The sequence below is a fragment of the Arachis ipaensis genome, chromosome B9 (genome assembly GCF_059453495.1).
Source record: "Arachis ipaensis isolate K30076 ecotype BB chromosome B9, ASM5945349v1, whole genome shotgun sequence".
NCBI lineage: Eukaryota > Viridiplantae > Streptophyta > Magnoliopsida > Fabales > Fabaceae > Arachis > Arachis ipaensis.
Window position 1 is genome coordinate 120,265,126 of NC_142444.1, and position 72,089 is coordinate 120,337,214.

At 36.8% G+C, this 72,089-nt stretch overlaps 1 protein-coding gene and 1 non-coding gene across 2 annotated transcripts; one reads left to right on the plus strand and one right to left on the minus strand.

The window, feature by feature from the left end:
• Positions 1-32,499: 32,499 nt before the first annotated feature.
• On the minus strand, positions 32,500-32,607 carry LOC148546121 (small nucleolar RNA R71). The gene has a single exon (XR_015901380.1). It is a non-coding gene; the product is annotated as a small nucleolar RNA R71 (small nucleolar RNA).
• Positions 32,608-59,636: 27,029 nt separating this feature from the next.
• Positions 59,637-62,771, plus strand: LOC107615784 (inositol oxygenase 4-like). The gene is made up of 11 exons (XM_088499732.1): positions 59,637-59,667; positions 59,773-59,887; positions 60,665-60,746; positions 60,852-61,056; positions 61,216-61,275; positions 61,639-61,691; positions 61,928-62,050; positions 62,145-62,214; positions 62,381-62,459; positions 62,555-62,636; positions 62,745-62,771. The coding sequence occupies exons 1-11, from the start codon at positions 59,637-59,639 to the stop codon at positions 62,769-62,771; spliced, it is 927 nt and encodes a 308-aa protein (XP_088355858.1).
• The last annotated feature ends 9,318 nt before the right edge of the window (positions 62,772-72,089 follow it).

Here is a 72,089-nt window from a genome sequence, read left to right on the forward strand (position 1 = left end):
CCCATTTCATGAATGTTGTAAATCTTGACTTGTTGATATTACATTGATGATTTCTATGTTTAGTCTAGTAGTTTGGATGATTGTATGTTGATAATTGTTAGTGGGTATTTGTAGAATTCAATTTAATTGCTATTTTGAACATGTCTTTTGTTAGTGCTTACCAAGTGTTTGATGAATTGTTTACTTTGATTATGGAGTAGTCTTTTTCACTCTTGGCCTAGGTCAAGGGAATTGGATAAACTTGAGTCATTGGGTCTAATGGATTTGATGGTTTGGGAGCCCTAGGTGGTCAATTTGATACTCATTGACGCCAACCCATTACTAATCTAATTAGTAGGTAGGTTGGGACTTATGGGTTGATGTGATCAGGGCCATTTGACATACTTCAAGTCTAGGGGTAGATATCACGTACTTAAGACTTTGAGAGTAGACTTAATGAGCTTGGTTCCTTATAATTGTCAAGGTATAGTTGTTAGACAAGGATGGTGATCCCAATTCCCGAGCCTAGCCAAGAGTTACCTTTATTATTCATACTTGAAATCAACTTTGTCAACCAATTGCTTTAGTTGTAGTTTCTTGTTTGGGTTACAATAGAATTAAGTGAAATGTTGTTTATTCATTGAAAGTGCTTATGTTTTGCTTAGTTGATTGAATTAATTGTTGCATTTTAAGATTACTTGTTTGTTAAGATTCCCATTTATTTTCATGCTTATAACTCACAACCCCGGATTTCTAACCAATGTCGAAGCACATGATTGCCCATTCCTTGTGAGACGACCCGAGGTTTGAATACTTTGGCTATTTCTATTGGGGTTGAACTTGTGACAACCAAATTCCTCTTCTAAATTTGACCCCCGAGGATTTTTGTTGGTAGAGCTATACTTACAACGCGGTTTTCTTGAAGAGAATCTTTACCAATACACCCTTGGCATTGGCTTGTCAAATTTTTGGCGCCGTTGCCGGGAAATGGTTACAACGTATGCCTTGATATTGGTTATGTGAATATGTGAATATTGTAGATAGTTTACTCTTTTACTTACTTAGCCATAGTTTAGATTTCCTTTAGATTTATGCTATGACTTTCAAGTTTGATGACTCGGTCTCAACCGAATTCTAGCTTGGCCAATTTTATCCCGAGATCGAAAGGACTTTATTACACACTCGGCAAGCTAGGCGACGGTTGGACTATACACCTAGTACTTCGGCCTCTCTTGAGGAAAACACCGAATCACTAGACGTTACTGAGAGTGACTTGGAGTCTGTTACTTCCTATTCTTCTATTGGCACTACTAATACATCTTTGCATCCTACAGGTGAGCCACACATGGCGGAGCCACGCCGGATCACTTTGCATGAGCAAGGAGCTCCGGATATCATACTTCAACCGTTGCAAGCAAGGTATCCTAACCTTGACCCGAACTTTGAGTTGAGGAGTAGCTTGATAAATCTACTTCCTATGTATCATGGGTTGCCGGGTCAAGACCCCATCCGACATTTGAAGGATTTTCAAGTTGCTTGTTCTACAGCTCGAAGGCATGGAACCGATGAGGTAGCTATCATGGTTTTTGCCTTCCCATTCTCTCTTGAAGCGCAAGCAAAAACATGGTTCTATTTGCTACCGGATGAGATTGTGACTAATTGGGATTTCTTGAGAAGAGAGTTTCTTGATAAATTCTTTCTATCGGAGAAGACCGACTACATCCGAAAAGAGAGTTCGGGCATAATGCAAATAGACCAAGAGAGTTTGTACGAGTATTGGTCTCGGTTCAAGAGGTTATTGGAGTCATGTCCACACCACGGGATGACCACTAACTTGCTCATTAGCTACTTTACCGGAGGTCTTTGTACGGAGGATAGAAGATTGCTCACCGCTTCTAGTGGTGGCTCCCTTTCGAAAAATAAGATGGAGGGAAAAGCTTGGGATTTGATAAAGAATGTTACCAAATCTACACAACACACAAGAGTGAGGAGTAATCCCCTAAAGGGTATGGTAGAACCATCCCCTTCCGAATCAAGCTTAACCAAGGCACTTGGGGATATGACCACCATCCTTACACAAATTCAAAGGGATCAAAAGGAATACTACTCCATCAAACCGTCCAAGCCCTACCTCCAGTTGCTCAACTTGAAGGCCCTCCTAGAATTTGTGGTTTGTGCTCTAACACCACATGTTACACCGACCAATGCCATCAAATTCAAGAGGAACATGCTCTTGTGGTAGCCAATATGAATTACAATAACCGTCCACCCTACCCTTCTCAAGGTCAAAACAATTACCATCAAGGTGGTAGTCAACATCAAGGGTGGAGAGATAATGCACAAGGAAGCAATCAAAACCAAAGATGGAACAACTCTCCTTCTCATCACAACAACAACCAATCTTCATCCCAATATCACCACAACAACACCAACTACCAAGCCAACCAAAGCCACTCCAACCAAAACCAAAACAACTACACCAAGTACCAAGCACCACACCATAGACAACAAAATCAAAACCCAACTCCTCCATCTTCCAACAATCAAGTTGAAGAGCTTAGAGCCACTATGAAAAAACGAGATGAGAGCAACAAGGCTCAATTTGATGCCTTGAGTACTCAATTGGCTAACGTCACCAACTTACTTTCAAAGATGAACATGTCGAACCAACCACCAAACCCCAATAACAACATCAACCAACCCTAAAGTTCTTCTAACCTTCCATCCCAACCCCAACCAAACCCAAAGGGCGGTCTCAACGCCATCACTTTAAGGTCGGGGACTACATTAGAGGAGATACCTCCAAGGGGCATGGAGGATGTTCATGAGAAAGAGGTAGTTGTCGAAGCTCCACATGAAGAAGAGGTGGTAGACAAAAGGCATGAGGAAGAAGGAGTAAACCTCAAAGAACCCAAGAGGAAAGCTATAATGGATGAGTCCGTTCCTATTCCATTCCCTTCCATGGTGAAGAAAGCAAAGAAGACACCGGAATTTGATTTGAACATGCTTCAAGTGTTCAAAAAGGTTGAGGTAGCTATACCGCTCCTTGATGCTATTCAACAAATTCCAAAGTATGCAAAATTTTTGAAGGACTTATGTACACACAAGGATAGGATAGGAGAATTGGATACATTATCCTTGGGTAGTTCAATCTCTTCCTTGATAGAACCTATTCCAAGAAAATGTGGTGACCCGGGACCATGCTTAGTGTCTTGTTGTATTGGTGGATACACTTTTCATGATTGTATGTGTGACTTGGGAGCTTGTGTTAGCATCATGCCGCTTTCTATCTATGTGCGGTTGAATTTAGCTCCATTGAAGAAGTCGGCGGCGAGGTTTTCCTTAGCCGATAAAAGTGTGATCACAGTGATGGGAATAGCAGAAGATGTACTTGTGGCAATTAAGGATTTGGTCTTTCCGGTCGACTTCTACATCCTTGAAATGCCTCCAATAGAAAATAGAAGCTCATCCTCTGTTCTACTTGGTAGACCCTTCCTTAAAACCTCCAAATTCAAGTTAGATGCCTTCACTGGTATATATTCCTTTGGGGTTGGAGATAAGACTATCAAGTTCAATTTAGAGGAAGGCATGAAACATCCCCCCGAAGAATATTCTATGCTCCGATGTGATGTAATTGATGAAGTGGTAGCGGAAGTGCAAGAGGAAAACCATGACAAGTCGTGCTACCCCACTGGTGAGGAGAAGGATGACCAAGAGGATGAACAAGAAGAAATTGTCAAGAATGAGTCCCATGAGCTTGATGAAAAGGAACCTCACCTTGAGGTAAAAAGTGAACTGAAGCCCCTTCCATCTCATTTGAAATATGCTTTCTTAGAGGACAACCAAGGATTTCCGGTCATTATTGCTAGTGAGCTCTCAAGTGAAGAAGAAAGAAAGCTCCTAGACGTTCTAAGAAAGTACAAGAAAGCAATAGGATGGAGCCTAGCGGATATTATGGGAATTGACCCCCGCAAGTGCATGTATAGGATATTTCTCCAAGATGGAGCCAAGCCGGTTAGGCAACCGCAAAAGAGGCTCAACCCAACCATCCTTGATGTAGTGAAGAAAGAGGTCACTCGATTACTGGATGCGGATATCATATACCCAATTTCCGATAGTGAGTGGGTGAGCCCGGTTCAGGTTGTTCCCAGGAAGTCAGGCATTACAACGGTCAAGAAGGACGACGGTGAAATGGTTACTAAAAGGGTACAAAATGCGTGGCGAGTATGTATTGACTACAGAAGATTGAACGTCGCCACACGAAAGGACCATTACCCCCTACCCTTCATTGATCAGATGCTAGACCGCTTGGCAGGTAAATCTCACTACTGTTTTCTTGATGAATTTACTGGCTATTTTCAGATACATATTGCTCCTGAAGATCAGGAGAAGACCACGTTTACCTGTCCGTTTGGCACCTTTGCCTATAAAAGGATGCCATTTGGACTATGTAACGCACCCGCTACCTTTCAGCGGTGCATGACGAGTGTCTTCTCCGATCTAATGGAGAATTGCCTGGAAGTTTTTATGGACGACTTCAGCGTTTATGGTATCTCATTCGATTGTTGTTTAGAGAGCTTGGCCAAGGTTCTAGCTAGATGTGTTGACACCAACCTTGTCTTAAATTTTGAAAAATGTCACTTTATGTTATGACAAAGCATAGTGTTAGGACATGTAGTCTCTAGTGAAGGCATTTCTGTGGACCCGGCCAAGGTTGATGTTATTACTACTTTGCCTCACCCCTCATCCGTGAGGGAGGTCCGCTCATTTTTGGGACATGCAGGATTTTACAGGAGCTTTATCAAGGACTTCAGCAAGATCGCTTTGCCATCGTCGCGCCTACTCTAAAAAGATGTGGATTTTGAGTTTGACAGTAAATGTGTAAAAGCTTTTGAAGAGCTAAGGAGAGTTTTCACCACGGAACCAATCGTGCGAGGCCCCAACTGGACGTTGCCATTTGAGATAATGTGCGATGCGTCAAACTATGCTGTGGGTGCCGCGCTTGCACAGCGCGATGGTAAACTCCCTTATGTCATTGCTTACTCTTCTAAGACACTAGATGCAGCACAATCCAACTATACCACAACTAAAAAAGAACTCTTAGCCATTGTTCATGCTTTAGATAAATTCAGATCTTATTTGCTAGGTTCAAAGATAGTGGTATACACGGATCATGCAGCTTTAAAGTACTTATTGACAAAGAATGAGTCAAAGCCTAGACTCATACGTTGGATCTTGCTTTTGCAAGAATTTGACATTGAGATTAAGGACCGGAGTGGATCTCAAAACCTGGTTGCAGATCATTTAAGCCGCATTGAGAATTTAAAAACTGATCCATTTCCGATCAATGACTCATTCCCATTGGATAGTTTGCATGCTGTGTCGGATAGCTTTCCTTGGTTTGCCCCGATGGCGAACTACTTGGTTGCAAGAATCTTCCCTCCCAACTTTTCAAAAAACCAAAGGGACAAGTTGAGGAGTGATTCCAAATACTATATTTGGGATGACCCTCACCTGTGGAAGAGAGGCGTGGACCAAGTAATTCGAAGATGTGTCCCGAAACCCGAATTCCAACCGATCCTTGAAGCTTGTCATTCGTCCGAATGTGGTGGCCACTTTGGCCCACAAAGGACCGCTAAAAAAGTGTTGGATTGTGGATTCTGGTGGCCAACCTTATTCAAGGATGCTAACCGGTTATGTGTGTCTTGCCATCAGTGTCAGAAGTCAGGAAACGCATCCCAAAGGGATGAAATGCCTCAGCAACCTATGTTGTTCTGTGAGATATTTGATGTATGGGACATTGACTTTATGGGACCGTTTCCCAACTCTAGTGGGTATCTGTATATTCTGTTAGCGGTTGACTACGTGTCAAAGTGGGTAGAGGCTGTGCCTACCCGCCTTGACGACGCCAATACCGTTGTTTCTTTCATAAGGAATCATATTGTATGCCGTTATGGGTCGCCACGAGCAATCGTGAGCAACCAAGGATCCCACTTTTGTAACAGGAAGGTAGAAGCATTGCTCAAGCGCTATGGAGTGACGCATAAGATTGCTACTACTCACCATCCGCAAACAAATGGGCAAGCGGAAGTGTCCAACCGGGAAATCAAGAGAATCTTGGAAAAAGTGGTTAACCCACAAAGAAAGGATTGGAGCCTCTGGTTAAGAGATACGTTATGGGCATATAGAACGGCCTACAAGACTCCGATAGGGATGAGCCCTTTCCAGATCGTCTATGGTAAGGCATGCCACCTTCCGGTGGAGATTGAGCATCGAGCCTATTGGGCGGTAAAGCAGTGCAACATGGATCTAGCCAAGGCGGGTGAAGCTAGGAAGCTACAATTAGAGGAGCTTGAATGCTTGAGTTATGAGTCATATAAGAATGCCCGAATCTACAAGGAAAAGACTAAAGCATTCCATGACCATCACATTCGAAAGAAGGACTTTCAAGAAGGAGATGAAGTCCTCCTTTACAACTCAAGGCTCCGATTTATGCCTGGCAAGCTCCGCTCTAGATGGGAAAGACCTTTCAAGGTGAGGGAGATGAAGCCCTACGGAGTGGTGGAATTGTTTGATCCCAAAAGTGAAGCGACTTTCAAGGTGAACGGACATAGAGTGAAGAAGTATCATGGTTGCAAGCCTCCAAGAGAGCTAGAAGTGTACATATTGGAGGATGCACCAAGAAGAGAGGAAGCTTAAAAAAAGGACCGTCCAACTTAAGGACGTTAAAGAAAAGTGCTTGGTGGGAGGCACCCCACCATGGTAAGATCTTCCTTGTTTATACCATCTTCTTAGTATTCTTAATTTCTTGTGAGTTTTGTGATCGTTTGATGACTGATTGAGTGCATAGGAATGTTAGTTTTGTTGATTTTATTAGGTAGGAAGAATGCTCTTGTAGATAGGGTGTGAAAAAGCAAAGAAAACAAAAATTTGTTCTTTGAAAAAGGGCACCGACGCGCCAGCGCACAGTGCACGCGCGCGCCGGTAGCAAATCCCCACTCTTGGGCCAAATACCCGAGAGTTATGCCCACTTCGTGCCCAACTCGCGCCAGGCACTCACGCGTCCGCGTACATGCCGCCTGCGCGCACTCTGGCAATTTAACCATCGACGCGCTAGCGCACGGTGCGCGCGCGTGCCAATGGTGAATATGACTTCTCTGGTACAAAAACCAGAGAGTTATGCCACAATTGGGCCAACCTTGTGCCAAAACCCACGCGTCCGCGCGTAGTGTGCGTCCGCGCCAGTGGCAAAACACCTCAAGCACGCGTCCGCGCAGGGTGCGCGCCCGCGCGCCTACTTGACTGACTCACGCTGGTACAAAAACCAGAGACTTGTGCTAACTTTGTGCCACTTTTGTGCCTGAGGCACAACCTCTCTTGCCCGCGCGCCACTGACGTACCCGCGCCATCTGCTAGCACTCTCACTGACGCGCCAGCGCACCTTGCGTGCGCGCGCTGGTTGCGCGAGTCAATTTAAGACCTTCGCGTCGTGCCCTGTTTTCCTTTCTCTCAACCCCTTCTCTTCTTTAGTTTCTTCCTCTTCTCAATCCATCATTTCCCTTCTCTTCTTTTTCTTTCACAATCCACCACTATTGTCTCCGGCCACTCACCGGTGACAACCACTCTTTCCGGTAGCACTACACTTCTCCTATTTTCCATCTCATCCTCACAAAAGAAGGTTCAACTTTGTTCCTTCATACTCATCAAGGTTTTGTTTCTTCTTTTCCTTTACTTCCATTTTTCCTTACATTATTTCTTCTAGTTAGTTGCTTCTTATTGCTTTACTTTAGTCTCTCTTTTACTTGCATGACGATGTTTCGTGATTTTTGTTTGCTTATTTTCCTTTTCTTTTCTTTATTTCTCCATGGATGTTGAATTTGAGCTTAGTTGCATTACTAGATCTTTTGTCACTCATTTACCATTATGTGATATCTATGTGATGATTGATATTCCATTTTGGGCTTTGAATTGGTTTAGTATCTCATAATTGCTCATTGCTTGATTATTGCACGCTAAGTGTTTGAGAAAATGCACATATACCATTTTGGCTCAAATTACCCATATATTTCTCCATTTGGTGCTCCTTCCTCATTCACTTTCTTTCCCTTAAATGCATTGAGTCTAACTTGTGTGCTTAGAGTTGATACTTGCCAATTAGATACCATTGAACATGACTTGCTTTTTATTATGGATGCTTGAGACTACTCTTCTCATGCCATTGTATGCACTACTCCCTCTTGCATCCCATGCCAAGTGTTATGACCCTTGTTTTTACATCTACCACGGGCATTACAATTCACTTGCATGTCTTTTGTCAAATCGATTCTTGGGTTTAATGTTTTCCTTCTTTCTCTCCCTTTTTAGAATGGCCACCAAGAAAGGCAAGGGGATAGCTCCAAGGAAACCGGCCGCAAAGAGGGCACCCCAAAAATCAAATTCTAAGGCGCATTCTTCAGTAGGAGCCAAACCCCCATCTAAGAAAGGAAAGATACCCGCTCCTATTGATGTGAATGACAAGGGCAAGCCGGCGAAAGATCCTTCAAGGTTCCCTAACCGCTTCTGTGAACTAATGTTCCCCTCCATAGCGGTAAGGAACTATCACCCCGAGCATATACTCACTACGCCGGACAAGGTTGCTCCTTATATTTTGCCCCGCATTGAACAGCGAGGATGGGAGTTTCTTTTGCGAAAACCAAGAGAAATCAACCTTTCTTGGGTGGAAGAACTTTATACCAACTACCATCTTCCCTCTCTTCAATCGGTGTACATGCGCCGGAAGCAAGTCTCACTTTCAGAAGAGGCTATTCAACAAGTGCTTAATGTCCTACCAGTGCCAAGTGACATGGATGGCTACCAAAAAGTCTTATGTCAGCGTGAGAAGTATAGATTCAACTGGGACTCGATTCTCCGAGTCATTGCTGAACCAGAAGGATTTTGGATCCATGGTCGACTCCGGATGAGGCCCAAGAGCATTGACACTCGCTTTCTCACTGTGGAAGCTAGAGCTTGGGCCCAAATCCTATCCCACTATGTGCTGCCTAGCACCCACAAGTCGTCCATCACGGCGGATCTTGCCTTGCTTGTTTGGTGTGTTCTCACGGAGAAGCCGGTGAACATTCCGCCTCTTGTCAAGCAAGCGATGAGTCAAGTTCACGACCGGGGTAATTTGCCATTTCCAGCATTGGTGTCTGACTTAGTTGCTGCTGCGGGTGTTTCTTGAGAAGCTGATAAACCTCTATTTCATGGTTTATCTTGTGCTCATTTGAGTGGTTTTTATCTACTCTTTACCCACTTATTCATACTATTTGCATGGTTTTACATTTGCCTTCCTAATTAAGTGCTTTGATTGAAAACATGCTTCTTTGATCTTATATTTGCTTATTATTAATCCCCTCTTATCACCATTAGATGCCTTGATATGTGTGTTAAGTGTTTTCAGAGATTATAGGGCAGGAATGGCTTAGAGGATGGAAAGGAAGCATGCAAAAGTGGAAGAAATACAGGAAGTTGGAGAAATTGCTAAGCTGTCCAGCCTGACCTCTTCGCACTCAAATGGCTATAACTTTAATACAGAGGTCCAAATGACGCGGTTCCAGTTGCGTTGGAAAGCTAACGTCTGGGGCTTCGATTTGATATATAATATGCTATAGTTCCCCTGACGCTAGGTGACGCGACCGCGTGATCCATGCGGCCGCGTCGCAGTGACAGAAATCAGCGTGTTTGAATTCTTCTCTAGCGATTTCTGGGCTGTTTTCGACCCAGTTTTCGGCCCAGAAAACACAGATTAGAGGCTATAAAGTGGGGGAATGCATCCATTCATCAGGAGGCTCTCATAATTCACTTTTCATGTTTTAGATGTAGTTTTAGAGAGAGAGGTTCTCTCCTCTCTCTCTCTTAGGATTAGGATTTAGGACTTCTCTTAGTTTTAAGAGTGACTCTCGATCCCAGGTTTAATGTTCCTTTCTTTTTAATTTCGTTTCTATTATTATTCACCTTAGTACTTTAATTGATATTTATCTTTTGAGTAATTGGCTTATGGCATTCATGTTATGATCTTCTTTGAGTTAATATTATTTGAAGTATTTCAGTTATTATTGCTTTCTTTTATTTACATGATTATTGCTTCCCATCTGAAGGCATTTTTATTCCAGTGGATTTACTTTTTCCCTTTTGGTTTTGGTTAAGAAATCAGTAACTCAGGAGTTATCCAACTCAACAGCATAATTGATAATTGTTATCTTACCAATTGAATTGAACTTCAATAATCCCAATATTTTCTTAGGAATTAACTAGGATTTGAAGATCAAACTAATTAGTCACTTGACCTTCCTCTGCTTTAAGTAAGGGTTAACTAAGTGAAATTAAGATTCAATTTTCATTATCATTGATAAGGATAACTTGGTCTGGACTTCCAATTTCTAATACCTTGCCAAGAGTTTATTTTACAGTTATTTATTTATTTTTATTGCTTGAAAATATACCTGTGCGCATTGCCCAAACTCCAGAACCCCAATTTATAAACTCATAACCAATAATAAGAACATACCTCCCTGCAATTCCTTGAGAAGACGACCCGAGATTTGAATACTCGGTTATCAATTTCAAAGGGGTTTGTTACTTGTGACAACCAAAACGTTTGTATGAAAGGACTTTTGAAGGTTTAGAAACTATACTTGCAACGAGGATTTATCCGCAAATTTCTAGACCACGCAAAAGTTCTCTCATCAAAATGGCGCCGTTGCCGGGGAATCGCAAACGTGTGCCTTATTATTGGTTATTGTAAATATTTTATTTTCGCTTGTTTATTTGTTTTTATTTTTGTTTTTATTTTTGCTTTTTCTTAAGTTAAGAGGTTATTGGTTTTTATTTTAAAATTTTTATTTTATCTTATCTTATTTCAAAAATCAAATTTCAAAATTCAATTTTAAAAATTTTCAAAATTCAAATTTCAAAATTTTCAAATTTCAAATTTCAAAAATTCAAAATTCAAAAATTTAAAATTCAAAATTTCAAAATTTAATTTTCAAATTCAAAATTTAAATAACCTTTTAATTTAAATTTATTTTTATTTTTGTTTTTAATTTTTATTTACTACTATGAACTCTCACCCCTTTGGCTATGGGTCTGGTTACAATTATATTGCAGGAAGAGGAAATTACAATGAGAACAGGCATCAAGGTTGGAAGAATCAAAGATGGGAGGAGCCACAAGGATTTGATCAACCCTCATGGCAACAACCACCTCCAATCGACTGTCAACAACCATTCTGTGATGCATATCAAGGCAATGGCTATGGTGAGAGCTCTTTTGATTATCAACAACCACCACCATATGCCTATGAACCCCCTCCTCAACATAACTTTGGACCACCAAACTCACAAGCCCCTTTTCCGCTATTCACCTCCATATGACCCTAACACTCAACCACCATACCAACCACCTTATGAGCCATATGAACCATATATAGAACCACCCCAATTCCAACCCGATTACTCACAAGAACCACCACTTCAATATTCACCATCTCCATATCCATCAATCCAAGAGCTCTATGATCCTATTTATGAAAGCCGAGTGCATCAAGAGACAAAGGATCGTCTCAAGGAAACAGTGGATCGATGTCAGGCAACCATTCATCAATTGGAGCAAGCAATAATGAGTCAATTAGCTTCCCGACGTTCGGACACTCAAGGAACCCCCATGGCTTCATGTGGACAATCTAATGAAGAATGTAGTATGAAGGAGATACTAGAAACTCCAGTGAACAGTACGGAGCATGACTTTGTACTGGAACAAGTAGAGGAAGCCGGAATTATTGAAGAAGAAGAAGTGGTTGAAGACTTAGGAGATGCAGAACCTCCATGGGAAAGTCCAGTCATAGAGCCTCCTTCCAAGACGGTTGCAATTGATGTTGAGGAGGGTGTACAACCTCCAAGGCATATCACAGTTGAAGACTTGGAAGAGGTTGATCAAGTGATGGAGATTCAAGAAGAAGAAGCACAACCTCCCATGCCCTTAGAAAGCAATGAAGAGGAGATTGAATTGGAAGAAAGCTACCAAGAGGAAGATGTTGAAATTGAAGAAGTTTGCAAAGAGGTGGTAATTATCAGAGAAGAGCACAAGGGAGTGGAGCTTGCAATTTCATTAAAAATACCTCCCCCTAAGTTGCCATCATCCTTCACAACATTCAAGTGGGTAAAATTCATATCCCTTAGCTTTCTAATTCCACTTGAATATGGGCTACTGGAGATGGATGGTCAACTTAGAGCTCTTTGTAACATTAAGAGTAAGAGGAAGATAGCCAGTGGTAAGAATTATCCTGCAAGGTTCATCATGGTTGGAAGCTTTAAGTTTAAACGCAAAGGTTGGTGTAAAGCTCAACTGAATGGGTCTAGGAAGCTGTTTGGTAGCTGCAGTGAGAATTCAAATTACCTATCACCCAGTTGGAAAAATACAAATCCCGACAAAGATGGGTGTAAAAGCAAGATTTGGGATCCTGGAATCTTTTCTGACATCTGACACCCCGGGAGCCTAAGAATCTGTTTGAAGCTGCTCAAAGGCTTTACGTGCCTAGTTTGGGACCCCGGAGGTTACTGGAATCACAAACATTGGTGGAGATTCCTGGATGAGTTCAAGCATAAGCCACCATAACAGGAAGCTCATTAAATGTCCAACTTATGGACTTTAACTAAAAGTGCTAGGTGGGAGACAACCCACCGTGGTATGATCGTTCCTTTTTCATTTTTATTTAGTTTTATTTGTTTTTGAGTTTTATTTTATTTTATTGAACCTAGAGTTTTGCATCACATTCATATTAACACTGCATTCTGCATTTTCTTTTCAGATTAAAAAAAAAAGCCACGCGACGCGACCGCATCAGCGACGCGTCCGCGTCGCAAGGAGAGGGGAGAAAATAAAAACGAACAGAGAGTCATGCTGGAGCGTGGCTGGAGGCGTCCCAGTGGCACAAATCGACCCACGCAACTGCGTCCCCGACGCGTCCGCGTCACATGGGAACTTTGGCCTCCCACGCGACCGCGTCACCCACGCGGCCGCGTGCCATGTAAATCGACGTCACAAGGGTGCATGGCCGAAGGTTAAGCTGGAATGGGGCTGGACTCGTGCTGGAAGCCCAAGCCCTCCCACGCGAACGCGTCACCCATGCGTCCGCGTCATATTGGAAATAAGGCCACTCACGCGATCGCGTCACCCACGCGACCGCGTCACCCTGGATTTTGGCAATACTGAGTTTTGAACAGAGAGTTGTGCGACCGCAAGGCTGCACTCGCGCCACTAGCATAAATCGAGTCACGGGATCGCGTGCCCCACGCGTCCGTGTAACCCAACTTTATCGCACACCACGCGACCGCGTCGCCAGCTTCGCACAACCTATCTAGATTAGTGCCAATTTTCTTATCTTTTCTTTTCTAATCTTAATTTCTTCCTTCTCTCTCCTTTCTCACTTTCTTTTTCTTCTTCTCATCCTTTTTCCCTCTCATTTTATTTTATTTTATTTATTTGCATACTTTCATTCATTGCATATTTTTATTTTTCTAAATTTATTATTTTACCATTGGTGTTCAAATATTCTTATTCAACTGTTATTTCTTTTCTGGTATTATCTTGGTGCTTATGACTTGTTTTATTCTGGTTAGGTAATATTATTTAAATCAATGCCAATCTTTTATACCTGTATTACTTTTGTATTGATTTTTAATTTATATTATCTTTCCTTCCCCACTCTCTTCCCCATTGTTGCATATTCTGCACCACTGGTATGCCATGGCTTCTATTATTTTCTCACTTACATGTTGTAGCTACCATGTAAATGAGACCCTTTTCATTTGGCATTAACCCAACCATACTTCATTTATTTTCTTATCTCTATTATTGGGTTACCTTTCTTCCCTTTTTCTTTCAGGATGGCCACCAGGAAGAGAACCAGAAGACGTTTACATGAGGAGACAGACAAGTCCATCTGCACAATCCTTAGAGAAAAGCAACAGTTGAAACAACCCGTCCACCTGCACATCTCAGCATGCACCGAGGACGGTGCAATCTTTAAGTGTGGGAAGGTCGATACCGATCTCCGTGGGTTAGTACATCCCTGTCTCAACACCAATGTTTTAATTTTCTTCGTTAAATTAGTTGTTACATTTTCATATTTATTTGATTTTATGCATTTAGTTACTGCTTGGTTAAAATAATAAGTTTCTTTTTAAGACCCTATTTTTGAAAATTTTCACTAATTTAAATCAATTATTAAAATTTTTTTGTGATAAAACTTGTTTGAAGTTGTATTTGGAACATGGTTTTTGAGCCAAGGAACACACAACCTGTGAGATTTTGAGCTTATTTACATGGTTACATTATTTAACCATAAATTTTTTTCCTGTGTGTTTTCTTCTCTATGATTGTAATCTATATTTTGTTCCAATCTATATGTCCATTATTTAGTGTATTTACATGCTTGCATATGATTGAGGCCATTGTTTGATTTTAGCTCACTTATCCCAAATAAGCCTACCCTTTAAATCACCCTTGTCAGCCACTTTGAGCCTTTTTAATCCCCATTTGTTCTGTATTTTACCACATCACTAGCCTTAAAGCAGAAAAATAATTAAATATCCCAATTGAATCTTTGGTTAGCTTAAGATAGGGATTGTGTAACAATTAAGTGTGGGGAAACTGTGGGAACATGGGTTAATAAGGGAATGTATCATGTTTCTAATTTATTTGAATATTGGGAATTTGGGAACCTACTCATGAAAAACCAAAATAGAAAAATAATAGAAAATCCATGTGCATTGATAAGTTATGTTTATTTCTCTACAAAAAAAAAGAAAAGAAAATAAGAAAAAGAAAAAAAAAAGAAAAAGAGAAAAAGAAAAAAAAATATATAAGATAAATAAATAAATAAAGGGGATAAAATTACCCCAATGCTAAGTTAATAAAAATATCAATGCACATGTGACAAAAGTAAAGAAATATCAAAAATTTGGTACATGAGTATGGAAATTATACAAAAGTGGGAATTATGGGTAGCTAGGCATGAATTTAAAAGTATATAGAGTATATGTATATTAGGTGAGAGCTTAGGTTAATTAAAGATTCATATTATAGCTCACTTGGCCATACATATATCCTTACCTTTACCTCAGCCCCATTACAACCTTGAAAAGACCTCATGATGTTTGCATTGGTATATTAAATATTTGTTGATTGATTAGATGAAGAACAAGGTTTAGAAAGCATGATTAGAGAAGAGTAGAGTGATTAACCCTATACACTTGAGAGATTAGAGTGATATACACTACCAGTAAGGGTTCAGTGCTTAATTCTATGTTTCCTGCTTTCATGAGCTATCTTCTTACAAGTTTACTTGTCTCTTATTGTATAATTTGAATTAGTGAAATCTGATTTATGTTTGTCTTGGAGAACTTATTTGCTTTTAACCAAGTAGGATAGAAATATTTTTGCATGTAGTTGCATTCATATAGGTAGGTTGCATTTCATACATTCTATCATTCCTCTTCACCTTTATAGTTTCTCTTGAGCTTAGCATGAGGACATGCTATTGTTTAAGTGTGGGGAGGTTGATAAATCTCTATTTCACGGTTTATCTTGTGCTCATTTGAGTGGTTTTTATCTACTCTTTACCCACTTATTCATACTATTTGCATGGTTTTACATTTGCCTTCCTAATTATGTGCTTTGATTGAAAACATGCTTCTTTGATCTTATATTTGCTTATTATTAATCCCCTCTTATCACCATTAGATGCCTTGATATGTGTGTTAAGTATTTTCAGAGATTATAGGGCAGGAATGACATAGAGGATGGAAAGGAAGCATGCAAAAGTGGAAGGAATACAAGAAGTTGGAGAAATTGCTAAGCTGTCCAGCCTGACCTCTTCGCACTCAAACAACTATAACTTTAGCTACAGAGATCCAAATGACGCGGTTCCAGTTGCGTTGGAAAGCTAACGACCGGGGCTTCGATTTGATATATAATATGCTATAGTTCCTCTGATGCTAGGCGACGCGACCGCGTGATCCATGCGGCCGCATCGCAGTGACAGAAATCAGCGTGTTTGAATTCTTCTCCAGTGATTTTTGGGCTGTTTTCGACCCAGTTCTCGGCCCAGAAAACATAGATTAGAGGCTATAAAAGTGGGAGAATGCATCCATTCATCAGGAGGCTCTCATAATTCACTTTTCATGTTTTAGATGTAGTTTTAGAGAGAGAGGTTCTCTCCTCTCTCTCTCTTAGGATTAGGATTTAGGACTTCTCTTAGTTTTAAGAGTGACTCTCGATCCCAGGTTTAATGTTCCTTTCTATTTAATTTCGTTTTTATTATTATTCACCTTAGTACTTTAATTGATATTTATCTTTTGAGTAATTGGCTTATGGCATTCATGTTATGATCTTCTTTGAGTTAATATTATTTGAAGTATTTCAGTTATTATTACTTTCTTTTATTTACATGATTATTGCTTCCCATCTGAAGGCATTTTTATTCCAGTGGATTTACTTTTTCCCTTTTGGTTTTGGTTAAGAAATCAGTAACTCAGGAGTTATCCAACTCAACAGCATAATTGATAATTGTTATCTTACCAATTGAAGTGAACTTCAATAATCCCAATCTTTTCTTAGGAATTAACTAGGATTTGAAGATCAAACTAATTAGTTACTTGACCATCCTCTGCTTTAAGTAAGGGTTAACTAAGTGAAATTAAGATTCAATTTTCATTATCATTGATAAGGATAACTTGGTCTGGACTTCCAATTTCTAATACCTTGCCAAGAGTTTATTTTACAGTTATTTATTTATTTTTATTGCTTGAAAATATACCTGTGTGCATTGCCCAAACTCCAGAACCCCAATTTACAAACTCATAACCAATAATAAGAATATACCTCTCTGCAATTCCTTGAGAAGACGACCCGAGGTTTGAATACTCGGTTATCAATTTCAAAGGGGTTTGTTACTTGTGACAACCAAAACGTTTGTATGAAAGGACTTTTGAAGGTTTAGAAACTATACTTGCAACGAGGATTTATCCGCAAATTTCTAGACCACGCAAAAGTTCTCTCATCAGAAGCCAAGGATAAGAAGATTATGGTTCCGGCTAAGGGCGATGTGGTCCCAAGCGGAAAATACCTACACCTTCCCGTGAACAAACCAAGCCTCGACATGGCCCCGCCACTTCTTTTTTCTTCTAGCTCATCATCACCACCACTGAGATCCACACATCAAAGGATAGAAGATCTTCACCGGAAGCTTGATAGATATGAGCGGCGCAACCACTGCCGATATACTTACATCAAAATGCTTCTGGGTTTTGTTACCCCTAGCATGGAGGAACCCGAAATATTCACATCCACCTCAAACCCGAGTGATGGGAGCTCTGATGAAGGCGATAGTGAAGGCTCCGGTCCCGACCGTCCCTTGCGTATTATTCGTAGCACGGAGGACTGTGCTAATTTCTAAAGTGTGGGGAGGTCGTCCGACCGATCTCCATGGGTAACGTTCTCTTCCCCTCAATACCCATGGATTTATTTTTCTTTTTATATATTGCATGTGTAGTTAGTTTTGCTTGTAAATACCCTTTGCATGATAGTTAGTTTCTATAGCGTTACTTGGTCAAAACAATAACTTTCTTTCCAAGAAATTGTGTTCTGGGTGACCTACCAAAAATTCTGAAAATTTTTACAGTAAACTTGCTTTAAGAATGTATTTTGGAACATAGTAATTGAGCTAAGGACACAAGCATGAAAGTTTTGAGCCTATTGCATGGTTACATCTTTTAACCATTATTTCCATTCTTGTGTGCATATCTCTCTCTCTATGAGTGTGATCCTTGCTTTGTCTGATTCTATATGTCCCTTGCTTTGTATATACATGATTGAGGCCATCAATTCAATAGTCACTTCTCCCAAATAGCCTTAACCCTTATATCTACCGTTGCTAACCAATTTTGAGCTTTTGATAAACCCTCTTGTTCTTAAATAGAGCACATCAACAACCCTAAGTGAAAAACCATGAATGTCCCTGAATTTGAATCCTTGATTGGCTTAGGCAAGTTAGGATGTGTATCATTCAATTAGGAGAGTATACTTGGGAAATTCGGGTAGATATGTAGGTATATAATTGTAGTGCAATTGAAAAATTCTAGGATTTTGGGAACATACTCATATATTGAATGATTACACCGTATGCATTGACACTTTGGTTCACAAAGAAACCCCAAGAAAAGGGGATGTAAAAAAAAAGAGAAAACAATGAAAGGGGACAAAGACGCCCCGAGATATAGTAATAAAAACAATGCATATGGGTGTGAATTGAAAAGAATGCATGAGTATGCAAAAAGGGTAAAATTCAAGGGTAGCTAGGAATATATTGTAGTTGTATAGGTTGTTCTATGTGTCTAGTGGATCCTAGTTTGATCAAGGACTCAAATTTTAAACCTACTTGACCATATACATCCTTACCTTCACCCTAGCCCCATTACAATCCATGAATAAGACCTCATGATACTTGTAAGCATGCATTAAGTAATTGTTGATTGTTAGATGAAAGACAAATCTTGGAAAGCATGATTAGGAGGAGATTGAGTGACGAACCCTAGACACTTGAGCGAATAGAGCGGATACACTTCCGGTGAGGGTTCGATGCTTAATGCTTGTTCTCGGCTTTCACAAGCGTTCGTTTAGCAAGTCATTTGCACTCTTTAGTGATATTTAATTTGGTAGGATTCATAAATTGCATACTATTTTCACCCTATATGCTCACATGTATTCTTGAAGGATAGATTTACTCTTGACCAAGTATTTAGATGATTTTACATTAGTTACATGCATCCACTTAGGTAGTTTGCATTTCATAAACCCTTTCTCACCATGATCTTTGGTCTTTTTATTTTAAGCATGAGGACATGCTTGGTTTAAGTGTGGGGAGATTTGATAAACCCCGATTTTATGGTTTATCTTGTGCTTATTTTGAGGGATTTTATCAATATTTCTCACACTTATTCGCAAGAAATGCATGGTTTTGTGTTCACTTCCCAATATTGCTCTATGATGTAAAACATGCTTATTTTACCTTAAAATTTCCATATTTTAATCCTCTTCTATTGCCATTCGGTACCGTGATGTATTTGTTGAGTAATTTCAGAAATTATAGGGTAGGAATGACTTAAAAGAGAGGGAGAAAGCGTGTACAAAAGGGAGGAACATGAAGAATTGAGATCTTGGAAAAGCAGCATCGGCGCGCTCGCGCACTCCACGCGCACGCGTGGATGGGATTGGCTGGAAGCGGCGCGCAAGGATGGATGCATCCGCGCGAATCAGGAGATTCTTATCGACGCGCACGCGCACTTGGCGCGCACACGTGTAAGGCTGCACGTGACCTCATTAAAGGAAATCGTGCCTGGCGATTTCTAAGGCTCATTAGGCCCAATTTCAAGCTGTTTCTACATGGAAAAAGACCCAAGGATGCAAGGGGAAAGAGAGAGATCACTCAGTTTACACTAGGACATAATTTTTAGCTAGTTTTTGGTTCTTTGGTTATTCTAGAGGGAGAAACCCTTATTCCTCTCTAGATCTAGTTTTAATTTGATCTTCCCTTGTTGATTTGTGACTTGGATCTTGTTAATACTAGTTTTAATTGTTCAATTTGAATTTCTTGTTACAATTTTGCTTATATCTTGTGATAGTTTATGAATTCTTGTCAATTATCATTTTATACGCATTTCATGAATGTTGTGAATCTTGACTTGTTGATGTTACATTGATGATTTCTATGTTTAGTCTAGTAGTTTGGATGATTGTATGTTGATAATTGTTAGTGGGTATTTGTAGAATTCAATTTAATTGCTATTTTGAACATGCCTTTTGTTAGTGCTTACCAAGTGTTTGATGAATTGTTTACTTTGATTATGGAGTAGTCTTTTTCACTCTTGGCCTAGGTCAAGGGAATTGGGTAAACTTGAGTCATTGGGTCTAATGGATTTGATGGTTTGGGAGCCCTAGGTGGCCAATTTGATACTCATTGACGCCAACCCACTACTAATCTAATTAGTAGGTAGGTTGGGACTTATGGGTTGATGTGATCAGGGCCATTTGACGTACTTCAAGTCTAGGGGTAGATATCACGTACTTAAGACTTTGAGAGTAGACTTAATGAGCTTGGTTCCTTATAATTGTCAAGGTATAGTTGTTAGACAAGGATGGTGATTCCAATTTCCGAGCCTAGCCAAGAGTTACCTTTATTATTCATACTTGAAATCAACTTTCTCAACCAATTGCTTTAGTTGTAGTTTCTTGTTTGGGTTACAATAGAATTAAGTGAAATGTTGTTTATTCATTGAAAGTGCTTATGTTTTGCTTAGTTGATTGAATTAATTGTTGCATTTTAAGATTACTTGTTTGTTAAGATTCCCATTTATTTTCATGCTTATAACTCACAACCCCGGATTTCTAACCAATGTCGAACACATGATTGCCCATTCCTTGTGAGACGACCCGAGGTTTGAATACTTCGGTTATTTCTATTGGGTTGAACTTGTGACAACCAAATCCCTCTTCGAAATTTGATCCCCGAGGATTGTTGTTGGTAGAGCTATACTTACAACGCGGTTTTCTTGAAGAGAATCTTTACCAATACACCCTTGGCGCTGGCTTGTCAGTACGCATGCATACGCCCACGTATGCGGGACGTCTGGGCAGAGCCCAGGGTCTGCGTCATGTGTGTGTTTGCATACGCATACCCAGCAAAAGTAGTAAAAAACTGTTAAGTTCTATAGAAATCCCTTTTTCATACCAAACTTCCCACATGCATAACTTTTACTTAAAAATCGTTTAGTCTGTGAAGAACAAAACTCTCGCACGATCTAGAATTTTTACAATAAATTCGCGTTGTAAGTATAGCTTCTAGACCGACAAGAATTCCTTTCTTAAAAAAGTTTTGGTTGTCATAAGTAACAAACCACTAAATAAATTGATAACCGAAGTATTTAAACCTCGGGTCGTCTTTTCAAAGAATTGCAGGGAGGTGTTCTTATTATTGGTTATGAGTCTTGTAAATTGGGGGTTTTTAAAATGAGGGACAGGTAATTTAAATAACAGAAAAAATAAATTAATAATAATAAAATCTCTTGGCCAGGTATAAGAATTTGAAGTCCTATCCTAGCTATCCTTATCAAGTGTGATGAGAATTGGATTCTACTCCCACTTAGTTAAGTTAAGTGGACTAATTAATTTAATCCTCAAGTCCTAGTCAACTCCTATGGAAACACTATAGTTATTGGAATACAAATTAATCAACAAAGAATTCCAATTTCAATCAACAGCTGAGTTTGATAACTCAAGTGTTATAAATTACTTAACCAAAGCTAGAAGGGGAAAATATCTTAAATTAAATTAAAAGCATTCATAAATAGAATAAAACGATCATAAACTGAAATACCTCAAATTGTATTAAATAGAAAATCAATATAAGCATAAAGAGTTCATAAACTAAATTGAGAAAATAAATAAAAGGAACATTGAACCTGAAAATTGAGAAGAAGAAGAACTCCTAAATCCTTTAAGAGGAATCCTAATCCTAATTCCTAAGAGAGAGGAGAGAACCTCTCTCTCTAAAAACTACATCTAAACCTAAAATTGTGAATTATGAGCCGTATGATGTGTTCTCCTTTGATTCCTCCATTCTCTGGCTTATATTCTGTGTTTCTGGATTCAGAATTGGGCCAAAAAAGGGTCCAAAAATCGCTGGGGGCGTTTTCTGCAGATTCCTGTACGTGGCGTTTGTCACGCGTTCGCGTCAGCTGAGAGTTTTTCTTGTCATGCGTGCGCGTCGGTCACGCGTACGCGTCATTTGTGTTCTGCTCAAGGTGCGCGTCTGCGTCAGTCACACGTGCGCGTCGATGCCTTTTCACGCTAGGCACGCGTTCGCGTCATCCATGCCTTCGTGTCACTGCCTTTTCTTCAAAACTCCATTTTTGTGCTTTCCTTCCATTTTTGTATGTTTCCTTTCTGTCCTCTAAGCCATTCCTGCCTTATGAGACCTGAAAATACTTGACACACAAATCACGGCATCGAATGGTAATAAAGGGTAATTAAAATGAATATTTTTAAAGCATAGGAAACATGTTTTTCACATATATCGCACAATAAGGAAGGAAAAGTAAAACCATGCAATTTACATGAATAAGTGGGTGAAGGATTGAATAAATCACTTAAATTGAGCACAAAATATATCATAAAATATGTGTTTATCAACCTCCCCACACTTAAACAATAGCATGTCCTCATGCTAAATCCAAGAGAAAGGGTAAAATTAGAATGGTGGAATCTCATGCAATGCAATCTATTCTAAATACAATCTACCTACATGAATCATGCAATTTTAATTATTATCCACCTACATATATAGAGCTTACATGTGGTTAATTTGATTCATATTTTTAAGGAATTATATATGCGTAGCCAAACCTAGATCATGTTAAAGCACTTTCACAATTGAGTTGGGTAGACATATTTCACAAACTTGCAAGACAATTTAAACAATTAAGCAGAGATATATGGTGATGAGCTATTGAACCCTCACTGAATTTTGTGTTTACTCTCTAGTTACTCAGTGTTTATTAGGTTAATCACTCTATTCTTTTCTATTCATGCTTTCTAAAACTTTGTTCTTCATCTAACCAATCAATAAATATTGAATATAGACATACAAAAATCATGAGGTCTTTCTTAAGGTTGTAATGGGGCTAAGGTAAGGGTAAGGGCATATATGAGGCTAAGTGAGCAAACAAAGTGAATCCTTGATTAGTCTAAGATCTCACCTAACATATACTTTATAATTTAAAATGCTTTACCTAGCTACCCAAATTCTTCCACTTTATTACATACTCATGTGCTAATTTTACTTTGAATTTCACCTTATGTGCATTGATTTCTTTACTAAACTTATTGTTGGGGTAATTTTGTCCCCTTATTTACTTATTTAACTAAAAGATTTTTTTTAAACATAAACAGAACATATATCAATGCACAAGGTAATTTAATTTTAAATTTGTTTCACATGAGCATGCTCCCAAAAATTCTTATTATTTTATTGAATTAATCCTTTCCTATCAACCCATGTTCTCATGTTTCTCCACACTTAGTGTGCATCACAATTTCTATCTTAAGATAACCAAGGATTCAACTTGAGATTTTTAATTTGTTTTTCTGCTTAAGGCTAGTAATGTGATTATAGAACAAGAGGGGATTAAAAAGGCTCAAGGGGGCTAACAAGGGTGATGTAAAAAGGTAAGCTTATTTGGGATAAGTGAGGAAAAATTCAAATGATGGCCTCAATCATCTCTTGGTATGTATCTATATTCTATATTGGATATATAGATTGAAACAAAGTAAAGATCACCAGAATAAAAAAGAAGGGCGAACACACAAGAATGAAGTAATTATGGTTAGACAATGTAACCATACAATTAAGCTCAAAAACTCACAGGTTGTGTGTTCTTTGGCTCAAAAACCATATATCAGTTATGTATGTCATGCAAGTAGAAATCAAGAGTTCCCATTATGCTCAATGTGAATCTTAGGGTGGTCCTTAAAATCTTAGTGTTTTTCCTTGAAAAATGTTGTTTAAATTAACCAACATTTATTGCTATATATATATATATATATATATATATATATATATATATATATATATATATACAGTGTGGATTGTTGTGATTCTGTTATACTAAAGTTTCTAGTTTACTCTTTTTATTTTCAATTAATTCTAAATTATCATATGCTAAAAGGGTAAACTAAACTAATTAATCTATATATTCTATATCACAACTTAATAACTAAAATTGCAACTAGACTAAACTAAATATCTAATATATAGACTAAAGTTCAAAATACAGAAATATAGTAAAAATACAGCAAAAGAAGAGTGTGCAAATACTGACAGATAAAAATAAAAATAAAAATACAAAAAAATAAACAAAATAGGATAAAAGAGTCTAAAAAGTGGTTCACCAAAATAAAGTACGCCAGAGATTGCGACCTCCCCACACTTAAATAATAGCATCGTCCTCGATGCTCACTCAAGCTGGGTGTGAGAAGTGTCATCTCCGGAAGGGTGTGCAGTAGATGTCTCTGTGGTAGGCTGAGGATCTGCAGTCTCGGTAAGTGTAGGAGGAGCTGCCTGTTGAAACGGAGGCTCTATCTGTAGAAAAATCTCTGGGTCTGCAGCCTGGATCTGGTGGGGCTCCTCATGGTGTGGTGCAGCTTGCTCAGGTCCTGTCTACTCAGCCTGGGCATGTGCCTCCTCCTCATGATCATCCGCCTCCTCCTCAGATGGCTCAGAAAGGGTGTCAGGCTCGGAGGGGATGTCGTGGTGGTCAGATCGAATCATCAACTTTAAGAGCTCATAGCGTCGCTTGTTGCAACGGTCAGATCTCTCATATCGCCGCTGGTTGCGGCGCTCTATCTAGTCTAGCTACTGAAATAGGCGGTGCACGAGGTGGTAAAGGGGCTCTGATGCAGGTGGAGGTGCAGTGGTGGTAGCTGATGTAGCAGTGGATGAAGAAAGGGCAGCAGAGGATGTGGCTGCCTGACCAGAAGCGGTGAAGAATTGGGGTATATAGCCTAAAGCCTGAAATTTCCTACTGTGAGGGATAATCTTCTTGTAGTCCGCAGCAGTTGGCTTCTCATCAGCAAGCTCCCAAGGCACGTCAGCTCGACGGCCTAGCTGAGTGATCAAGTAAGGAAAAAGAAGGGTGCCTCTGCTGTGGACTCTGGCCATATAATACCTGATGAAACGTGGAAGATATAGGTCCTTACCCTCCATCACACACCAGATGAGGGTGATCATAGCATCGGGCAGCTCTGTCTCATGAGTGCTCGGCATCACGTAGTTACTCAGAATCTGGTGCCAAAGCCGAGCCTCATCATTCAAATACATCAGCTTGATTCCCTTAGGCACCACTGTAGTCTTTCCCATGACCCATGGAACAGTAGGATCAAGGGTGATTCTCTGCTTGACTGCATCCCAGTCAAATCGCATAAATCTCATATCCTCTTCAGCCTTTTGGTACCCATCCGACTGATCTGATTTAGGCAAAAGGTGGAGGATTTCTTCAATGGCTTCCTCAGTAACTAGAATTTGCTTCCCTCTGAGTTGGAATGCATCCAAGGTCGTTTTAAAATAGTTACAGTAGAATTCTCGGATCCAGGATGAGTTAACTTCAGTCAAGTTCCTTTCCAAGAAGAACCAGCCTCTCTGTTTTATCTGATCTGAGGTGTATTGTTGTAGTTCTTCTGGAATTTTGAGTGTTCTTTCCAGGTACAGGTTCCTCGAAGTGGCAAAAACTGGATACTTTAGCTCACAGTATCTGTTTGCAAATTTGACTTGATCTGTGGCAGTGAGGAGCTGGTCGGCCATTCCTGCGGGGTAAAGTGCTTTTCCCGCCAGGAATCGTCGTGGAGGATATCTAAAATAGAGGTAGAAGATTCTCCTCTCTTCCATTTGCCAGTAGTTGCCTTACCTTTTCCCTTGCTTTTGGGGTCAGACATCCTGAAAAGCAGAAATAGCGGGATATAATGGAAGAGCTAAAGCAGGAAAACAAGTAGGCAAATAGAATCATGAAATGAGTTAAAGATATGTACATATTGGACTGCATTCAAGTTGAAAGTCAGAGAATGAAAATCACAATCCAAAATATATTATAAGTGGAATTCAAGTTAATTAGGAAAAACAGTAATCATGCCTAGAGTTAGAAAGTTAAAGTAGTTAGGTAAAAAAAACCAAAAAGAGAAGTTAGAAAGTTAAACTTGGTAGGAGTTAAAAAGGAAGTTAAAGTGAGTGGCATGAGAATAATTTTCCTAGTTACCAAGAAATTTATAAATTTGAAGAACAAACAACTCATGTTCAAGCAAGGAGTGCAGTTTATTGATGATAATTCTTATAGATAAAGTAAGTTTAAAATGAGAATGAAATCATCAATAAGCAATTTATTACTCAGGGAACCAAAAGGAATAAGACTGCTGGCCCGTGCATTCATGAATTGGTTGGGTTGTAGCCAAGTAATGCAAGATATTGAATTTCCATGCCAATACATGAATGGGGGTAGAGTAAACCATAAATTTGCAGAAAATTGGGCAGCATTCCGGCTAAAATTGGATGTTCCCGAGTAATAAACAACAAGAAAAATAGTTCATATGATAGGAATAGTGCTGAAAAGATTAACATGGTATAATAGCAGCATCAAACATGAAAGAACAGCATATGAACAGGACATCATCACAGCCAATTCAGAATTGCCAATCAGATAAAAACATGTAGCAAGAACGGTGCAATTATCAGACCTAAATCCACTAATCACATCCTAGCTACCTAACCACCTAAAATTCACTACAACATGCATCTCTAACTATCCTATTTCGAACAAAAACTGTAAAATATGCAACTAATTGACTAATTGGAAAATGAAATCGGTGTTCGGCGGAACCTGGTGTGTAGAAACAGAAAGTAGGATCAGAGAGATGGTGGTGGCATTGGTGATTACGCAGCGGCGATGGGTGGTGGCACGGTGGCGGTCTGAGGTGGCGGCAGAGGGCTGTGTGGTGGTTTTTGGGGGGATGAAGGTTGATGAGAAGAGGTGAGGAGGGGGGTTAAGGTCGTGGTGGTTGGAGGGGTGGCGCGGTGGTGGCGGCTCGGTGTTGGGGTAGTGATGACAAGTCATCTTAGCCTAGTTTCACTAGCCTTTTTCTATTGTTTTCAACTGAATTATGCACTTTCTTGAGCCATAAGCAAGCCAATTGGGTAGATTTTCATGTTTCCTTTGATTTAATCAACCATGTATGAATTCATGCAATTTCATGAGGTTTTATGCTATAATTGTCACATATTATGAAAGAATGAATATCTCATGATTTTGAGCATAGCTTTGATGTGTTTGGTTGATTAATGATAGGTGAAGAAAGCTTGGAGAAAGGTTGAAGCAAGAAGGAATGGCTAGGAGGAAGAGAGGACAAAAAGTTTGAGCAAAAGTTTGCCTCAAACTTTAGCTCAAACTTTTGGATTAATTGAAAATGAACCAGGGAGCAAAAAGCTGGACCAAAAGTTAGCCTCAAACTTTTTGGCTAACTTTTGGGCAAAAAGCTGGAGCAAAAGTTAGCCTCAAACTTTTTGGCTAACTTTTGGGCAGAAAGCTGGAGCAAAAGTTAGCCTCAAACTTTTTGGCTAACTTTTGGGCAAAAAGCTGGAGCAAAAGTTAGCCTCAAACTTTTTGGCTAACTTTTGGCATCACAAATCAACACCCTGGAGAGCAAAAGTTTGCGCCAACGTTAGCCCCTAACTTTTTGGCTAACGTTGGCGCATGAAAAACACACCCTGGAGAGCAAAAGTTTGCGCCAACGTTTGCGCCAAAAGTTTTCATGATTCCAACCCGGTTCAATTCGGTTCTTCTCCAAACTCCAAGAGCAATCAACCAAGGCCTCTATCAACCCAATTCCATCAAGAGCAAAGGCCCAATTGAAGGCTTGAAGACCATTTGAAGAAAGTGTATAAATAGCATAGGATTTAAGTTTTTAAGGAAGCTTTTCTTTTTAGTTTTCATAGAGAGTTTTCGGAGAGCTTTTGGGTGTTGAGTGAATTTTAATTTCTAAGTCTCGGGGAAGGAGAATTGAATTCCCTTCCTCTTAGTTTTCTTGCTTTCAATTTCAATTACACTCATCTTGGATCTTGGGTTGGAGAATTGAAGGAATTCTGTTTCAATCTCACCTTGGGATCTTGTTTAATTCTCTGCTTAATTGAATTTCAGTTTCGGTTAATTGCTTCTTCATCTACTTTCTTTGCAATTTACAATTTCTTTGCAATTGTTCTTGTGGGATCTAGGAAGGCATTGAGATCTAGACTTGGTTATCTAGTCTCTTGGGTCCTGAGATCTGAATTCCAATTTTACATCCTCTATTTAATGCTTTTTTTCAATCTCATTTACGTTTCTGTTTTAAGATCCGGTTCAATTCAAGTCATCCTTTATTCCTCTGCTTGTTGCAATTTTACTTTTCCTTGTTAAATTTCTGCAAATCCAATTCCCAATTCCCTTTACAATTCAAGCCATTTACATTACTTGCACTTTAAGATTCTGCAATTTACATTTCTTGCGTTCTAAGTTTCTGCCATTTAATTTCTTGTTCTTTAAGATTTAGCACTTTAAATTTCAGTTCTCTTTAATTTCATGCAAATTACCCATTCCCTTTACTTTCTATGCAATTTAAATTCTGCAAATCACAAATCTCTCAACCAAATCTTGATTCGCTTGACTAAATCAACCACTAAACTAAAATTGCTCAATCCTTCAATCCCTGTGGGATCGACCTCACTCCCGTGAGTTATTATTACTTGATGCGACCCGGTGCACTTGCCGGTTAGATCTGGGTGTTTTGGAGAAATTCGTTTTTCCGCAAAAATATCCCATCAGGTAGCGACAGTGGGGTCATGGAGGTTGGAGGAGAAGGGAAAGGGAAGAATGGGGAAAGAAGCAGGGGGGTGGGGTCGGTGGCGGTCCGGCGGCTGGGATGGCGGTGGGGCGACGGGTCTGGGAGGCTGGGAGAGGTGGTGGTTTGGAGGGTGGGAGAAGAGAAGTTGCAGAGGGGGGTGGGGGGTTTCGCGTGAATGGGTAAGATTTCACCTGAATGGGGGTTAGTGTTTTTGAATCCACGCGAATGCCTGGGGCACGTGATGAGCGTATAATTTATACGCTTTTTGGCATTGTTTTTAGTATGTTTTTAATATATTTTAGTTAGTTTTTATTATGTTTTTATTAGTTTTTAAATAAAAATCACAATTATGGACTTTACTATGAGTTTTTGTGTTTTTCTGTGATTTCAGGTATTTTCTGGCTGAAATTGAGGGACCTGAGCAAAAATCTGATTCAGAGGCTGAAAAAGGACTGAAGATGCTGTTGGATTCTGACCTCCCTGCACTCAAAGTGGATTTTTGGGAGCTACAGAAGCTCAATTGGCGCGCTCTTAATTGCGTTGGAAAGTAGACATCCTGGGCTTTCCAACAATATAAAATAGTTCATACTTTGCCCGAGATTTGATGGCGCAAACAGGCGTTTCAAGTCAGCTCAAGAATTCTGGTGTTTAACTCCAAAACTGGCACAAAAGCTGGAGTTAAACGCCCAAACTGGCACAAAAGCTGGCGTTTAACTCCAAGAAAAGTCTCTACACATGAAATCTTCAATGTTCAGCCCAAGCACACACCAAGTAGGCTCGGAAGAAGATTTCTGCATTAATTACTGATTTCTGTAAACCCTAGGCTACTAGTTATCTATAAATAGGACCTTTTGCTACTGTATTTTCATCTTTTGATCATCCTGGAATCATGTTTTGATGATTGAACCCTCTTTGGGAGGCTGGCCATTCGGCCATGCCTAGACCTTTTGTTTTTATGTATTTTCAACGGTGGAGTTTCTACACACTATAGATTAAGGTGTGGAGCTCTGATGTTCTTCATGAATTAATACAAAGTACTGTTGTTTTTCTATTCAACTCAAGTCTATTTCTTCTCCAAGATATTCATTCGTTCTTCAACCTGATGAATGTGATGATCTGTGACACTCATCATCATTCTCACCTATGAACATGTGACTGACAACCACTTCCGTTCTACATGCAAACAAGCTTGAATGTGTATCTCTTGGGTTTCTGATCTAAGATTGGAACCTTCGTGGTATAGGCTAGAATTATTGGGGGCCATTCCTGAGATCCGGAACGTCTAAACCTTGTCTGTGGTATTCTGAGTAGGATATGGAAAGGGATGACTGTGACGAGCTTCAAACTCGTGATTGTGGGGCGTGTGACAGACGCAAAAGGATCAATGGATCCTATTCCGACATGATCGAGAACCGACAGATGATTAGCCGTGCGGTGACAGCGCATTTGGAACGTTTTCACTGAGAGGACGGAAAGTAACCATTGACAACAGTGAGGCCCAACATAAAGCTTGCCTTGGAAAGGAGTATGAATGATTGAAAGAAGGCAATAGGAAAGCAGAGGTTCAAGAGGAGCAAAGCATCTTCATACGCTTATCTGAAATTCCAACCAAAGAATTACATAAGTATCTCTATCTTTATTTTATGTTTTATTTATCTTTTAATTATCAATTCTCCATAACCATTTGAATCTGCCTGACTGAGATTTACAAGGTGACCATAGCTTGCTTCAAGCCGACAATCTCCGTGGGATCGACCCTTACTCACGTAAGGTTTATTACTTGGACGACCCAGTGCACTTGCTGGTTAGTTGTGCGGAGTTGTGATAAAGAGTTGAGATTACAATTGTGCGTACCAAGTTGTTGGCGCCATTGATAATCACAATTTCGTGCACCAATTTTTTGGCGCCGTTGCCGGGGATTGTTCGAGTTTGGACAACTGACGGTTCATCTTGTTGCTTAGATTAGGTACTTTTCAGAATTTTTAAGAATGAATTCTAGAGTTTCAAGGTGATGTTCTTAGCATCACAAAAGCTGATTGATTCTTATCAATTTAGCTGCTGAATGTAATGTCCTGCTGAAGCTTGGCCAAACATGTCTAATCTTTTTAGACTGAAGCTTTAGACTAACATTGCATGATTCCTGGAATTCTCATTAAAAGTTTTGAATCTCTTTATTTTCTTTTCCATATATGTTTCGAAAATCACAAAAAAATTTATAAAATCATAAAAATAAAAAAACATTTTATGTTTCTTGTTTGAGTCTAGTATCAATTTTTAAGTTTGGTGTCAATTGCATTCTTCTTGCATTTTTCGAAAACATGCAATATGTTCTTCATTAATCTTCAAGTTGTTCTTGATGATTTCATTGTTCTGATCTTTAAATTCTCTTGTTTAGTATGTTTTATTGTTTTTCATATGCATTCTCAATTTCTTAGTGTCTCTTATATGAAAATTTTTAAGTTTAGTGTCCTGCATGCATTGTTTATTTGATCATAGTTGCAATTTTTATTGTTTCTCATCATTAAAAATTCAAAAATATTTTCAAAATTGTGTCGTTTCAAGTCAATAATACAGAGAATTGAAGATTCAGAACATTCAGCAGAGGAATCAAACAGAAAAAGCTGGGCGTTCAAAACGCCCAGTGAAGAAGGAAAACTGGCGTTTAAACGCCAGCTAGGGTACCTGGCTGGGCGTTTAACGCCCAAAAAGGTAGCATTTTGGGTGTTAAACGCCAGAATGGATGCCATTCTGGGCGTTTAACGCCAGAAGGACACAAGAGGGAAGATTTTGTTTTTAATTCAAATTTTTTTCAAATCTTCATAATTTTTCAAAATCAAATATTTTTCAAATCACATCTTTTCAATCATATCTCTTCAAAATCAATTTCTTTCCATTTTTTTATTTTTGAAAATCCTTGTTATAATTAATGATTTACTTCAAAATTTTCAAGTTGTTACTTACCTATTAAGAAAGGATCAAACTTTAAATTTTAGAATCATATCTTTTAATTTCTTGTTAGTCAAGTAATCAACTTTAATTTTAAAATCTTTCTTTTTCTAAATTGATTTTCAATCATATCTTCCCAATCATATCTTCTCAATCACATCTTTTTCAAAATTAATTTTTAATCATATCTTTTTTATTTCTAATTTCAAAATCTTTTTCAAAAATCACTTAATTTCTTTCCCAATTTTAGTTTTTGAAAATCATCAATCAATTTTTCAAAATTTCTTTTAATTATTTCAAAATCTTTTACTTTATTTTCGAAAATTTTTCCCCTCTTCTCACATCCTTCTATTTAAAGGACTAACACTCTTCCTCAAGGTGCAATTCGAACTCCCTCCTTCTTTATATGTTCGAATTCTCTTCTATCTACCTCCTCCTTCTATTCTTCTTTTCCTCTGACACCTCAAGGAATCTCTATACTGTGACATAGAGGATTCCCTACTTTTTTGTTCTCTTCTCTTTCATATGAGCAGAAGCAAAGATAAAGGCATACTTGTTCAAGCTGATCCTGAACCTGAAAGGACCTTGAAGAGAAAGCTTAGAGAAGCTAAAGCACAATTCTCTTTAGAGGGCCTAACAGAGCTTTTCAAGGAAGAAGAAGCCATGGAAGCCGAAAACAACAATGCCAACAATGCAAGGAAGGTGCTTGGTGACTTTACTGTACCTACTCCCGACTTCTATGGGAGAAGCATCTCAATCCCTGCCATGGGAGCAAACAACTTTGAGCTTAAGCCTCAATTAGTTTCTCTAATGCAACAGAATTGCAAGTTTCATGGACTTCCATTGGAAGATCCTCATTAGTTCTTTGCTGAATTCTTTCAAATCTGTGACACTGTCAAGACCAATGGGGTTGACCCTGAAGTCTACAGACTTATGCTTTTTCCTTTTGCTATAGGAGACAAAGCTAGGACATGGTTAGATTCACAACCTAAAGAAAGCCTGAACTCTTGGGAAAAGCTAGTCAATGCCTTCTTGGCAAAGTTCTTTCCACCTCAAAAATTGAGCAAGCTTAGAGTGGAAGTCCAAACCTTCAGACAAAAGGAAGGAGAATCCCTCTATGAAGCTTGGAAAAGATACAAGAAATTGATCAAAAGATGTCCTTCTGACATGCTTTCTGAATGGAGCATCATAGGTATTTTCTATGATGGTCTGTCTGAACTATCCAAGATGTCATTGGATAGCTCTGCTGGAGGATCTCTTCATCTGAAGAAGACGCCTGCAGAAGCTCAGGAACTCATTGAAATGGTTGCAAATAACCAATTCATGTACACTTCTGAAAGGAATCCTGTGAATAATGGGACAACTCAGAAGAAAGGAGTTCTTGAGATTGATACTCTAAATGCCATATTGGCTCAGAATAAGATATTGACCCAACAAGTCAATATGATTTCTCAGAGTCTATCTGGAATGCAAGCAGCAACAGGCAGTACTAAGGAAGCTTCCTCTGAAGAAGAAGCTTATGATCCTGAGAACCCAGCAATGGAAGAGGTGAATTACATGGGAGAACCCTATGGAAACACCTATAATCCTTCAGGGAGAAATCATCCAAATCTCTCATGGAAGGATCAACAGAGACCTCAACAAGGTTTCAACAACAATAATGGTGGAAGAAACAGGTTTAGCAATAGCAAGCCTTTTCTATCATCTTCTCATCAACATATAGAGAACTCTAAGCAAAGCCACTCTGACTTAGCAACCATTGTCTCTGATCTAATTAAAACCACTCAAAGTTTCATGACTGAAACAAGGTCCTCCATTAGAAATTTGGAGGCACAAGTGGGTCAGCTGAGTAAGAAAATTACTAAACTCCCTCCTAGTACTCTCCCAAGCAATACAGAAGAGATCCAAAGAGAGAGTGCAAGGCCATAAACACGTCTCACATGGCCAAACATAGAGAGGAGGAAGAGGCAGTGATCTCCACTAAGGAAGACCTCAATGGACGTCCACTGACCTCCATGGAGTTCCCTGATGAGGAACCATGGGAATCTGAGGCTCACACTGAGACTATAGAGATTCCATTGAATTTACTTCTGCCATTCATGAGCTCTGATGAGTATTCTTCCTCTGAAGAGGATGAAGAAGTTACTGGAGAGCAAGTTGTTAAGTACCTTAGAGCAATCATAAAGCTAAATACCAAGTTGTTTGGTAATGAGACTTGGGAGGATGAACCTCCATTGCTCATCAAAGAACTGGATGACTTGACTAGGCAGAAATTACCTCTGAAGAGACAAGACCCTGGAAAATTCTCCATCCCTTGTACCATAGGCACCATGACCTTTGAGAAGACTCTGTGTGACCTGGGATCAAGTATAAACCTTATGCCTCTCTCTGTAATGGAGAAGCTAGGGATCATTGAGGTACAAGCTGCAAGAATCTCACTGGACATGGCAGACAATTCAAAGAAACAGGCTTATGGACTTGTAGAGGATGTCTTGGTAAAGGTTGAAGGCCACTACATCCCTGCCGACTTCATAATCCTAGAGACTGGGAAGTGTATGGATGAATCCATCATCCTTGGCAGACCCTTCCTAGCCACAGCAAAAGCTGTGATTGATGTTGACAGAGGAGAATTGATCATTCAAGTGAATGAAGACTCCCTTGTGTTTAAAGCTCAAGGATATCCCTCTGTAACCATGGAGAGGAAGCATGAAGAGCTTCTCTCAATACAGAGTCAAACAGAGCCCCCACAGTCAAACTCTAAGTTTGGTGTTGGGAGGTTCCAACATTGCTCTGAACATCTGTGAGGCTCCATGAGAGCCCACTGTCAAGCTATTGACATTAAAGAAGTGCTTGTTGGGAGGCAACCCAATTTTTAATTATCTATTCTAAATTTTTATTTTCTTTTGTTATTTTATGTTTTCTATAGGTTGATGATCATGTGAAGTCACAAAAACAATTGAAAAATCAAAAACAGAAGAAAAAATAGAATGAAAAATAGAACACCCTGGAGGAGAAACTTACTGCCGTTTAAACGCCAGTAAGGGTAGCAGAATGGGCGTTAAACGCCCAGTCTGGCACCATTCTGGGCGTTTAACGCCAGAAATGGGCACCAGACTGGCGTTTAACGCCAGGAATGGGCAAGAAGCTGGCGTTAAACGCCAGAAATGGGTAGCAGCCTGGCGTTTAACGCCAGGATTGGCAGCTAGGGGCGTTTTGCACGCCACATGGTGCAGGGATGAGAAATCCTTGACACCTCAGGATCTGTGGACCCCACAGGATCTCCACCTACCCCACCTCTCTCTCTCTCTTCCTCACCCATTCACCAATCACCTCAATACCTCTTCCCCAAAAACCCCTCACCTATCTAATCCTACCCTCTTCTCCATAAACCCTTCACCAATCCACATCCATCCATCATAAAACCCCACCTACCTCACCATTCAAATTCAAACCACTTTCCCACCCAAACCCACCCTTAATGGCCGAACCATACCCCCTCTCTCCACTCCTATATAAACCCATCTTCACTCCTTCATTTCCACACAACCTAAACACTACTTCTCCCCCTTGGCCGAAACACTAAGCCCCATCCATCTCCTCTATTTCTTCTTCTTCTACTCTCTTCTTTCTTCTTTTGCTCGAGAACGAGCAACCTTCTAAGTTTGGTGTGGTAAAAGATAAAGCTTTTTTTGTTTTTCCATAACCATTAATGGCACCAAAGGCCGGAGAAACCTCTAGAAAGAGGAAAGGGAAGGCAAAAGCTTCCACCTCCGAGTCATGGGAGATGGAGAGATTCCTCTCAAAGGTGCATCAAGACCACTTCTATGAAGTTGTGGCCAAGAAGAAGGTGATCCCCGAGGTCTCTTTTAAGCTCAAAAAGGGCGAATATCCGGAGATTCGACATGAGATCTGAAGAAGAGGTTGGGAAGTTCTCACCAACCCCATTCAACAAGTCGGAATCTTAATGGTTCAAGAGTTCTATGCCAATGCATGGATCACCAAGAACCATGATCAAAGTGTGAACCCAGATCCTAAGAATTGGCTTACAATGGTCCGAGGGAAATACTTAGACTTTAGTCCAGAAAATGTAAGGTTGGCATTCAACTTGCCCATGATGCAAGGAGATGCACACCCATACACTAGAAGGGTCAACTTTGATCAAAGGATGGAGTAAACAAGAGATCCCACTCATGGACAAGAGCATGAGGAAATTCCTCATCATGAAATCCCTGAGATGCCTCAAGGGATGCATTTTCCTCCACAAAACTATTGGGAGCAAATCAACACCTCCCTAGGAGAATTAAGTTCCAACATGGGACAACTAAGGGTGGAACACCAAGAGCATTCCATCCTCCTCCATGAAATTAGAGAAGACCAAAGAACCATGAGAGAGGAGCAACAAAGGCAAGGAAGAGACATTGAGGAGCTCAAGCACTCCATAAGATCTTCAAGAGGAAGAACAAGCCGCCATCACTAAGGTGGACCCGTTCTTTAATTTCCTTGTTCTTTATTTTCTATTTTTTTCGAAAATTGTGCTTTATGTTTATTTATGTTTGTGTCTTTATTACATGATCATTAGTGTCTAAGTGTCTATGCCTTAAAGCTATGAAAATGAATCCATCACCTTTCTTAAATGAAAAATGTTTTAATTGAAAAAGAAAAAGAAGTGCATGAATTTCAAATTTTAAAACAGTTTAATTATTTTGATGTGGTGGCAATACTATTGTTCTTCTGAATGAATGATTGAACAGTGCATATTTTTGAATTTGTTGTTTAAAGAATGTTAAAATTGTTGGCTTTTGAAAGAATGATGGGAAAAGGAGAAATGTTATCTGATGATCTGAAAAATCATAAAATTGATTCTTGAAGCAAGAAAAAGCAGTGAAAAGCTTGCAAAAAAAAAGAGAAAAGAAAAAGAAAGAAAAAGGAAAAGCAAGCAGAAAAAGCCAATACCCCTTTAAACCAAAAGGCAAGGGTGATAAAAAGGATCCAAGGCTTTGAGCATCAGTGGATAGGAGGACCCACAGGAATAAAATCCTGGCCTAAGCGGCTAAACCAAGCTGTCCCTAACCATGTGCTTGTGGCGTGAAGGTGTCAAGTGAAAACTTGAGACTGAGCGGTTAAAGTCGAGGTCCAAAGCAAAAAGAAGAGTGTGCTTAAGAACCCTGGACACCTCTAATTGGGGACTCTAGCAAAGCTGAGTCACAATCTGAAAAGGTTCACCTAGTTATGTGTCTGTGGCATTTATGTATCCAGTGGTAATACTGGAAAACAAAGTGCTTAGGGCCATGGCCAAGACTCATAAAGTAGCTGTGTTCAAGAATCAACATACTTAACTAGGAGAATCAATAACACTATCTGGATTCTGAGTTCCTATAGATGCCAATCATTCTGAACTTCAAGGAATAAAGTGAGATGCCAAAACTATTCAGAAGCAAAAAGCTAAAAGCCCCGCTCATCTAATTAATACTGATCTTCATAGATGTTTTTGGAATTCATTGTATATTCTCTTCTTTTTTATCCTATTTGATTTTCAGTTGCTTGGGGACAAGCAACAATTTAAGTTTGGTGTTGTGATAAGCGGATAATTTATACGCTTTTTGGCATTGTTTTTAGTATGTTTTTAATATATTTTAGTTAGTTTTTATTATGTTTTTATTAGTTTTTAAATAAAAATCACAATTCTGGACTTTACTTTGAGTTTTTGTGTTTTTCTATGATTTCAGGTATTTTCTGGCTGAAATTGAGGGACCTGAGCAAAAATCTGATTCAGAGGCTGAAAAAGGATTGCAGATGCTGTTGGATTCTGACCTCCCTGCACTCAAAGTGGATTTTCGGGAGCTATAGAAGCCCAATTGGCGCGCTCTCAATTGCGTTGGAAAGTAGACATCCTGGGCTTTCCAGCAATATATAATAATCCATACTTTGCCCGAGATTTGATGGCCCAAACAGGCGTTCCAAGTCAGCTCAAGAATTCTGGCGTTTAACTCCAAAACTGGCACAAAAGCTGGAGTTAAACGCCCAAACTGGCACAAAAGCTGGCGTTTAACTACAAGAAAAGTCTCTACACATGAAAGCTTCAATGCTCAGCCCAAGCACACACCAAGTGAGCCCGGAAGAAGATTTCTGCATTAATTACTGATTTCTGTAAACCCTAGGCTACTAGTTATCTATAAATAGGACCTTTTGCTACTGTATTTTCATCTTTTGATCATCCTGGAATCATGTTTTGATGATTGAACCCTCTTTGGGAGGCTGGACATTCGGCCATGCCTAGACTTTTTGTTCTTATGTATTTTCAACGGTGGAGTTTCTACACACCATAGATTAAGGTGTGGAGCTCTGATGTTCTTCATGAATTAATACAAAGTACTATTGTTTTTCTATTCAACTCAAGTCTATTTCTTCTCCAAGATATTCATTCGTTCTTCAACCTGATGAATGTGATGATCTGTGACACTCATCATCATTCTCACCTATGAACATGTGACTGACAACCACTTCCGTTCTACATGCAAACAAGCTTGAATGTGTATCTCTTGGGTTTCTGATCTAAGATTGGAACCTTCGTGGTATAGGCTAGAATTATTGGCGGCCATTCCTGAGATCCGGAACGTTTAAACCTTGTCTGTGGTATTCTGAGTAGGATATGGAAAGGGATGACTGTGACGAGCTTCAAACTCGTGATTGTGGGGCGTGTGACAGACACAAAAGGATCAATGGATCCTATTCCGACATGATCGAGAATCGACAGATGATTAGCCGTGCAGTGACAGCGCATTTGGAACGTTTTCACTGAGAGGATGGAAAGTAGCCATTGACAACGGTGAGGCCCAACATAAAGCTTGCCATGGAAAGGAGTATGAATGATTGGAAGAAGGCAATAGGAAAGCAGAGGTTCAGGAGGAACAAAGCATCTTCATACGCTTATCTGAAATTCCAACCAAAGAATTACATAAGTATCTCTATCTTCATTTTATGTTTTATTTATCTTTTAATTATCAATTCTCCATATCCATTTGAATCCGCCTGACTGAGATTTACAAGGTGACCATAGCTTGCTTCAAGCCGACAATCTCCGTGGGATCGACCCTTACTCACGTAAGGTTTATTACTTGGACGACCCAGTGCACTTGCTGGTTAGTTGTGTGGAGTTGTGATAAAGAGTTGAGATTACAATTGTACGTACCAAGTTGTTGGCGCCATTGATGATCACAATTTCGTGCACCAGCACGCGATCGCGTGAATTGGGCGAAAAGGGTGTTGACGCGGACGCGTCATTGACGCGATCGCGTGATTATGGGATAATGAAAGTGACGCGTATGCGTGGGGCATGCGAACACATCGCTCAGAATTGTGCGAAACGCACGATTCCAGCATCGTTTTGGCACAACTCTCTGTTTCCAAAAAGGGCTCCAAAAAATCTGCGCGACGCGTACGCGTCGCTCATGCTTTCGTGTGGGATGTGCGTAATGCAAGTGACGCGTTTGCGTCAGGGACGCGAACGCGTGGGCCAAATTATGCCAAAGGTACACCAGCCACACGATTCCAGCCCAACTTTCTGGGCGTTGGATCTTTATGCCGATTTCCATTCGACGCCCACGCTTGGCCTGTTCGCTCGCGTGGGGTTTTTTTTTATATGCCATTATGCAGTATGCAATATGCAGTGCTAATGTAGATGCTATGAATAATTCCAGGTTCAATGAAAATAAAATAAAATAAAAACAAAAAACACGAAATAAAATTGAAAAAGGAACGATCATACCATGGTGGGTTGTCTCCCACCTAGCATTTTTAGTTATAGTCCTTAAGTTGGACATTTGATGAGCTTCCTGCTATGGTTTCTTGTGCTTGAATGCATCCAAAAATCTCCAGCACTGTTTGGAATTCCAACAGCCTCCGGGGTCCCAAACTAGGCATGTAAAGCCCTTGAGCAGCTTCAAATAGATTCTAAGGCTCCCGGGGTGTTGAATGTCAGAATAGATTCCAAGATCCCAAACCTTGCTTTTGCACGCGCCTTTGTCTTGATCTATATTTTTCCAGGCGGGCGGTTTGGAAATTGTATTCTCACCAAGATGACCAAACGTCTTCCGAGACCCATTCAATTGAACTTGATACCAATCCTTGCACTTCAGATTGAAGTGTGGAACCTCATTGAATCTTGCATACCAGCTCTGAGTGTGAACCATTTCCCTTTTACTCTTAAAGCCGCAAAGAGCTCTAAGCTGACCATCTGTTTCAAGCAAACCATATTCAAGTAGAAAAGTAAAGATAAAAGCTAAGGATTTTACCCACTTAAATTTAGTATTGGGTGGTAATGGCCTTGGGATAGGTGTTTCCAGTGGTTTTGCAAGCTCATCTCCCTTGTGTTCTTCTGTGAATTCTTCCACTTCCTTGCAATTTTCTTCAATTTCACCCACATCTTGATCAAAGTCCTCGATTTCTTCCTCATCATCACTCAAGTCATAAGTTGGAGGTTGAGAAAAATCTACCTCCACATCATCTTCGTCTTCACTTGGGTAAGATTCTTCAGGCTCAAGGAGTTCAATTGCGGATGCAAGTTCATTACTAGGAGAGCTTGATTCATGATCATTAATGCTAAGGGAATCAGCTTTTTGGTCTATTCCGCCCAATTCTTCACAAGGTATATGCCTTGGAGGTTGTGCACTATCCTCCTTAGCATCAATTTCAAGCTTCTTGGTGGAATCCTTTACAGTTCTCGATTCCCATGGAGGTTCAGCATCTCCTAAATCTTCAACCACTTTTTCCTCTGCAACTATTATGGCTTCCTCCACTTGTTCCAATACAAATCCATGTTCCTCGTTGTCCACCGAAGTTTCTAGTGTCTCCTTCATGCTACGCTCTTCTTTTGATTCTCCACATGTAGCCATGGGAGTACTTTGAGTGCTTAGATGTTGGAAAGCTAATTTATTTACTACCTCGGTTAAGGCAGTCGCGAATTCCAGTACATCCCTTTGCATCTTCGCTTGTCCTTGAAGAAGAACACGAAGGGTGTCATCCATTGGAGATTGGGGTGGATATGAGGGTTCATTGGATGGGAGAGAGGGCTCATAATACGGAGGTGGTTCTTCTTGATAAGGATATGGAGATGGTGAATATTGAGGTGGTGGTTCTGGGGAGTAATTGGATTGGAGTTGGGGTGGATATGGGTTAGGGTCGTCTGGAGGTGTTTGGTTGTAGGGGGCTTGTAAGTATGGTGGTTCAATGCTATGTTGAGGAGGTGGGTCATAGGTATATGATGGGGGTCCACCATATCTATCATCTTGGTATGCACCTCGGAATGGCTCTTGACTATAGCAGTTTGTTGGGTGTTGGTTGTCACGAAAGGGTCCACCATAACAAATGTCTTGGCATGCATTGTAGGATGGTCTTTGTCTGTGGTATTGTTGAAGGTGTTGCTGCCGGAAGGGTTGATCAGGTCCTCGTAGCTCCTTCCATCTCTGATTGTTTTGACATTGATGCATGTTCCTGTTATAATTTCTATTCCATGCAACAAAATTGGAACCAAACTCAAAGCGATAGGGGTGAGAATTCATTGTAAATAATAAAAATTAAAAATAAAAACAAATAAACAGGTAAAAGAAAATATTTACAGTAACCAATAATAAGGCACACAGTTGCAATTCCCCGGCAACGGCGCCATTTTGAAGAAGAAACTCTCGCGCGATCTAGAATTTTAACTATAAATTCGCGTTGCAAGTATAGCTTTTAGACCGACAAGAATTCCTTTCTTACAAAAGTTTTAGTTGTCACAAATAACAAACTCCTAAATAAATTGATAACCGAAGTATTTAAACCTCGGGTCGTCTTCTCAAGGAATTGCATGGAGGTGTTCTTATTATTGGTTATGAGTCTTGTAAATTGAGGGTTTTTAAAATAAGGGACAGGTAATTTAAATGACAGGAAAAATAAATTAATAATAATAAAATCTCTTGGCCAGGTATAAAAATTTGAAGTCCTATCCTAGCTATCCTTATCAGGTGTGATGAGAATTGGATTCTACTCCCACTTAGTTAAGTCAAGTGGACTAATTAATTTAATCATCAAGTCCTAGTCAACTCCTATGGAAAGACTAGAGTTATTGGAATACAAATTAACCAGCAAAGAATTCCAATTTCAATCAACAGCTGAGTTTGATAATTCAAGTGTTATAAATTACTTAACCAAAGCCAGAAGGGGAAAATATCTTAAATTAAATTAAAAGCATTCATAAATAGAATAAAACGATCATAAACTGAAACACCTCAAATTGTATTAAATAGAAAATCCATATAAGCATAAAGAGTTCATAAACTAAATTGAGAAAATAAATAAAAGGAACATTGAACCTGAAAATTGAGAAGAAGAAATCCTAAATCCTTTAAGAGGAATCCTAATCCTAATTCCTAAGAGAGAGGAGAGAACCTCTCTCTCTAAAAACTACATCTAAACCTAAAATTGTGAATTATGAGCCGTATGATGTGTTCTCCTTTGATTCCTCCATTCTCTGGCTTATATTCTGTGTTTCTGGATTCAGAATTGGGCCGAAAAAGGGTCCAAAAATCGCTGGGGTGGTTTTTTGCAGATTCATGTACGTGGCGTCTGTCACGCGTTCGCGTGTGTTACGTGTTCGCGTCATCTGGGAGTTTTCCTTGTCACGCGTGCGCATCGGTCACGCATAGGCGTCATTTGCGTTCTACTCAAGGCATGCGTCCGCGTCAGTCACGCGTGCGCGTCGATGCCTTTTCGCGCTAGGCACGCATTCGCGTCGTCCATGCGTTCGCGTCACTGCCTTTTCTTCAAAACTCCATTTTTGTGCTTTCCTTCCATTTTTGTATGTTTCCTTTCTGTCCTCTAAGCCATTCCTGCCTTATGAGACCTGAAAATACTTAATGCACAAATCACGGCATCGAATGGTAATAAAGGGTAATTAAAATGAATATTGTTAAAGCATAGGAAACATGTTTTTCACATATATCGCACAATAAAGAAGGAAAAGTAAAACCATGCAATTTACATGAATAAGTGGGTGAAGGATTGAATAAATCACTTAAATTGAGCACAAAATATATCATAAAATATGGGTTTATCAGTCTGTCCTTCAAACGACATAAACCTTACAAGCCCAATTTTCATTTGGAACAAGTTAAACAAAATTTGAGGATTTGGAAGCTAAGTTATAGCCCGGCGAAGTTTGGTCAAAAATCAAGTTTTCCCAAAAATACCAAACCTCTATTTTACCAAAACTCATATTTTAAAATCAATAGTTTACTTCCCAAATCAACACCAATTGAGTCCAAAACAAGTCTATATCCATTTCTATCTCTTTCACATTATACCTTTTTCTCAATTATATCCATTCTCATACCAAACAATCCAAATTCAAAATGACATAACTTATTATTCATCAAGCTACCAACATCTTAATTCATTATAATCATCAATCATCACAATCATTAGTCATCAACTCATTGTTGTCATCAAACATCACAATGATCATTGTTCAACACATGCTAATAATCAATTTCAACATTTTTACCAAAGTCACTAAGTTGTAACAAGTCCTCATAGTTCAACTTAACCTATGGTCAACTAGCCTACGTTTTCATGTTACGTTACATATTATCTATGAGAAACTAAAATCATACCATGGATGATTTCTCCCTAGCCAAAATCACCTCAAATTGCCTCTTCTTCACAAGCCCTAAGTCACAATTTCCAATTTTGCAAGCCCAATCACCCGAATTCCGTTCTATATCGCCAAATTAAACTCCAAATCAACAATAATACAATCTACTTCACATAACATCATTATAATCATTATAGGGCTCACTAATTCAATGATTCACTAGGGTTTAACAAGTTTTTATCTTTCCCATGAGTCAAACGGGCAATACCCAGTGATTACCCGCTGCTAGAGTTCACCTAAACCATCAAAATCATTCAATTTCTCAATACCAAAACCTAAGATTTTTGAAACTGAAAAAGGGAGATCTGGGTGAGAAAATGTGATTTCCTTATGGTGCGGTGTTTCGAATACCAAAACTTGCCAGCAAGTGCAACGGCTCGTACCAAGTAATAACTCAGGTGAGTGAGTGTGGATTCCATGAGCATTAATGGATCAAGCAACAATAGTTGAGTGATTAAGCTAATCAGACAAGCAAATAAAAGTGTTTTGAGTTCTAAATTGCATCAAACAATAATTCAGATAATTCAAGTAAGCAAACAGTGAATGGGTTGTGAATTTAATATGAGAAAACAGTTAAGGCTTTGGAGATGTTAAATTTCCAGATTAATAGTTCTTATCACTCACTTTAATCATGCAAAGGTTCAATTCATGAAAAACTTTAATTGACTAAACCCTAATTCGTTAGTCATTTAATATCTTCTAACCAAACCAACCGCCAATTCCTTGGTCACTTAATTTAAATTAGAAGTTTAAATCCAATCCTAGTTTATGAGCCACACAAATCCTAAGTACCCAAAGATAAGATGATTATATGTCACGTATCCCGTTAAGTCCAGGTAATTAGAGAATTGTGAGGAGTTGATTTCAAGCTATTATTCAAATGATTTAACTTTGCCTAAATTTAACAAGAATTCAAGTAGAAAAAGAATTATCTTCCAATATACTCTAATTCCTAAGATGAAGAACAAAATCAATACTTGAAAATAAAACAATGCATTGATTAAGAGAAGAGTGACAACAGTATTAATCCATTAAAATAATAGAGCTCCTAACCTTAACAAAGGATGTTTAGTTGCTTATGGCTCAGAGAAAAACCTAGGGTTGTAAAAAGTCTGGAAATATGGAATGAGGAAGAAGAAGAGAAGAGATCCCGAAGGGCTAAATCTTTTCCCCTTTTTATATCTAATCCTAATTGATTTAAAAATCAAATAAAATAAAAATACAATCCCTAAAAGATTTTGTTTTATTTTAATTAAAAATCCAAAACTAAAAGCTAAACAAGGTCTTCCGTGTATCTTGAAAATGCGCTACTGGCGCTAAACGCCAGGCTCGGTGTTTATCACCGCTAAACAAAGACAAATTTTGAGATTACTGGCCTCTTGGCACTAAATGTCAAGTAGCGGCATTTAGCGCCACTAGCTCACATTCTGGGCACACATTACGAAGCTCCTAGCGCTAAACGCCCAGTCGTGGCATTTGGCGCCAGGTGACAGCATCCAAATTTCTTCTTTTTCTTCTATATAAAGTCTGTCAACTCCCCCAAACTTTACCTGAAATCATCAAAACATTAGTGCAAATCAAAGTAGCATCCAAACTGGTCTTAAACACCAAAATCTAACAAAAACTCAACAAATCTATATCTTAATTACTAAGAAAATATAGAAAAGATGCTTACGCATCACAACACCAAACTTAAATTGTTGCTTGTCCTCAAACAACTGAAAATAATATGAACCTGAGATATGGGCTTGCACAAGAGTTGAGTTTCCAATTAAACTCATGTCTATTCTCAGAGTGGGGTTAATAATAATGTGATTTTGAATAGTCTCTTGGCACTAATTTGGGTAACAATTAAAAAAAAAAAACTGGCCATCATGACAGTTACTTTCTAATATTCCTATTAATGAGTCACTAAAATTTTGGAATCTGGTATCTCTTAAGGTTAATAATATAGGCAAATTAATTCCTATTCTAAAATTAGGTTTTATGGCCACTTGTATTAATCCTATATGTATGAAGTTATATCCTTTACTGCTATGTTCTTTCAACTTATCTTCTTCTAAGATGGTAATAATCTTATTACTACTTGTTCCTGGTTTACAATATTCTAACATATGAATTTCATAATTTCTTCCTTCCCAGAAGTTTCTCTTTTTATATACTTTATCTTTATCTATTATAGGTATATTCCAATTATGAAAACTTTCTTCTAACCTAGCTATTTCTAATTCATTTTTAGTTCCAGAGGTGGATGCTTCATCATTATCTGTTTTTATTACTAAAGAATTATTTTTTTCTAGATTTAAACTACTCATCGTTCTCAACAAACTAGCCATTTTATGGTTAGAACTTTGTGAGTTATAGGACCACCCTCGTTAACTAACGGATTCACTGCCTTAGTTAGGACTTACAACCGGGACTACGATTTGGGCTAACCAACGTATTAACAGTTCTCACTGCTACTTCAAAGTTTTAACTATAAAACTTTAGTTTATAGAGCAGATTTGTAGTAAAAATCTTAAAAAATAATACTTTATAAATGTTATCAGATACCTTCCCCTTATATATATATATATATATATATATATATATATATATATATATATATATATATATATATATATATATATATATATATGTATGTATGTATGTTACTTGTTCCTGGTTTACAATATTCTAACATATGAATTTCATAATTTCTTCCTTCCCAGAAGTTTCTCTTTTTATATACTTTATCTTTATCTATTATAGGTATATTCCAATTATGAAAACTTTCTTCTAACCTAGCTATTTCTAATTCATTTTTAGTTCCAGAGGTGGATGCTTCATCATTATCTGTTTTTATTACTAAAGAATTATTTTTTTCTAGATTTAAACTACTCATCGTTCTCAACAAACTAGCCATTTTATGGTTAGAACTTTGTGAGTTATAGGACCACCCTCGTTAACTAACGGATTCACTGCCTTAGTTAGGACTTACAACCGGGACTACGATTTGGGCTAACCAACGTATTAACAGTTCTCACTGCTACTTCAAAGTTTTAACTATAAAACTTTAGTTTATAGAGCAGATTTGTAGTAAAAATCTTAAAAAATAATACTTTATAAATGTTATCAGATACCTTCCCCTTATATATATATATATATATATATATATATATATATATATATATATATATATATATATGTATGTATGTATGTTACTTGTTCCTGGTTTACAATATTCTAACATATGAATTTCATAATTTCTTCCTTCCCAGAAGTTTCTCTTTTTATATACTTTATCTTTATCTATTATAGGTATATTCCAATTATGAAAACTTTCTTCTAACCTAGCTATTTCTAATTCATTTTTAGTTCCAGAGGTGGATGCTTCATCATTATCTGTTTTTATTACTAAAGAATTATTTTTTTCTAGATTTAAACTACTCATCGTTCTCAACAAACTAGCCATTTTATGGTTAGAACTTTGTGAGTTATAGGACCACCCTCGTTAACTAACGGATTCACTGCCTTAGTTAGGACTTACAACCGGGACTACGATTTGGGCTAACCAACGTATTAACAGTTCTCACTGCTACTTCAAAGTTTTAACTATAAAACTTTAGTTTATAGAGCAGATTTGTAGTAAAAATCCGAAAAAATAATACTTTATAAATGTTATCAGATACCTTCCCCTTTTATATATATATATATATATATATATATATATATATATATATATATATATATATGTATGTATGTATGTATGTATTCTTTGTAAGTATTGTAATTTGTATTGAAAGTATGGATGTATGTTTAGAAAAATACGTGTTAAGTTCAAACAGGCTCATATTTTAGTATTAAATATGTTAAGAGTCGTCGTAATATCTGAGCTATCAGAGTGGCGCAGTCGAAAGCGTGACATTTTGATAGTTTGGGTGTTACAATAGTGTCGTAGGTGAAAAATGTGAGTCAAAATTATTTCAATTTTCATTAATAAATAACAGCAGAAATTTACTTGCTTATTCGAAAGGACCTAAACTCCCAAATTGAAGAGAACAAAAAAGAAAAGAATGAAAATTTAGTTTACAAGATTGAAAAGATGTGAGTCAAAATTGTTTTAATTAATATTACAGTTTATAAAATAAACTTACACTGTAGTAGTAGTAGACCTCGTAATAACTGCTATATATTTGAGCGAAAAGGTGCTATCCCTTTTTAGCCATTATTTTCTAATGTATGCGAAAAAAAAAAGTGTGAAGCTTAACTCACATAGATCATCATAAATGCAAATTCCATAGCTTATTGACACAACCTGGTGGATAAGAGTAGTAATAAGTTATAACAAGCTAAGAAACATAATGATAATAAATTATAATAGCTAACATAACTAAAGCTATCTTCCATAAACAAAGTTTTTCAATAAACATTTGTATTAAGAAATACCTTGCTTCTGAACTCTGAACTAATAAATCAGTTGAACAAAAACATTGCTTAAAATTATAATTTGCAACTAGCTGAATATAATTTAAATGATTTTGTAAATAAATGACAATAACAACAATAACAGGAATCAGATCAAAAGAATAAGAGGATTGAGATTTGTGCTTACAGAGATCTTCCGGCGTGGAGAACTGGTGGTGATTGGTGGGTTTGTTCTTGGAATTTCTTCTTCTCTTTGCAGTTCTGATTCAATCACTCACGCACACTACGATCAAACTAGAATAATGTTACTTTCTTATGCAGGCAATATTTTGGAACAAAATTAAAACGAAATCAGAACAAGCATGAAATGAAAAAGAGACAACCAAAATTGAGAATAATAAAATCCTAGAATTAGATTAAGATTGAGAAAGGTTCGAAGGAGAATAAATCACGATCCAAAGAAAGAGAGAGGAAGAGATTATGCTGGAGAATAGTTTTTCATTCTTGATTTCAAAGGAAACAGCGATTGTGAGCACCGATTGGAAGAAGAGTATGAACATGCAATGGCTCGTGAGTCGTGAGCAGGGACGGATACATGGGGGAGGGGGCAAGTGGAGGCCTGGGCCCCTAACTTTTATAAAAAATATTAGTAGTATAATGATTTTTAAAGTTTTTTAAATCCCTAAACACTACATTCTCTTTCTTCATGTTCCTTGTTCCTTTTGACGCTCGGTATTCTTTTGGAGGCATAGCCACACCCTCACATCACTGTCAAGTGTCACAAGTTTTCAATCATATCATTATATTAATTAAAGCAAAGAATCAATTTTAACCTTTGAGCTTTGATCAATTTTAACCTTCCTAGCCATTAATGCTCAGAGCCTTATGCCTTGCTTTTATTTTCTTTTTCTTGCTATTTCTTTTGTTCCAAGGATCATCTTCTTGTTTTATTTAGAGAATTCATAATACTTCTCTAAATTCCTGTTCTTCATGAATTAACATCCTTTACTTCAAAATAAAATATGCACTGTTATTTTTTATGCATTCAAAACCATAGATAAACACCACCACATCAATTTAAATAAGACAGTTCTATATATAACTCAACCACTCATGTATTACACTATATTTTTCTTTTTTTTTTTTTTTTGAATTTAAGGTCAGTGAGCGGTACATGAGGCATCTTTTTAAAACAAAAATAAAAGTACTGAATTAAACTAAAATACCTAAGAAACTATAAATACTAAAGATCATGCAAAGGATAAAAATAAGCAATACAAAATAGAAAATAACAAATAAGAACAAAAAAAGGGAAATAGCATAAAAAGAAACTCGACCACCTCAGTCATCCTGGTGGTAGTCTCTTCCGTCGAGATGAGCTCCCAAATATCCTCTCAATAGCCCAAAGTCCAATCTCATTTGTGTGAGCTCTTGGTGCTAACTCTGCTGCTCTATCATAACCTGCTGAAGAAGAGCACTATGACCATCCTGGCGCACCCTCAGCTGCTCGATGGAGCAAGTCAGCTGATGTCAGTACTCCTGTGGTGGGAAATAGTATCCTTGAGGCAGCATAGGCTACTCCTTCTGAGGTGGGGGAACTGGCTTCTCTCTCGGGGCTCGTGCATACTCCCAAACATATTCTACGGTCTTTTTAGAGATCGGTCTCTCTATAGGAATGAGGGTGTCATGCTCTATGTGCACTTTGGAGGCACCATAGAGGCGGTAGATAAGATGCAAAAATGCCAGCTTGGCATGGGTGGAGGCATTAGAAGCAATGCTGTATATCTCCAGTGGAATCACTCGCTCCACCTCCACCTCATTCCCGAGCATGATACAGTGGATCATCATTGCCCAGTCTATAGTAACCTCAGAATGGTTACTCATCGGGATAATGGAGCGTTGAATATACTCCAACCACCCCCGAGCTACCGGTCTCAGATTTTGTCCCCCCAACTGTGAAGGTTGCCCCTCAAAATTAGGCCTCCACTGAGCTCCCGGAAGGCATATGTTTGTAAGTATCTGTTCCAACCTCCAGTCGCTATTGACCTTCTCAGAAAAAGAGTGGGGATCATCTCTTGAAGGTGGTAATTGAAGTGCCTCCTTCCCACTCCTTGGGCCAAACTCTAGAATCTGTCCTCTGACCATGGTGCACCAGTTCTTGAGGATGGAATTCACGCCCTTCACATGCTTGTATGTAACCCAAGCATTAGCATAAAATTGCTGGACCATCAGCTGGCCCACTTTAGTCACCGGGTTACACAGTGTTCCCCAGCATCTCCTCTGTATCTCCTCCTTGATTTTCTAATACTCATCCGGCTTAAGATCGAATCGCACCTGTAGGATCATTTTCTTCTTACAGGTGATCTCATGAAAGTGCTCTTCATGCACCTTGGAACTGAATCGGCTAGCATCATAAGGACCAGTCATAAGGGCCTTCTCTTTTCTCTTTCTTGAAGAGGACTTTCCTCCCTTGGGTGCCATAAATAATGATCAAAGAAAAAACAGCGGTACCACACCAAACTTAAAGCTTTTATTTGTCACGAGCAAAGAAAAATAGAAAACAGAAGAAGAAGTATATGGGGACAAGGGGACAAGAAATGAGGAAAATTGGTAAGGTGTGTGGAAGCAGGAAAACAAAGAGAAGAAAAGAGGGGTATGAAAAATAAAATAAAATAAAATAAAGGCAAGGTAAGTGGAGAGGGAATTAGGAAATTGAAAAAGTGAAGGGAGGTAAATGGAAGTAAAGATGAAGTGGGTAGAAAAGGTAGTAGTAGTGAGGGGGAATTGTTGTGGTAGTGTAAAAAAAGATAAAAATAGTGGTATACATAGAAGAAGGGGGAAGGGTTACGTTGGGGTGAAAGGGGAAGGGGGAAAGGAAGTTAAATGGAATTGAATGGGGTTGGGGAAATTGAAGGGGGGTTGGTGAAGGGGTAATGGTTGGAAGTGTTATGGGTATCGGAAGGACATATTTAAGGAAGGGGAGTGTTGCTGATTGGTAGAAAAAGGGGGTGTTCAGGTGTGCGGCCCACGATTTCATTTTTTTTTAATTCAAATCCCCACTTCAAATCGACGCTGAGGCACTACTGGCACTAAACGCCAGGCTCGGCGTTTAGCACCTACAGCGCGTTTTCACTATGTTTTTTTTTTTGGAAAAAAACATGCTTGTGTGTACGCATACAGGTCCGTGCGTACGCATACTGAGTGAAAGGAGAAGGTTTCTGCGCACGCACAGCTGTGTGCATGCGCACCCTGCAGAGAGTGTGGAGTTGGTGATCCTCCTCCTGGTGCTAAACGCTATATGTAACACCCTCACTTTCAGAAGTTACGCTTCCGGCTGCGCTACTCTGATAGCAAGAAGTATTACGACTACTTTACATACTAAATATTAAAATAGGAGCCTGTGACTCAACACCGTATCGCTAATCACTTTATAAACCGGAAATACATACCTCATCTAAAATAAACAGCAGGCATAGATTCATATACAGGACTTCTTACATAATATCTTATAATATATATATATATATATATATATATATATATATATATATATATATATATATATATAACATACAACTCCTATTCCTCTTACAAAATTGTAATAACAAAGACGAGTGAAGAAAATAATCTAATTAATACAACAACATATAAACCAAACACAGTATAACTCTTCTTAGTGCTTCTTCATTCGGTTCTTGAAAAGTAAAGCTGTAAGGGGTGAGAACCTAACCACACGGTCTCACCATGGAGTTTCAAAGTTGTCATAAGAAGATATTTAATAGGAAAACTATTTTCAAATTCAGTGATTATCATTACCTTATGAATCTTTTAAAAAAAACCAATAGGTAATCGTTCAAAACATTTTCAAAGAAACAATGTTTAATCTTTCAGAAATCCGAAACCTTTCCTTTCTTATAAGAAAAATCTCAATCAGAAACCAACCACGCAATCAAATAACACAATCATTAATTCAGCACCAAAGTTCAATATCAAATGTAGCATGCCAGAACAAACACAGGCAAGGCAGACAAGGAAAGCACAAGTAGGCAGCAGTTACAGCAAATAGTTCAAGTAGCAGTTACGAACAGTTTAGCAATTAGGCAAACCAAAATAAGTTCAAGCTCAAACAAAGTATACAAATGCATATGATGCATGCCTGTCCTATGACTGATGAGGCTCATCTGTCGGTTATCCAGCCAACCCGACAAGTCTGAATTGTACTTAGACTGTCCTCCGACGTGCATCCCCAAGAGTCTATGCATAGCTTTTTCTCAAATAATCAATATTACTCAATGGGGGTAACATTTCCGGGAATTTATATAGTGCCCGGTCACACACTTACGTCGTAGGGTCAACAGAGTATCGAGTCTTCAACCTGGTACACGTGGTGGCAAGCCACGGCACTTAATCCAGGGAACCTCGTATCTCAGATATTTCAAATTCATAAGCCATATAAATAATTCATTCATCATTCATCAATATCTGAGCCATTCTCAATATCATCATCATTCGTCAATCCATATCCCATTTCTAAATTCATTCAAAAATCATATTTCAAATCAATCCTCATCATCCTTTTTTTCCGTTTCATTCACTAACAATTCTCAATCCAAAGCATAACTTTTTCTTTGATAAATGAAGTAATCTTAAAACATATAATGCTTAAAATTAATCCTTTTAAAATAACTACTTCAAATGAAACTTCTAATTTTATAAAATTTCGGCAGCATCTCCTCTAAAACTCGATTCTGCCACCCTTCTCGGGTCCCATCCAAATATTTCTCAAACCTTTTCCAAACCTCAATTATTTTCCAAGATTCAGCTAATTCCAATATCAAATTATTTTCAAAGCGAATCAGTGCCCATAATAAATCTCTTTTTAAAATCAAACCAGCTCAAATACTAAATCATTTATAAAGTCACTAACTCAAAATTAAACCATTTCCAAAGCCAATTCCTTTACATCATCAAAAATAGCTTCAAAACCAAGAAAAACCATTTTTCATAATAATCAACTAAATAACCTTTCAATAGCAGAAACGGTTTTAATTGCAACAGGCAATCCTGACAACTCAATTCTAAAACATAAATATCGCAAAAACCTTAATAACACATGATAGAAAACTAACGGCAAGGGTTCGCAATAAGATATACCTACAGTAAGAGCAAAATGGAACAGCCACAATCCCGAGCTGATCCGGCGGCAGCTCCGATAGCGGCCAGAAACTCTGATGGTCCAACAACAACCTTAACTTTGATATAAAATCATCGGAACTCAATCCTACAATACTAACAGCTCAGAGCCTCTAATAACTTATATTGGAATATTGATTTCAAAAGTTCTGGAAGTAAAAGCGCTTACCAAGAAGGCAAAGGCGACAAACCCACTTATTCCATATTAACAGCAACAGCAGCAATGGCATTAGAACCAGCAGTAGTAACACCAGCAACATCAACACCGAACAGTAATAGTTTATTTTGGCAAATTAAAATTAACATGAAATGGATATTAGGTGAAACTAAAACCAACTGACATGTTGAAGGAGGCAAAACAAGTTCATTCTCACCATGAAAAGCAGCAAACCCTAACGAAGCAGAGGCGGGGCAGAAGGAGTAGTGGTGGTTTTTTAGCGACTAGAGGCAACAACGGCTTCAACCGAAACAGAACAAAATCAGAATCAACGGCAAAAACCTCGGAACAGTTCCGGCTATCCCCATCAATGGCAACCTGAACCCTTTATGACGGTGGTTCCTGCGATGGCTTCGTTCACCACCTCTCCTCTCTCGCTCCCTTACGTGACAGAAACGACCATAGAGACACGGCGGGATGAGGTTGAACAGCGGCGCTGCAGCACAGTAACAACGACACGGTGGTAGCTCGCGAGGTTGACGACAGCAACCTGCGGCACTGACGGTGACAAGGCTAGTCGCAGGCTTCTCTTCTTCGTGCGCCTCTCTCTCTTCACCACGAGCTCCCTCTCTCCGACGCCTCTCCTCCGTGACTGTGGCTCCAAGCCCGCGAACCTTCCACTCGCGAGCCATCTCTCTTCGTCGGCGACCACAATGGCACCGTGGCAGTGGCACGACGGGCTGGATGGTGATGGCGCGGCTCCCTCCCCTCTTCTCCTCCACTGGCGCCCTCTCTTTCTCTCTTCTCCATCTCTGTGCGTGTGTGTGTTGGTGTTTCAGAAAGGGGGAAGGGGTAATAGCGGCTGGGAAAGGAAAATTAGGTTTCTGAATAGGGATTTAGAATTAGGATTGGGGGTAGTTCTGTCATTTCACTAAAATTAGGAGTAATTGAAAACCAAAAACCAATTCTTAATCCACAAATAATATTTGTAAAAATACTATTTAATTATCAATTTATAAATTATTTTCAAATAAATTCTCTAATTCAATAATTAGAGATAATATAATTAATTTTTCTTTATTCATAAAAATTAAAATATTAAATTCCATCATCTCAATTCTTTAAATCAATTTATACAAAATTCTTATTATTTTGCAATTACTGAATTTTATAGTTCAAATATAGAAAATTATCTAATAATTATAAAATTAGAGAAAAATTCTAATTTAATTATCAAAACTTGATTTAATTAGCTTTAATTAAATAATTTCTAAAATTAAAGTCGTTAATGAGTAAATAAATTGAAATCAATTTAAAATAAGGCTTTTCAAAAGTTTTAGGTCTTACACTATATGCCCGCGTTTAGCGCCACATGAACAATGGCAAATTATCTAGTTGAAGCATAAGTTGTGTGTACCCACAATAGTGTGTGTACGCACCCAGTAGAGAGGTTTGAAATGTTGATGCTTTCCCCAGCGCTAAATGCCATGTTGCCGCATTTAGCTCCACCTCCACAATAGTTGTTCTTCGAAATATGTGCACCACGGCGCTAAACACTAAGTCGGGGCATTTAGTGCAATCCTTCGGTGACCATTCCTCAATTTTTGTGCCTTCCTGACACTAAATGCCAAGTTGCGGCATTTGGCGCCAGGGCATCTAAAGCAAATCCCCTCCAGAGTGTTTTGAACTCCTTTCTGATTGCACCTGTTCCTGTTTTCAACACTTTAAATGACCAAAAAAAACGTAAAAAGAATAAAAACTATAAGAGAGTAAAACCAAATAAATAAAATCAAAATAAATAGAAAATCTAAGGATACGGATAATTGGGTTGCCTCCCAACAAGTGCTTCTTTAACGTCACTAGCTTAATAGTTGATTTCTTGTTAACGTGGGGTTGATCATAGTGCTTCAAATCCTCTCCTCTCACTATGAATTTTCTCCCTATGTCCCCTTGATGTAGCTCAATATGCTCAAGAGAGAGGATTCTATTTACTATATGAGGTAATACTAGATTACGAGCCAACATTACCTTTAACCCTGGGGAGAAACCTTCAGTGAAGATTTTTGTTTCTCCATCCCCTGGGTACTTTCTTCTGGGGATCCCTTTCCTTTCTCGACACCCTGCACTCCCAACACTAAACTTAGATTTCATGTCAGGGAAAATTTTGTTGATTGTCACCAAGGGAGGCTTGAGCTGCAAACTTTGTTTTACATCATCAGGGGGTTCTTGGAGATTTGGATTAGTGAACTCAATCTTCATACAGTTGCCTTAGCTTCTTCACCTGAGTGATGTATGGGTTTAAAAACCTTGAAGATCAAATGCTCTTTATGCACCCTCAGCATTGATTCACCTTCTTCCACATCAATCAGAGCTCTTCCAATGGCTAGGAATGGTCTTCCTAAGATTATAGAGGCATTTTCATCCTCCTCCATGTCAAGAATTACAAAATCTGCTGGGAGGAAGAGCTTTTCCACTTTGACCAAGATATTCTCCACTATTCCATGTGCACTCTTCAAAGATTTATCTGCCATTTGTAGTGCTATCCTTGTTAGTTTCTCTTCTTTCATTTGCATTTTCTTCATTACAGACAAGGGCATTAAATTGATGCTTGCACCCAGATCACATAAGGCTTTCTCAAAGGTTTTTGCTCCCAATGGTACATGGAGTTTGAAAGCTTCCAGGATTTGGCATCTTCCTTGGAAAATTACTCTAAATTAAGGCACTACATTTCTTGGTCAGGACCACTATCTTATCTCCCTTTATAGTCCTCTTCTTGGATAGCAACTCCTTCATGAATTTAACATAGAGAGGCATTTGCTCCAAAACCTTAGCAAAGGAAGATTGATTTGCAACTTTCTGAAGACTTCCAAGAACTTTGAAAACTGCTTGTTCTTAGTCTCCTTTTAAAACTTCTGAGCATATGACATTTTAGGCTTGTATTCAGGTACTGGAGACTTCACTTTATGTAGCTCAATTTCAACCAAAAAAAGGGTTGTCTGAGTGCCTTTGTGGGGCGTGCTTCACCTTGGCTTGTCCCTTCTCTGGAGCTTCTTTTTCAACCAGCTCTTCAGTAACTTTGTCCACTTATCAAGGTGATAGCCTTGTACTCCTCTCTTGAATTTAGAATTGTGTTACTACGAAAGGTATTGGTGAACCGCTTATCAATTTCAACAACTTTTGTGGCTAGTTGACCCATTTGAACCTCCAAGTTTCTAATTGAAGCTCTGGCTTCCTGCATGAAACTAATAGTATTCTTGGAGAGTTCAGTAACTAAACCTTCCAAGTCAAAAGATTTTTAGAACTGGATCGTGGATTGCTGTTGTTGAAATCACTCTGATTGAAATTATTCTGATGGCTCTGATTGTTATGAAATTATGGTACCTCTATGGTTGATTTTTTCATCAAAATATGGATGATTCCTCTACACTAAATTATAAGTTATGGAGAATGGATCATTATTAGGGGTATGAAGAAATTTCCCATATAATTAACCTGTTCAGAGAGAATTTGACCATAATCAAAAGTCTCACCTTAAGAAAATCCACCACTCATGTCATAGGGAGCATCTTGGATATTAATAGTTGAAACTTATAGTCCACCCAAGTGTTGAGTAATGGCATTTATCTATTGAGACATGGCTTTATTCTAAGAAAGAATGGTATCTAAAGCATCCAATTCCATGACTCCTTTCCTCATGGTGGTCCTCTCAGAAGAATATGGATATTGGTTGTTAGCAACCATCTCAATCAACTCTAGAGTCTCTTCAGTGGTTTTTTTTATATGAAGGGATCCTCTTGTAGAATTATCTAAAGAGGTTCTGGAGGCCTGAGTAATCCTAATATAGAAAATCTGTAACTATATCCAGTTCAAAAACATTACAGAAGGGCACCTTCTAAGCATCACGTTGTACCTCTCCCAAGCCTCAAAGAGAGATCCACCATCTTGTTGCCTGAATGTCTAAACATCGGTCCTTAGCTTGGTTAGCCTTTGACTATATTATCCCATGTATCCAGGCTCTCCTTGGATTGTGTATCAAGCCACTTCTTAGCTCAGTCCCGTACAACAATAACCGATAGACATCAGGATGGACTCCATTAGCCTTCACCGTATCACAGATTTGCAGAAAATTAGAGATGAATAAGTTTGAGTCTTCTTGTGGGAGTCCATGAAACTAACAGTTTTGTTGCACCAAATATGCCTAGGACGTAATATGCCACATATATCAGTTAGATATCCTAATCAACATATACACACACCAAGAATATGCCCAGAAGCATAGTCAGTCCGTTCCTCAAACTCTACAGGAACGAATTGCTCTGATACCATAATATAACACCCTACCACACAGAGCTTTATGCCTAGGACGTAAATTAGAGGTGGCAAGACGTTACGACCTCTAAAAGTAAAAATACATATATAATAATATAATAGAAGAAAATTATAACTAGGAGCCTTGAAAGAGAAGTTTATAAAAAATGAAACAGAAATCGCATCACTCACGAAAGATAAGCATAGATGGATAAGCAAGATCGAAAGGAAGGTTAAAAACATATATGGATCAGAATTCCACAATACAGATAAGCAGCTCCGAACTCAACCTGCGAATCTAAGACCGGCCAGCGTATACATACATACATACATACATACATACATACATACATATATATATATATATATATATATATATATATATATATATATATATATATATATATATATATATATATATATATTCCCAAAATACAACCCGAAATGTAAAATAAACACCTGTTTCTCCAAGTCAACCTCTAGGAGGGACAAAGTATAAAATACAGAGAACAACTATGTACAATTATATACAAGTAGAAACTGAATGAGTAACGAAAAAATATAGTTCTTTGCTTCAAGAAGGCCTCCAAAATGTTCAATGTGGTACCTCCAGACCTGCATCTGAAAAACAACAATATATGTATGGAATGAGAACCGGAGGTTCTCAGTATGGTAAAGGTGCCAACGTACATAATGTATAAGATCTCGAGAAAGTCAGAGGCATTCCTAGAACACTGACACTCAGAATTAAACTTAAGAAAGTATTCTAAACCATAAATTATGTAAGTTATCTAATGTGTTCAACTTCTAAATCCATCTTTAACCTAATACTTCACTTTCCGTCTCTTCTAACCCTCCAAAATACCGGTGGAACTACCCTCAGCATCACCTCGGCCACCATGAGGGATCTCTCAGTTGCAAACACATATAATTCAGACAAAGAAAACACAAATAGAGGTAGCAATTACAACAGATAGAACAAGTAGCAATTAATTACAGTTAAACAATTAGGAACGCTAAAACAAAACATACTGAAACAAATCACTCAAATGTACACGATGCATGTTTGTCCTATGACCGATGAATCTCATCATCTATCGATTATAAAGTCAAACCTGACAAGTCCGGTAGCTAATCCGACATGTCCGGTTATAAAGGGGGCAGTTTATACTTTCTCTCATTTTTCTTCTTTCTTATTATTATTATTATTATTATTATTATTATTATTATTATTATTATTATTATTATTATTATTATATTATGCAAAAATAACATAATAACGAGAGAAACAAAGAAGATATAATAGAGGAAAAAAGATATCTCTTAGAAGAAAAATTTTAATTTTAACTAAATGAGTAAAATAAGACAAAATAAAGCGTTTAAGATGAAAATATGAAATTTCAAACGTTAGGAACATAATTAAAATTTAGCTTAAACGTTGTGGACTAAAACAATATTTTACTCTAAATATAATTTTTTATTTTTCTTTACAAGATCACATGTTTAACAAAATTTAATTTATATGTGCTAGTTAACATAATTTTACACTATCAACTAATTTAAAATTATCCTATCATAAAAATACTTTATCATTTTTTATTTATTTATCTGCATCTATATAGAGGGATTTACCTTCTAATTTATATAAAATATAAGATTATTTACTAAATAATTATATGAGAACGGACACAATAACATGTTAAGATCATTAAGATGTAATAATTATCTACTGTATTTAAATTATTAAAAAGAATAAAAATTTTAATATTCTTAGTTAGCATGGATTAATTAAATATCAGTACACATAAATATACAACATAATATAAATTAATGATCTCAATTTATTTTTCTACTTGACAATAATTAAGATCGAGTATAATCTCATTATCATAATTAATAAGATGGGATAATAAGATATTTCTCTCGATCTGATGTTCTTATCATATAAAAATAAATGAAATGAGAGAATTTATTTACATATGTAGGGACATTACTGTTTTTCTAGTAAGGAGGAAAAGATAATGTTACAAGAATTCAAACAAATTGTCGGTTATAGAAATATAAATGGAATGTTTTTTTTTTCAGAAAAGAAAATTATTGCAAGTATTGAAACAGGTGTTATTGGATTATTATGACGTATAGATGGGTGAATTTAGAAAGCACACTAATGGCATATAGTTGGTGGCATAAATTTGATTAATTGAAAAGTTACTAAGAATGGTATGGTTTTGGTTTATACAGATAATGATAAATCCTCCGAAACGTCATTTTAGTTAAGGACTCCAAGATTTCAAATTTCACGACAAGGACTTGGTGTTGTACTATATAAACTCGTTTTGTCCTAGGTTATTGTCACACCTATTTTCACTGGAGTTTCATATCCCTTCTTCCAAGTTTCTAAACTTTTTTGTCCTGTGCTTCGCTTCTTGCTTATTTGAAATAGAGAAAATGGCCATCCAAGATGAGCACCCTGCCCATGGTTTGATTATGTTTTTCTTCTTCTTTTAAAAAAAAAGTATTGGAGCGTTATTTTTCTTTCTGGGTAGAAAATCCCATATATCTCAATTTGTTTTTTTTTTTCTAGGTTCCCAAGCTGAGGAAAAGAAGAATGTGCACACCGAAGAAACCAGTGAGCTTGTGTCGGCAAAAGACAGAACGTTTAAGGCCCCAGAAAGCAATGCATTTGGCCAATCCTTCAGGTTTCAGTTCTCCTTTCAATATTCTCTTTTATTTGATTTTTATTTCTTTGATTTAAAATTTATGATTTTAAGCAGCTAACGCCATATATTTGACATAAATTCACTCATCTAAAAGTATTTAAATTAATATAATAAGACATATAAATAATTATATCTCTAATATAAATTTTGACATATATAAAAGTCTTATTTAAACTTAAAATGTGATTGTACATAGATATTTTTTTCTTTTAAGATTTTTTATCTTAATTTTTTTAATAATAAAAATTAAACTCTAACTTTCTTTAGTAATAGAAAAGACATATAAATTGCTACATTTCTTTATCTAATATTTTAACAATTTAATTTTGTTTTAAATGTTAAATATGCAACTAATTACATATGTTAATATAATTTAAAAATAAAAAACCTAACTTAAACTTAGTTTGCTCTAATTTTACTACATAAAGGGCGACAAAAAATTTGTATCTTTGTGACCCACGTTCTCTCAATAAAACTGAGATTTCTTTTTTATATTTTTGAAAGAATTTAATTTTGATCACAAAGTAAAACACTTTTCATATATATACCAAATCATATATCAATAACTATAACAAATTTTTATATATAATTACTGTTTAAATAATCATTTAAAATATTGTGTAAAATAATTTACAAATTCATAACCCTTCATAAAAAGCTTACATATACCATACAATAATACACATACAAATTTGTAAAAATGGCTTCAGATATCGATCAAAGTGAAATTAGTCTTCTAACGAGATTATTTGGCAGGGATTATGATATTGAAAGTGAAAGACAAAAAGGTGTGGAAGAATTCTATAGATTACAACACATTAATCAGACATATGATTTTGTAAGCCAAATTCTTATTTTCCTCAAACATGTTTATATATACTAATACACAATAACATGAAAGCTCAATGCTAATTCATGAAAATTTCATTTGCTAATAATATAGGTAAAGAAAATGAGGGAGCACTATAAGAAATTGGACAAAGCAGAAATGAGTATATGGGAATGTTGTGAGCTGCTTAATGAAGTAGTGGATGATAGTGATCCTGATTTGGATGAACCTCAAATTCAACATTTGTTGCAAACTGCAGAAGCCATTAGAAAAGATTATCCTAACGAAGATTGGTTACATTTGACTGCTCTCATCCATGGTAATTAAATTTGAAATCTTAGATTTTTTTTTAATTTTCTATTATAAAGGTTAATTAGTTTAATTTTAGTTATTTTTTGTCCTTTTATTTTAAGAAAGTTTTTTTTATTATTGATAGATAGTTAATATGAATTGACAAATGAATATTTGTTTATTTCAGATCTCGGAAAGATTCTTCACCTTCCTCAATTCGGTGAGCTTCCTCAATGGGCTGTTGTTGGTAAGAACTTTTCTTATTCTTTATGATATTTTTTTTGAAATGGAATAATCTTTTGACTATTATGTTTTAGAAATAAAATTTAATTACAATATTTAAAATTAATTATCATTTTAAAACCATAATACAAAACGAAATTTTTATTAGGTCATTACGGCTACATTAAGGTTGAGAGAGTGTAAATAATTAATTATAAAAATATTTGTGTTGTAATTATTTTGATTCAATTTACAATATTTTAAATAAGACACGTCCCTATATTTCATGTATAATTATTTTATCAATCTTTAAATTCCCAATTAGCTAGTTTTGGCATGATACTTTAAATTCAAAATTTTAACCAAATGATTAAATATATATTTTCAGGAGATACCTTTCCTGTTGGTTGTGCCTTTGATGAAAAAAATGTTCACCACAAGGTAGCCTTCCTCTTCTAACAAAACTGTAAAATTGATCTCTTTTTTTGCATGTCTCTAAAACAATCATGTTAAATTTATATTAAAATCAACAATCAATATAAAATACATATTAAAAATAAATTAAATTATACATATATTTATAAATAATATATAATGATTAATTTTAGTGTACAAATAATATATTTTTATTCTAAAATTATCATCAACCAATAATATAAACTTTTTCTATGCTTCAGTATTTCAAGGAAAACCCAGATAGCAAAAATCCTGCTTATAACACTAAAGATGGAGTCTATAGTAAAGGGTGTGGATTAGACAATGTACTCATGTCATGGGGACATGATGACTATATGTATATGGTGAGTAATTAAATATATAGTTACAATTTATATATAATTTTTTATTATTTTGTTCAAGATATATAATAAATTTATACTTCACTTGAATTTATAGGTAGCAAAGGAAAATGGAACCACTTTACCTTCACCTGGCTTATTCATTATTAGATATCACTCATTTTATCGTAAGTATTTTTATTTACTATGTGCTTTTCCTTTTATGTCATAAGAAGGCATTTTTTGTTGGGCAACAAAAGTTCGTTTTATTTTGTAAACCAAAAAAAAAAATCATAATTATTTTTTAGAATTTTCTTTCAATAACAATGTATTAAACTTAAAACTCTTTTGTAGCTTTGCATAAGGAGGGAGCATATACTCATCTCATGAGTGAAGAAGATTTTGAGAACTTGAAGTGGCTTCACATTTTCAAGTTAATCTCTATATATATATATCAAATAATTTGCACACAGCATTTGGTATTATTACTAATCAATAACATCATCCGTAATTTTATGTATTATGTAGTAAATATGATCTCTATAGCAAAAGCAAAGTTTTGGTGGACGTTGAAAAAGTGAAGCCATACTATCAATCACTTATTGACAAGGTGGGGGCACAAATTTCAGATAGATTATTGCTCATTTTGTTTTATTTGAATTCCTTTTCTTGTTTCTTAATGTGACGTTCTTACTTTTCTTTTTGAATGTTTTTATAGTATTTTCCAGCAAAGCTGAAGTGGTGAAGAATCAATATAAGCTAATTAATGGATCTACCTCAAGGGCCTGGAGGGAATTGATTAATTTTCCTTGAGAGCAAGTTAAAAAATAGAGACCGATTGCATATATGTATTGTAATGTATTAATTTCTATAATTACATATATGTGTTGTAAATCACAAACAGATTGCTTTATATGAGGCTTTTCAGTGATATATATACTCAATAATATGATGTAAACTATTAAAATGAATGAATGATGGATGAACCTGTATATATATGAATTCTTATTCATACATATCAAAATAACAATCAATTAATACAGTAACTACTAGAAAAAATTATTTTTAGCGACTATTTATTTTGTTTTTAGTGATAATTAAAATAGTCATTATTATAATTACTAGCAATTAGAGATTAGCCATCTTATATTTTGTAACTAAAAGATTTTAGCGGTAATTATATAATTGCCAATAAAGATCTTTTTAATGGCCGCTAAAAATTATAACTTTTTGTAGCAATTATACAATTATCAATAAAAAAATTTTTAATGACCCCTAAAGTTATAATTTTTTGTGACCATTTTCTCAAAATTTTATATGGCTACTAAAAGTTCTAAGATTATAATATTATTCACTTTTAGTTGCTATTATTATTGCCGCTAAAACCTTAACACATTTTTTAATTATATTATACTCATTTTATTAAGACTAACAATTTATCTTTTTTTCTAAAATCTCAAATTATTTTTTCAGACAATTATTATTATTTGTAAATAATATAAATATACTAAAATTAATTATTACAAAATAAAATATTTTATTAAACACAATATCAATAACAAGTTTACATATCTAATCTAGGAAGTAGGTTCTAAAACGTAAAAAATTAAAATAGTAACATGCAATAAAATATGTCTTGTGATTACAAAACTACAATTAAATGTAATCAAGAAAGGATACAAAAATTCAGTAGAAGTGGGACCAAAAATTAGAATATTGTATAATCAAATATAATATTATATATTTAGTAATATATAATCATGATTAATATTTTTAAATTAAAAATACTAATAAGTGCTTGTTATATTAAAAAATTATCTTAATTCTTATAAATTTTATTTTTTATTTTGGATTCGATAAAATATAAAAATTATCTATTTTTTTAATTAGTTTATTTTATTGAGTATTATTGTGACAATAAATTATATTTTTATGTTTCATATCATAAAAAATACTATAAAATAATATAAATAAGTTGTTCTAATAATTTTGTTATATGTAATTAAAATATATTCGTGTATAAAATATAAAAAATATAATCATTTAAATGAATTTACTTAATATGTTAAAATTTTTATATCATGAGAAAAATACATAAATTTTAAAATAATTTATTTTTATGTATGTACAATAATATATAAAGATTGTTTTAGTTATTATAAATATTAAAGTATTTTTATATGATAATAGGTGTAAAAATTAAGAGAAAAAATATTCAAAAACAAAAAGTTTAAATTTTAAAAGATTTAAAAATTTATTTAATCCAAAATTAATTGACAATAATATTTTTTTCAATTTAAGGATTATTATTTATTTTTGAGTTTAATAATTTAATTATTTATATAAGACAATTATTTACTCTTCTATTTTTAAATAAAAAATAAAATTATATAGTATATAATAACTTTATATACTTAAAATTATTTATTTTTGTTCAAAAAAAGACGGGGCAAAGCCTATGCTTGCCCCTCCTTGGATCTGTCCCTGAATGTAATTGCATATAATATTTGAGTTCTAAGTATTAGCATTTACATTGAACATAATTATACATATACTTATTTTAGTATTTTACAATGATAATAAAACCTATTACAAAACTTCAGATAAGAATAACCATAGAAAAGCATGTTTTTTTCACTCTTCAAGCTTTCTGTAATACCCTACCACACACAGCTTTACAATTAAATCGTAAATTAAAGGTGGCGAGGCATTATGATACCTAAAAGAAAGATACATATATAATATTTGAAGAATAATAATATCACTAGGAGCCTGTGAAAATTTTTTTTAAACAATTGACAGCCGTTAATCACACTCAAATCATGTTAATGCAAGTGAACATCGTATACAAAAGCAAAACAGGTTTACATATATAGGTATGTAAGTTCTAAAATAAGATATTTAATAATTATTAGTCTCGAGCCGTGAAGAAAAAGTCGGCTAGAATATTACACCAGAATGTTCCTGTTTTTCCAAATAAAAACTTCTAATAGGAATATACAAAAAAGATTTCAAAAGTAGAAAAAACTCTAAATAAATAAAAGTGAACTTCAAAAGAATCTCCTTCATTTCGCCAAACAGAATCCCACACACTCAACAAGGTGCATCACGCCCTGTATTTGAAAAATAGAAAAATCACGATGGGTGAGAATTCGAAGGTTCCCAGTAGAGTAATAGTTCCAAATAAAGACTATATAAAGAGATATGAACCCACTAGGCAATCCTAATTCTTCAACTTCACAGAAATTCAAGTCCAGGATTTTAGCTAATCCCAACTGGATCAATTTGCTAAAGTCTCAGTGTTATCAATTACCTCTAACCTCAATCATTTCCAATATAATCTCATCTTTACTCCCAATATCCAATTACTCGGTTCAGTATTCAGTTCGGTAATTTTAATCACAAAAAAATCAATACGGAGTTAATTGCTAATTTTAACATACTTTGAATTACCAACGATCTCATTCATTTACATAGTCATAATCACCATTAATTTCAAGTCTCAAGTCTCAATTGTGAAACCATACACAAAAAATCAGAAGTACAAAACAAATACAACTAAAGAGCAATCACAACAAATAGTACATTTAACAATTAACAGAAATTCAATTGGACAAACCAAAATACTTATGCACACTCAAACAATAGCAAACAAATACACATGATATATGCTTGTCCTATTGGCTGTGAGCTCACTTGTCGGTTAATCTACTAGATTCGACACATCCGGTAGTGAACTCGAACATGATCTCTCGGTTGTGCATCTTCAGAAGGAATATAAATGAATGAGAGTGTCTTTTCCCCTTCTCTTGGAGGAATTATGAAGGAGTGTGTCTTTCTACATACAAAAGAACGTGCGTTTTCACCTTGCAACCAGAGAAAAATGTGCTATCAGAAATATAGTGCCCGCCACACTTTTGGGATATAGTTCTCGCCACACTTTTCAATCATAATCACAATCAAAATTGAAACCACCATCCTAACCACAGTTGGAAATTGAACCGAAGAGAATCCTCAACCTTCTATCCAATCCCCGATGCAACAAGAGAGGGAATCCTCAACCTTAAAATTTTTCTCCGCAATAAGAGAGGGAATCCTTCATCCTCAACTTACCACTTTAATTACCACTTTACTTTTTGAATGTCTATCTTGTGAAACTTGCCCTCTATTGTGTTTTTTCAATTTTGGTAAAGTCTTGAAAACCATATAACCTTTTGCATTGAGCCTTCTGGTATCTTCTGCCTTACACCATGCTCTATCCTTATATCTAAATCTTATAGCTATTCAGTATTTTACACACACACACACACACACACACACACACACACACACACATATATATATGCTAAACTTTCTTACTTATTTAAAAGCATTTAGAAAGCAGAGTACTGATTCTTTGTATTACCTTATGTATTCCTTTAATTTTCGAGGACGAAAAGTTTTATAAGGTGGGTGGAATGTAAGACCCAGAACTTTTAAAATGTTATTATGAACTAATTTTAAATTATATATATTTGTTTATAGTTTTAAGTTCATAAATTATTTTATTGAAGATAATTAAAGGTAGTTTTGATTAATTGGATTTGAAATAAATTAAGGTTTTTATCCAAACACTATAATTTTGAATTATCTACCTATTTGCAATTTAAAGTCTTGGAAATTCAAAAAAAAATTATATTTGGCTATTTAAATTAGAATTTTATCTACTTTTACAATTATTGAACTATTTTCTATATTTAAATTATAAAATTAGTAGTTGTAAAATAATAAGATTTTTATATGATATTCTTTGTATAAATAAATACTTTAGGTTTTTGTTAATAAAGAAAATTAATTATATTGTATTATATTTTCAATTAGAGCATTTGATTGAGATTAATTAATATTTTGATATATACAACAAATAATATTTTTAACTAGTTTTAAGGATTAAATTAGATTTCAAATTAATTCTCTATAACCCCTAATTTTTATTAAAATTACCAAGAACACCCTTATACCTAATTTTACCCAAAACAAACCCTACTCTAACCAAATTGAACCCTAACTCCTCTAATTCAAGCAGCAGCCGCAGCCCCCACTATCCTAGACACACACATGTAGAAACAAAAGGAAAAGAAAGAAAGAAACAAAGAAACAAAGAAAGGCATAGGGAAACGGGGAAGGGAGATTCGAGGGAGGAGAGCGCCAATGGAGGAGGGAGGAGCTCGCGCCATCATCGCGGACCACCGCTGCCACTACGTCCTACTTCTTGCGCCGCCGCCGTCGTCCAGGAGGCTGCCGCTACTATTCACCGTCAACGTTCATCCTCACGATGTTGCCATTATCCTTGAAGTTCACAAAAAGAGAGACTGACGAAAGAGGGTGGCGCACACAGGAGAGGAAGAAGCTGCCACTGCGCCGCCGTCGTTGACAAGCTCAGCCGCCTCGCCTTTGACGCCACCGAGGGTTAGCTGCTGGTGAGAAGGCACCATCGCGTTGGGGTTGCCGTCGAGAGGGAAGCCGTCGGGTCGCGCGCGCGTACACACACACACACACACACACACACAGAGAGAGAGAGAGAGAGAGAGAGAGAGAGAGCAGGGAGCAGAGGAGAGAGAGGGGAGACCCGTGCCCAGCCACCGCCACTTTTGCAGCTCGAGACCCACTGCCGTTGCCGGAAAAACACTACTGGTAAGGTTTTAAGTATTGGGTTTCATTTCTTTTGAGTTTCTGAAAGTGTTACAATCATTGCATGTTAGTTTCAGTTGCCGTCGCCGGCGTCTAGTCGCCACTGCCGCTTGCGGTGGTTGCTGGGGTTGCCGCCAAACCGATTCAGAGACCGCTGCTGCTTCGTTTTGTCATTACAGTAAGTATTTTTGTTTTGGAGACCCTGCGTTAGCATTATATTACGTGTATTAAAGTATTTGCAATGTTGATGGTCTTAGGAATTAGAAACCGAGTTTGCATCTGACGTTTGAGGCTGTTATGCTATTGAGAGAGCAAGCGAAGTTGAGGTTTTGGTTGCCGTCGATTTGGGTCGAGACGAAAGTATTTTTGTGAGGCGTTTGGGTTATGGTTTCGACTTATCGAGGTAGGGGCCTTTTTAAAAAACTACACTTTATGAATTGAAATTATTATATATGGATATTGATGTGAGAAAATGTATCTTTGAGTGATTGTATAAGTCTTATGTATTGTTGGTTGTCTTAGATGAATATGAATGCTTGTTTGGCTGAATTATTGTTCAGTTTTGTGAAACGGACTGTTCTGGAAATGCTTCTTTAAAGTTATTTTGTAAAAGCTTTGAAATTGAGTTTATGCTGTTGAAACTTGATTTGAGTTTGAATTGGTATTTTGAAATCTAAAAATGATACACTTTTGGAAACAACTTGATTTTGAACTAATTTGGTTTTGAACCCGTTGAGGAGGGTTGCGGAATGATTTGGTTGGGACCCGGAAAGGGTGGCAGAGTCCAAGTTTTAGGGGAGGTCTGCCGAAATTCCTATAAAATCTGAGACTTTATTGAAATATTATTTGATAAATTATGAGTTAAAGACTTCTACTATTTTACTTGGATTATTTAAGAAAGGGATGACTTATGCTTTTGAAATGAATTATTAAAAAAGGAAACTATGATTTAGTCTTGTTTCTTAAGAAAAGTATTATATCTCCTTTGGGAGCAAGTTATTTTGAAGGAACTTATGTTATAAGGTTGTTTTAAATGTAAAAAGGGTTTGTCTTTGAATTTGACTTGAGGGTTTCAATTGGAGGAGTTTCAATAACTTTGAAAGAACGTGAAAGTTTATTGACAAGTCTAATTTTACAATGTTTTAGGAAAATTTTAAAGCACTCTTTGAATTCTGAGTTTTTCAAGACTAAAAAAATCTTTGAGCAGTTTGAAACGCTTTATATTTAATCATGGGATTGGAGTTGGTTTTGTTTAAGTAAAAGAAATAGTTTTGAAAATGTGTTCGGAGTAATTGATTACACAACTCGGTTTGACTTAGATTCTATTTTTATTACTCAAATCAGGAATCCAAGGTTTTAAAGATTTTAAACGAATTTGATGAAACAAATTATGTTATTCTCCCCTAAAGACTTGAGACTCTGCTGAGGAACTTTTGTCACCAAATCCTGTTTTAGGATGAATGATTTTGAATCTCTCAGAAAAGACTTTTGATTTGGTGTGGTTTTTGAAAAGTTATGGAAAGATGTTGAGGAAGGTGACTTTATTTTAAAAAGAGAAATTTACGTTTGAAGAAAAGTGGCTTGTGAGCCTATAATGATTTGAGAAATGGGGAGTTTAAAGTTAAGGCTGGAAGGAATTGATTTTTGATTTCAAAGTAAAGAGATTTGAGAAAAAGTGATTTATGACTTGAGTGATGTCTTTATGAGTTTGATGATGTTGGATGGTGAAAGTGCTATTATGTTATGAGCCAGATGGCAGTACATGATAATGAATTATGGCTAGTTGTGGATTATGCTATGAGCCGGATGGCTGTATTGATATTAAATTATGGGTGAATATGAATATGGATGATTATTGATTTGATAAAGTGATTGTTGCACTTTCAATTATCTGAGATACGAGTTTTCTTGGGTGAAAGCAGTGGCTAGCCACCACGTGCTCCGGGTTGAGACTCGATACTCTACTGACCCTATGTCGTAAGTGTGGCCAGACACTGTGAAAGTTCCGGATGAGCTCGCCCCCGTGGATAAAAACCAGTGTGGGTGTTGTGTGATTATGATTATGATTGTGAATAACTCGAGTTGCGGATGCACGACAGAGGGACAGTCCAATGGTTAGCTACCAGGACTTGTCGGGTTGGCTTTATAACCGACAGATGAGACTCATCAGCCACTAGGATAGGCATTCATCATATGCATCTATGTGACATTTTTTGGGTGTGCATATTGTACTTGGGTGTGCATATTGTACTTGGTTTGCCTATGTGATTAATTGTATTTAACTGTTAATTGTTCTACTTGATCTAACTGCTTGATTGTGTTTGAATCTTCTTACTTGTGTTTGTGACTGAAAAATTGGTTGGATTGCAGTGGATTGGCTGTTGTTTGGATTGTTTGCGCCTAGGGCCATGGTTGATTATGAGATGGGCCGAAGGCCGTGTTTGGTTTGTATTTTTTTGGTTTAGGAAAGTATGAAAAACTAAACTGGTTCAGTATAGACTTAATGAACTTATGCTTGGGACAACTTGGTCCTTCATGCTGTCTAGGAGAAACTTTTAAAAAGGTTTTGGGATTTTTGAAGAGTTGACAGTTTTCTCTTTTAATAAGGATTTTAGATATTTGAATGCATGTTTTTAGTTTTGAAAGGATACATAAGGCGGATATTAATCACTGTACTTTAAAAAGAGTTTTATTTTCACTTATCCTATTATAATAATTCTCTAACCCTATAGTGAGAACCAGTGAGGACGACGTTCTCACTCCCCTATAGGTCTTCTCTTTTCCAGGTTATGGACAACGAGGTTCGGAAGAACTTATATATTCCTCTTCTGTTTAAAAGATGTTTCGTATTGTATTAGTTACTTTTTCCCTCGCCTTTATCTTTACAAGTTTGTTTAAGAGGGATAGGATCTTGATTATGTAATTCTTGTTAAACTATATATATATATATATATATATCTGATAACATTTATAAAGTATTATTTTTTTGGATTTTTACTACAAATCTGCTCTATAAACTATGGTTTTATAGTTAAAACTTTGAAGTAGCAGTGAGAACTATTAATACGTTGATCAGCCCAGATCATAGTCCCGGTTGTAAGTCCTAACTAAGGCAGTGAATCCGTTGGTTAACGAGGGTGGTCCCGTAACTTACAAAGTTCTAACCATAAAATGGCTAGTTTGTTGAGAACGATGAGTAGTTTAAATCTAGGAAAAAATAATTCTTTAGTAATAAAAACAGATAATGATGAAGCATCCACCTCTGAAACTAAAAATGAATTAGAAATAGCTAAGTTAGAAGAAAGTTTTCATAATTGGAATATACCTATAATAGATAAAGATAAAGTATATAAAAAGAGAAACTTATGGGAAGGAAGAAATTATGAAATTCATATGTTAGAATATTATAAACCAGGAACAAGTAGTAATAAGATTATTACCATCTTAGAAGAAGATAAGTTGAAAGAACATAGCAGTAAAGGATATAACTTCATCCATATAAGATTAATACAAGTAGCCATAAAACCTAATTTTAGAATAGGAATTAATCTGCCTATATTATTAACCTTAAGAGATACCAGATTCCAAAATTTTAGTGACTCATTAATAGGAATATTAGAAAGTAACTGTCATGATGGACCAGTTTTTTTAATTGTTACCCAAATTATGCCATGAATTTAAAAAATGAATACACATGGCAAGCTTTAAAATTGCAAGTAAGATCTGATGAGACAATTATAAATGAGAAATATGATCCATTCAAAATAATCTATAGAATATATTATAAAATTACTAAGGTTAATTATGACTTTAAAGCATTAAGACAATCCTCAAAAGAAGAAACGATAATTATGCATGCAAATCTAAAAAGATCTAATATACAAACCCCTAGAAGATTAAGACATGAAGAATTAAAAAGTAGAATGCCTGAAGAATGGGTAATACCTGATGGTATTGAAGAACCACAAATACAAAACACTAGGATAAGAGAAATAATAAGAGAAGGACCAGATATTAGAATTAGAATGAATAGATCCCAATCATTAAGAATTTCTGATAATGTTGAAACTATTAGTCATAGAAATTCTATAGATAACTCATCAATAGGAAATATGGATAATATTGTAGGAATTGACAACAGAAGGCCAAATATAGCCACTGCTGTATACAAATTACCTTCAGAATTTGATCCAATGGAATCACAAGTCTTATCAGTAATTATTAAGGAAGAACCATTTGAGATTGATAAAGAATGGATAAGACAAGATTTTAATGCTGATTATAATAAACCACTAAGAGATTGGTATTTTACCAACCATTCAGAAAATGAAGTTATTAGACTAAGAGAACTATTCTATGATTTTATGAAAGAAAATAGAATTAGTTTACACTT

Coding starts and splice junctions, on each gene's coding strand:
- LOC107615784 (XM_088499732.1), top strand. CDS start 59,637: ATGGCCATCCAAGATGAGCACCCTGCCCATG. Junction 60,747..60,851: donor TTAATCAGACATATGATTTT/GTAAGCCAAATT, acceptor CTAATAATATAG/GTAAAGAAAATGAGGGAGCA. Junction 62,460..62,554: donor AAGTGGCTTCACATTTTCAA/GTTAATCTCTAT, acceptor TGTATTATGTAG/TAAATATGATCTCTATAGCA.